The sequence below is a fragment of the Pimephales promelas genome, chromosome 6, assembly GCF_988280905.1.
Source record: "Pimephales promelas chromosome 6, fPimPro1.hap1.1, whole genome shotgun sequence".
NCBI classification, from domain to species: domain Eukaryota; kingdom Metazoa; phylum Chordata; class Actinopteri; order Cypriniformes; family Leuciscidae; genus Pimephales; species Pimephales promelas.
The window spans coordinates 33636702-33708790 of NC_142774.1; the positions used below are offsets into that span (position 1 = coordinate 33636702).

Consider the following 72089-nt stretch of genomic DNA (forward strand, 5'->3'; position numbering starts at 1 on the left):
CAGTGCTAACAGTAGCTCACTTCTGCCCCAATTCATCAGCAGCTGGTAGACAACAGTGATGCTAATACTATCAGTCTGCTAACATCTGTTAGCATGTGTGTTTCAGTGAAACCACAATAGAGACTACAAGCTCTATCATAGCCCAACACCTCCATATGCTATCTCTGTGAAACATCTTCAGGTAGAGAGAGTTCAGCCATGCCTGTGATGGAAGCGCTATCAGCTGCTAGCATCTGGCCATGCTAGCTACCATTCATCAATCAGTAAGGCGACGTGGGCAAATAGGGCAGGAGAACGTGGGGGAGGTGCAGATAACAAAATGGAGTCTTATCACCTGTATCTTATCAGCTCCAGCCCTGTGTGTTCCAGCCTGATTGGAAACATACAGCTGAGAAACGGTGGCAGTGGAACTTTGCGAACGAGTGCTGGAAGAGGGAATATTAGTGCTATTAACGCCTTCGGTAACGGAATCTAATACTAAATGGCAGTAATTCCAGCCCGTTCTCATCCCAAGGCGTCATATACTGACGCTTTTGACATTTCGTCTACATCCAACGCACATGGCACCCTTTAGCGTCAATATGAGACGCAGATATATATGGGCCAGAAGGCACCTCCTAGTGGTTTAACCCTACGCCTACCCCAGATCTAAACTAACACACTCTCATCCCAAGACAGCATACAACTGATGCTTTTGACCATACGTCAACATCCGCCGTTTTAGGGTACCCTTTAACGTCAGTTAGATGACGATCCTGGGGCGTCATCTAACTGACGCTTTTAACATCAGTTAGGTGACGGGCTAGGTTTAGGTCTGGGGTAGGGTTAGGATTAGATAACGTCATCTAACCGACATTAAAGGGTACCCTAAAACGGCGGATGTTAACGTATGGTCAAAAGCGTCAGTTTTATGACGTCTTGGGATGAGACTGCGCTGACTGACTGCAAAAATGTTATTCACCCAAAACATTTAATTTATGTTCAAAATCAAATTTCTGTTTCCAAAAGGAAAAGATTTGATGTCGTTATTTGAGCCATGTTTTTACAATGGGAGTCAACCCTATAAAAAAACGTTCACTTTTTTGTTGACTTAGACTGCTTAGTAATGCTATTATAGCCCTGTTTACACCTGGTATTAAGATGGATTTTAGTCAAGCAAAAACCTTCCTGTCTCTCTCTTAAAACCAACACGGAAGTGACTAAACTGCATTTCATTGATTAGCTGCTAAAGACAGGCTGCGAAACAGAGTCAATCCCACACTTCCCTTGTTAAAATGCCCATCTTTACCACAGAGTTCTGCAAAGATCTAAAAAAAAAACACATACGTTGACCTGCCCATAGACCCTCGCCTCGAAGAAATCAGGACAGAAATGATTGAAAGTGGACAAAAGCAACACATTCTCATCCTAGGGCGTCAACAAACTTACACTTTTGACCATGCGTCTAAATCTGACGCACATGGCACCCTTTAGCTTCAGTTAGATGGTGCTTCCGTTAAGGGTAGGTTTAGGTGTGGAGTAGGGTTGGGGTTAGACCACTAGGAGGTGCCTTGTGACCCATATATATCTGCATCTCATATTACCGCTAAAGGGTGCCATGTGCGTCGGATGTTGACGCATGGTCAAAAAGCGTCATTTAGATGACACCTTGGGATGAGAACGGGCTGACAAAAGATGTGGATTAAAACACCAGGTGTAAATGGGTTTGTGTCTCCCTCGTCTACTTGTGATCCAGTCGACCAAAGCGCATCTTATTACCAGGTGTAAACATGCCTACAAGTTTCCTAGTCAAAAGTCAATACTGTCGTATAAACACATAGACATCTGCAAATTTAGCAGACATCACAAACATTCTATGTCATATTTATGGATTATGTCTGAAATATCTAAGTAATTGAATGGATCATTTTGCGTGTAATAGACCTTATTCAGAGCAGCGCCATGACAGGTATGAAAGTGAGGCTGTGAGGGATAGACTTAGGCCGGATTCACATATAGCGCCTAAAAACGCGTAGAAAAGGCTGGGCGCGCCGCATTCTCCATTTTGCAAAGCGCCAAGGCGGTTGCGCTTCAGTTGGTTCTTGTCACATGACCTATTGTGTGCGTATGGTGCGATTGCGGTATTCTAAAAAATTGAGATGTTTTTATCTCGACGCGGTGCGGACGCGCATGGGAAAAACGAGCGCGTCGCACCGCGACCGCACCGCTTCCATTATGAGTGCGCATACCGCGCGCCTACATTTGAAATAACGAACTTGAGCGCGCAAAAGACGCGATATGTGAAACCCTTACGGTGTTTCCAATAGGATCCGCTGTAAAAAGCTGAATAAAGTGGCTAGATTACTTACAATTTTTCACAGCTTTTTACATTGTCGGGAGTTTTTTGTCAACTGACATTTCTTTGAAAGATATTTTTTTCCAGTGTTTCATGAGCAGAACAATCCGAAAACAAATTAAATAACAATACAGCCCATTGAAGAGATGCAAGTCTATCCCTCACAGCCTCGCTTTCATTCTCATTAAAAATCAAAGATGGCGCTGCCGTGAATAAAGCGTATGGCTCACACGATGAATGAATGTTATACAATATCACTGAGAATCAACTCAGAATCAATCTGAGTTGATCAATCTGAGAATCAATCAAGCCAGCAAGCCATGTGCATTAAGCTATTGTTTATTACTGCTTATTTTGCACACATGTGGCAAAAAAAAAATCTATGTAATATATTTTCCTTAGTTTTGTTGTAGTTTTTTTTTGTAGTTTATTTGTAGTTTTTTGCTTTCTACTTTGTTTTCTTTTCTGTGTATAATTATTTTATAGTGCGAGTGACTTTTTTCGAGTCGTTTAAGAATCACTTAAACATGTGGTGATGTGCAGCCTAACCTTAACCTTAACCTATCAAGTTTTGAGGGGGAAACGAGCTCATTCAAAGAACTGAACCAAAGCCATTTAGAGAAAATGTTATTCATTTCAAATGGTTGAAATAAGGACATTTAGTCAACAGATTTCATAGTGTTGAGTCGCCACTTGATATCTAATGTGAAATTTGTGTTTTGAAGGAAAGCAATTATTTGTGCCATGAATGTTGTAGCTACACAATTGCTCCACATTACTGTATCTAATACTAAATTCCTTTCCTTTGCCTTTCAGGTTTTCTGCTCTTTATATGTGTGAAAGGTTTGTTTGAAACTTCTTGTTTTCTCCCTCGCCGTGTTTTGTTTTCATCCCCCTTTGTTATTCGACATCTAGCATGCCAATCTCAGTGGAGCAGAAGGAGGCTGTGATCACTGTTCTCTTTTCACCATGGATAACGAGATGAGGAGAGATCCATATACCACCCCAGAAGAAGAGACACAAAAGAGGGAGAGCTTGTTTTAATAGATCAAAGATGCATGTTTCCCAAAATTGTTGCCTTTGGATGGGGTTTGGCAGTAGGCTCAGAGCGATTCCGAATAAAACGTTTAGTTGGACCTGATGTAAGAGCTGTGATTCAAGTGAAGCCCCTTCAGTCGCTGCAGATCATCATAAGCTGCTGTGGTCTCACATGCATGTTCTCTCTGTGCCGTTCTGGTTGCTTAGGATTTGTTTATGTTCCTCTGCCAAGCGGTTTGATGGAAATGATGCACATTTCAGCAATTGCCATTTTTATCCACATCTGCATTGGATATGCTGATTTTTTTTTTTTTTCCGATGCAGTATTTGCATGAGAACTATCAAATATGATTGCATGTACATAAACATGAAAATGATCAGTGTTTACACATTCCGTTTACTTTCATAGCTTTTAAGGAATGTTTAAGTGAAATACTGCTTGCTATTCTCAAAAATTAATGAGGTCATATTAGTTGCAGGTTGCCTATTATGTAAGTTTTGTTTAAAAGAAATATTATGCATTGAGATACTTTTCTGTGGGTCATCATGGTAATATTATTTTGGTGTATGATTTTGTTTTTATAATATATTGAAATTTCAGCAAAGCCTATTTGACCTTCAGGTCATGTTTACTGTATATTGCACATTTAAAAAGAGACTCATTATGCAGTTTTCTTTTAATGCCTCGGGTGATTATCTGTGCAGTCAGTTGGTTTTGGAAAGAAATAACATCTTGCTAATTAATAAAAAAATGCGCCAAGCACATCTCAACTAATCAACCGCTGAGCAAATGATTCAAACTAAGATTTCTACAAATTACACGTCAAGCTAAATAATTAAATGTTAATATGCATTTCTTTCTCTCTCTCTCTCTCTCTCTCTCTCTCTCTCTCTCTCTCTCTCTCTCTCTCTCTCTCTCTCTCTCTCTCTCTCTCTCTCTCTCTCTCTCTCTCTCTCTCTCTCTCTCTCTCTCTGCCTTCATTCTACTTCTACTTTCTCCATTTGTCTACATCTGGAGGAATGGGTTATTAATGACAGTGAGTCATTAATTTTAATCAGTATATTAAAGAACTGTATCTATGGCTGGCTCAAATCCCTTATGAAATGATGTTTGTTCATTTTATTTGATAATTCCTAAAACAAGACACAAACATGTATAGAGCTTTTATCCAATGGCAAATGATTTGATCATTAATTTGACATGTGGTTGAAGGGAAGGGGTTGACATATAATGTGTGCTGTATCAATTAACAAAGAAGGAACGCATTTTTATTGAATTATTTATTTATATGTATTGATTAATAAATGTGCATTGATGTATTGTTCACACTAAGACGAGTAACACATTTAAAGTGCCCCTATTATACTATTTTATAGGTTCTGTCTCAATATCTACATCCATCCAATATCACTGCTGGGCGGCAGTGGCTCAGTGGTTCATGTGGGTTGTCTACGAACCGAAAGGTTGGTGGTTCAATCCTCGGTTCCACCTGACCAAGTGTCGAGGTGTCCGTGAGCAAGACACCTAACCCCAGCTGCTCACGACGAGCTGGATGGTGCCTTGCATGGCTGACACCGCCGTCGGTGTATGAATGTGTGGGTGAATGTTAGGCAAATGTAAAGCGCTTTGGTGGCCATTAGGTCTATGAAGGCGCTATAAATGCAGTCCATTTACCATCACAAAACTCTTTAATGTTCTCATAATATACATTACACATCAACTGTTTACTTACACTCTAAAAAAACGCTGGGTTGTTTTAACCCAATTTTGGGTCAAATATGGACAAACTCAAACATTGGGTTAAAAATGTCATTTAAAAATGTAACCCAATGGTCGCCAATATTTGTCCCAAAATTGGGTTAAAACAACCCAGCATTTTTTTAGAGTTACAGTGCCTGAAACGGTTTGATAAAGGATTGTGTCTCTCTAAACCTCGCCTTTCCAAGAGCCTACTCTGCTCTGATTGGTCAAACGGCCAGTCTGTTCTGAGTGGTCTACCACTTAACACCACATGTCAGAAAGAAAGCTCTGGACGCCTCCTTAGCACTTGAATGATAGGAACAGTAATGACAGCACCGCTTTCGCAGAATCAATTTGTGTCCTTTGGAAGTGAATGCAAAGTGTCTTCTAAACTCTTAAAACCAAACTAAAAAACACTTTGATGGCGGATCAAAGTAGACATTGTTAGCAGGCAGCCAATGTAGAGGTTTCAATCCTAGGTTTGTGCAGGAACAGAGAATGGAATTGCTGGCAACTTGTTTCAGCAGTTCAGAATCCAATATTTCTTTTAGGAGACAAAAACTTTATTTGTTTTGCTAAACAGATTTAACACACTCCATAGGGGCACTTTAAGAAAGTACATAAGATTGTCCACTGAATTTTGAGGCTTTTTATTATATGTTTAAATTTTTATAGTCTATTTCTTTATTCTTTTTATTTTTAAGTGGAACTCCCAATCCACCATATTTTGCTTGGCTGCAGTGCAAAGAAAAAAAAAAAACATGTCAAGACAGGTTGTAGCAACTTGCATTGTAATGCAATGGAAGTCGACTAAATTAACGAACAAGAAATCGGTAAGCGATAAACCAACCCGGTCTCACGACCAAGTCGTACGAATTCGACAGATGATTAAAAAGGGGCTAATTCGTACGAATTAGTACGATTTTGCTAAATCGTACATATTTTAAAAATTTTCCAATTCGTATGAATTCGTACGAATGACCTACCCCTTACCCCGCCCCTAAACCTACCCATCACCAAATCGTACGAATTCGTACGAGTGAGGTCGTACGAATTAGTACAAATTAGACACTTTTTAATCATTCGTCGAATTCGTACGAATTGGTTGTGAGATAGGGTAGGACAAACCTAAATGGCTACTTGCTTTTCAGCCAATCATTTAAAACTACTACTTCATTGATATTCATGAGCCAGGGTGTTTTTTAGTGAACATGACAAATAGAATCTCAAGATATTACAAAATATTGAACGGACTATCCATATTTGACCCAAAATTGGGTTAAAACAACCCAGCATTTTTATGCTATCTGCCCTTTTAATTCCAATGCATTCTTATCCCAAGGCGTCATCTAACTGACAATTTTGACTACGCTTCAATTTCTGACGCTTTATGCACCCTTTAGCGTCAGTTACATGAGGCGACCCTAGGGCATCATCTAATTGACGCTAAATGTAAAGCGTCAGTTAGATGACGCGGGTAGGTTTAGGTCTGGGGCCTAAGGGTTAGACGCGATCCTAGGCGCTAAAGGGTGCCTAAAGCATCAGATATTGAAGCATGGTCAAAATGCTTCCCAAGGCGTCAGTTAGAATGAAATATGCTACCCTGGCTCTCATTGTACTATCCTACACCCACAAAAACACTGCACAGCCCACACATGGACAAGATCTAGGAACAGAAACATGTGCAGCAGCTGGATGATAAAGTCTGTCTCTTGTCCAAGGCACCTAGGGACCCCTAAACACAATTTACCCGTAGGAGCCTCACTTCTCCGCTGCCGAGCTGCTCTCCTTTCCTTTACCCATAGTCGTAAATCTGGCTTCTAACAAACTCCGGAATACACGGACTGCCTGGAACATGTAACCCAGGAACCTTTGCTCACAAGGGAAACACAGAAGAGTGCGGGCCCCCGCTGTTTGACTATACCTCCGCTGGAACGCCTTCGGCTAGCATGTGCTGTAGTTTTAAAACTCACATTTTTGCCTGCGTTTTTGTCTCCCTGGTGGAATAAAACAGTAATGAATAGCAGACTGTCACCAGAAATTACAAACCTAAGAGAACTGTGTTTCATTTGTTTAAAAGTTTTCCAATCATGTAACATGAGAGTCTAGTGAGACCTAAACCCTTGTAAAGGCCTCGGCTGCCATTAACACAACTCTAAAAGATGTATTACTCTATATATCGACACAGTCCTTGAGAAAACAGCTTTTTTTGGAGGTGTTTCATAAATGCTGTGGGCTAACCAGGGGATTGCCCACTGAAACGTGTCAAGAAAGCATAAAACAATTAAGAATACGTTTTCTAAATACAACACTGTTTTTCTCTACTTAGCTCATCTGCCTGCCAAGCTCTGGCATTGACCCATTTACAACTGCTGCTGCACATGTTGGCACTAATACCATCTGCATTCTGATCCCTTCATTAAAACATTACTGCAACAACTCCATCAACGTGTATCCTATTTATGGTTGTCTGATTTGTTTCCATGGTGATCAGAGCTCCAAAAAATGAGCCGTCAGTCATTTAGAATGGAGTCCAATCAGGGGACTGAAGCATCAGGTTCATCATTAATCACACACACGCATGCATGCACCCACACAAGAAAAAAAAATCTGTGTGTGTGTATATATATATATAAGGGTAAATTATGACATAATTTTGATGACTGTATGATAGTATGTATATATATAGAGAGGATGATCTATAATCTTTATGTCCATCTTTCATTTCTCTTTTCCTCTCTCCTTCTCATTCTCTCACTCATCAGAAGGAGCCGCCTCAGCAGACGTCAGTGTCAGTGTGATTTGTCCTGGGTGACGGGGCTTGAACTGGGGCTGAGAGGTTGGTATTACTCATTGCCGGCGTGAGTGTGTGTGTGTGCATTTGTGTGTGTGTATGTGTGTGCATGCGCAGGTAGATGACATTGACTCCCTCAGTTTAAAAATAAACTGAATTAAGGGTAACCTATTTCAGCAAAAACAGAGAGGAGAAATACTTACTTGACTTAATCCTAAAATCCTAATAGGATACTAACATATCGCAACATACCACACTGTAGAATAAAATAAATTGTTGTGGAACAGCTTGTCACTGGGACAGTACACTCAACATATACGTTTTTGTACCTTATCTACCCCAATGGGATATATATACAACCCCAAGGGTACATACAGTATAAGGTCATTAACTGATCTGTCCCAGTGACAAGATGTACCTTTCTGGTGGTGCACAGTATTAAACAAGAAAAACATTCTTGATTCTAGATATTTTGAGCACATGGTTCCCAGTGGGACTATTATGATTAGTAATAGAAAAAAATGTACATTTATGATTTTATGTGCAACTGAAAAAAAAACACTCAAGGATGTGTTTTGTTAATTAAATGTATAAAACATTCACAATATAATAGAACAAAAACAGAATTAAATGATTCATTTAGTGTCTGATAAAATTACATTTTCTTTATAGCGGCGCTGCAGCAGAATATTGTTCTAATACAAGTGGGTTTTGATAAAGATTTCACAGTAGGCTATCCAGCAAAAATCCTGTGGGAATATCAGTTGATACACATATTCCCATTAGAATACAGCTCTGATTCCAAATGATAATAGATTTTCAGCAGGAATCAGTTTCCTTGGGATTCCGGAACTGTGTACCCAAGGCTTTTCATTCATACAATATCCAATCTTTGATTTCAGTCAAATATTAATGGAAAGTATTAAGCTCTATCTGCACTGTAAGCATAAACTCTCACAGGCAACATTATAGCAACACAGTGTAAAACTGAGGGTGGCCCTCGAGTGCAGCTGTCATATCATTTCCACAAATTAGCCTGTACATACACTAACTTGTGGTTTTATAGCAGGGCTGGGTTACCATAGGGCTACTGTTAAAGAACAGCAATAAATTTGTCGCCCTCACCGCGACACGAAGCTCAATATAGTGCGAACACTACATGCCTCACGCGAGCCAACAGGCTCTTGAGTCTTGTTATCCCGCTCAACGACTCATAAAGCAGTAAAAGTATCGTTCCTACCAGGGGGAGAGGAGTAAGTTTGCTCTTTGGCCCGGTATGAATAACAATAGCCATTGTCAGATACCTTTGTGACCAGGGGGTCTATTGAGAACGCGAAACGCTGCCCGCCTCGAAAGAGAAAGCGCTAATCGAATGAGGGATAATGAGACAGACGAAGCGACAGATGCTCGCGTGCCTTTACAACGGCAGCGCGCGCTCGTTCACGCGCATTCCAGCGACACTAAAAGCAAAGTTCGCGCGCGAGTTTGGAAGCCAACCTCAGTCTGCGTTCCACCTGCTGTGGCCATTGTTGGACTGGGAAAGGAAGACAGAATATCAATGACAAGAGTTGAATCCGTGGTTTTAGGGCACATATAGATGCGCCTCTGAGACGCAGTGGTCCTGTATGGTGTTGTAAAGTTGTACTGCCACCAAAAATGCAGATGTTTCTTTGATCCATGACTTGTTCATTATTCCATTTGAGCCTAATCAGTCATAGGCATTCTTTAAATGCTAAAAACAGAAATTACAGCCCGGTTTCACAGACAGGGTTCTGATTAAACCAGGATTAGGCCTTAGTTCAGTTAGGGAGTAACTTTTATAAACGTAATTGGGGAAGAAAAAAATCATAACTGGTGTGCATCTTGTATGCAATATTTTAAGATAGTTGCTTTGAGTTAAAACATCTTAAACATGCATTTTTGTCTAGGACTGTTTAAGGCTTACAAATTTGCACCTGCCTCGCGATTTGGCTTTCAACTTAAATGCATTTGTTTTACTACCACATTGTTCGCGAGTATAAATAGGTTATGTCAGATGAGGGATTTTTTTCTTGTATTTTTTAAGCCCAAACCGTGTCTAAGTGCATTAGCCTGTGCATCTGTTTTTACTTATCACACTTCTTTTAGGCTGTGTGATTTTTCATGCAACACTGCGGGCATTCCAGAACCCCCGAAATTCAGCAAAGACTTTGACGTCTTTGTTCAGGCAATGTGATTAGAGCAGAGGTAATTGCATTAAAGCTTCGGAGCCAAAGAGAGCGCTCGGCCGTATCCAACCTGGTTAAAAACGTCCTGCTAAAATTGGTCGGGCGAAATGCAGACGGTTCGCAAACACGGTGTCTTATGAAAAGAATAAACTAAACAAAAGCAAGCGGCGGGGTCAAACGTGCGCCTTCTGGTTACGCGGAAATATCCCTGGTAATCACTTTCCCAAACAGTCGCCAGAATACCCCAGTGTAGGCCCTCTTGGTTTGTTAAAGCACATGGAACTCCAGGCTTGGGAAAAGAGGAGCAGCATTTGTGTCAAATCTGTCGCCAAAGGGCTTTTTATAAATCCAAGCCCAACTTCTGTGCGTTTGAAATGGTTGGCTACATTTCCACGGGTTAAAATATCACCATGGGAATTTCAGTGAGAGTCAGGAAATAGGCCATTTAATGTATTTTATTCATCCGTTTGCCCGTGAGCGTGATAGAGCAATTGAATTGTCCCCGTTTTTACACTTTCAAAGTGAACTAATTTCCCTCTATAGTTTAGCTCGACTCGGAGAAAGCTTTCTCTCATAGCTATGACCCAAGCACAAATGCAAGTGACCCGGTCCAGACGACCCGGTCAGGGCTGTGCACATTCTTCCTAAGCACTTGCATGGATGTTATGTTAATAGATTTAGCTGGAATCACACCAAAAGACATGTAAAACTGTATTATTCACGTGCGTAGAGCTGTTTGTGCGCGTGAGTGAGCTTTTTTTTGTACTCATTCAGAACAAGTGATTCGACACACAGATTTAACTCAGATCTATATGGCAGATGACGAGTCAGTATCGCGTGAGAATACTTGAACCCCAAACAGAGAAAGCAGGCAACACTAGGATTTAAGAAAGAAGGTTTTTTTTTTTTTTTTTTTTTTTTTTTTTTACATTATAGCCTGTAAGGCTACTGTAAAACATGTTTGTTTTTTTTTTGTTTTATTTTTTGTAAATATAACAAAGATTATTTGACTGCATTTAATAATAAATAAATAAATAAATAAAAACATTTATTTTTTTCTGCAATGTATAGCTACTTGCCATTTCTTTTTTAAAAAACAATTTTAAATTTACAAGCAATTTCTGAGTGAAAATTGTTTGTACACCAGCTGTATGTTGTTTTAACGCCAGTTTACAGGGATGAAATCAGATGTGCACCATTCCCATAAGTTGAATGTGGAAGTTGTCATATTTAGGCCTATGTGTGGAAAAAAAAAAAAAAAAAAAAAAAATTTCTTACTGCGGTAAGAAAGAAGAATTTAATATCTGTCTTGATCATGTTGTTGGATGTTAAATAACTGGAATCTGAATCACCAGGGTGTCTTTTTATATACATAACATCATCCACAGCATTTTATGTAGCCTATAGGCTAGGCTATATGCTAAATTATAACTTTTGAGGCTGATCATATGGGGAGGATTGTAACACTTTCCAGCACGGGACCTGCATTGGACACGATCATGAGACACAAACACTGTCATGGTTTTCGATCTGTTTTATAGTTCCATATTTGCTTCTAGGTTTTGTTTGTTTTGTGTTGTCTTTCTATTTATTTATTTTTTTTTATGGATTGAATAATTAGCATTTCAATGTCATTTTTTTTTAAACGGAATGTAGGAGACGCAACAGAAATGTATATGGAGTAAAATGTGAAACAGGACCCCATGAGCACAAAAACCCTTTATATGTCAGAGCAACAGACTGCCCTCTGTGCATAATAATTAATATTGATGTTTTAATTTGGTGTGACAATCCTATTAGTGGTTCTTATAAGATTGTCACACTGGAAGAATCCTCTGAAGAGTGTTTGGGAAACTTGAAGCTACCATTAGTGTTTTTGGAGTTCTTTGTGGGGAATGTATGCATTCTATTTTTATAAATGCATAGGTTCTCCAGGGGGGTGATCTCAGGAACCCTAAATTATATCTTTTTATTTTTTACAGCAGCACTTTTCTTGTCTTATGCAAATTCATACAGTTTTAGAATACGTAAGCTTTCTAAACTATTTTATAGCAGGAAAAATATGGGATTGTTATATTTATATTATGATTATTATATTATAATTATAGTTACAGATGTTTAAACAAAGTGGGTCTCACCAAACACATTTAGATTCATAAATGAGGTCATAACCTAAATGAATCTTTTTTGTTGCTACACAAATTCACCAAACAAACATTCGACGATGCTTAAGACGCCTATATAATAAGTGAATAAATTGTATTGGCATTCATCCAGAGGGAAAGTTCTGCTCGAGTTATTCTTAAATTTTGCTCTCTCATCCTTTGTTGAAGCGCGTTCAGGAGAGGGAGAGAGAGAGGGGGAGAGTGAGACCCTAAAGGGCGGAGTTATCCACTTCCTTTCTCCCCTTCATTTAATTGGGATCTATAGTGGCTCTGTGTTGAATGGTCAGTCGCAGAGAGAAGGGGCAGCACTTGATTTAAGAGAAGCGTTTTGTCTGAAGCCGTGGCTCTAAAGGAGGCTTTGCTATTTTGGGTTAGTCTCTCAAAGAGTGTCTTCAGACAGCGGGAGACAGATACGCGCGCACACAGGCTCTCCAGACGGAGGTTGCGCTTCCAGTCTCTTGATACGCGCAACAGATTTCTCCTTAGTGACAGAGGGAAATGCGCTTTTGGTTTTAATGGCATTGCTTGTTTTATACTCCTGCACTCTGCTTATTTGACAAGACCCATTTTTTACGTCGCAACCCTTTGGCAAGACGTTTTCTTTCGCATCTGGACATGTTTTTGAGACCATAACAACGCATGTGAAGGATTGAGCCAGCACAACAAAGGAAGCGACAATCATTCTGAGAGTTTATTTCTGTGCCTGTCGGAACCCAACATGGATACCAGCAAGGGCACAGTGTTCTGTGTTGTCACTTTACTCAAACTTGCTGTGCTCGTAACCTTGGCACAACACGTCTCGGCTAAAACTCTGAAATACCAAGTTTACGAAGAGCAGAAGGTGGGTACAGTAATCGCCAGACTTCGAGAAGATGTCGCTGATGTTTTGTCCAAACTTCCGAGCTCGATTCCGTTGCGCTTTAGAGCCATGCAGCGCGGCAGCGCGTCTCTTCTCTCCGTGCGCGACCAGGATGGAGAAATCAGCATCAGGACCAAAATAGACCGCGAGAAACTGTGCGAAAAGAATCTTAACTGCACTATCGAATTTGACGTCCTCACACTCCCCACAGAGCACCTACAGCTGTTCCACATCGAAGTGGAGATTTTGGACATTAACGATAATGCGCCACAGTTCGCGCGCCCCGTCATTCCCATAGAGATCTCCGAAACCGCCGTCGTGGGGACGCGCATTCCCCTTGACAGCGCCACCGATCCAGACGTCGGGGAGAACTCTCTGAACACATACTCTCTGACCCCATCTGACTTCTTTAAGATTGACATTCTAACTAGAACCGATGGCGCCAAGTACGCTGAGCTCATTGTGCTTAAAGAGCTAGATAGAGAGGTGCGAGCGAGTTATGAACTCCAGCTCACCGCCTCAGACAGGGGCGTTCCCCCAAAATTTGGAACAACGCTCCTGAAAATCAGCATAGCTGACTCGAACGACAACAATCCGGTATTTGAGAAATCATCGTATGTGATAAATTTGCTTGAAAATTCCCTTTTAGGCAGTTTGCTTATTGATCTGAATGCCACTGACCCAGATGAAGGGACCAATGGGAAAATCGTATATTCTTTTAGCAGTCACGTGTCACCCAAGATTTTAGAGACCTTTAAAATTAATTCTGACAACGGTCATTTGACACTGATGAGGAAAGTTGACTTTGAAAGCACAAATTCGTTTGACATAGATGTTCAAGCTCAAGACATGGGCCCCAACTCAATGCCAGCACACTGTAAAGTCATCATCAAAGTGGTGGACGTGAATGACAACAAACCTGACATTAGTATTAATTTAATGTCCTCTGGAAACGAGGAGATAGCTTATATATCAGAGACAGCTCCTGTAGATTCATTTGTTGCTCTGGTGAGGGTCGATGACCTAGACTCTGGGTTGAATGGAGAGGTGGAGTGCCGTCTCCACGGACAGGGTCATTTCAGGCTGCAGAAGACATATGAGAAGAACTACATGATTGTAACAAATGTCACTCTGGACAGAGAGAAGAGGTCAGAGTTCAGCTTGACCGTTATAGGCGAAGATAAAGGCTCTCCAAGTTTATCTACCATGAAACGCTTCACTGTGCAGGTCCAGGATGAGAACGATAATGCGCCGAGATTTGAGAAGAGCAGGTATGAGATTTCCAAGGCCGAAAACAACTCACCAGGAGCTTATATGTCATCTGTGAAGGCCTCGGATCCAGACCTGGGCCCGAATGGACAAGTGAGCTACTCAATACTTGAAAGTATGATCCATGAGAGCTCCATCTCCACTTACGTCACCATTGACCCCTCTAACGGAGACATTTATGCCCTGCGTACTTTCGATCGTGAAGACGTGAGTCAGATCTCGTTCTTAGTCCAGGCACGGGATTCCGGAAGTCCTCCCCTGCGTAGTAACGTGACCGTTGTGTTGACCGTCTTGGATGAGAATGACAACAGACCGGTCATCATGATGCCTCAGCTGTGGAACCACACGGCTGATGTTCCGATATCCAAATACGCACAGGTCGGGGACATTGTAACTGTCGTCCGAGCAATAGACCGTGATGCTGGCGCCAACGGTGACCTTTCATGCTCTGTCGTAGGAGGCAACGAGGCAGGTTACTTCGCCATGGATGCTAAAACGTGTGAAATTCGGACCAATGTCAGCATGCAGGACCTTCCACAGGATCACGTGGAGCTGACCATCCTGGTGCAGGACCATGGTGGCCAACCCCTTAGTGCAAGAGCCCTACTGAGGCTTTCACTTTATGAAAACATTGAGAACCACATGAACCCCCATCTAAAAGGTGGAGGATCTGGAGATGGCCCTCTAGACGTGTCAATGATCATCATCATCTCCCTTGTGGCGATATGTGCTGTTCTACTTCTCATCATGGTGAACTTTGCCCTTCGCTGCTCACGTGAAAAGAAGGACACTCGCTCATACAACTGCAGGGTGGCTGAGTCTACTTACCAACAGCACCCTAAAAAACCCTCACGGCAGATCCACAAGGGTGACATCACCCTGATGCCAACGGTCAACGGGACCCTCCCGATCCGGGCGCACCATCGCTCGCCAACGTCCTCGCCCGGACCAGAACGGGCCCACATGGGCAGCCGGCAGAGCCAACACAGCCGCCATTCGCTGAACAGCTTGGTCACTATTTCCTCCAATCACATCCCTGAGAACTTCGCCCTGGAACTTACACATGCCACGCCCCCTGTGGAGGTAAAAGCAAGTCTTTGAATGCCAATTGAAACAGTGTAATTGATGCTTATCTTCATAAAGAGCTTTTGAAATCTCTGTCCATCAGTTTATACTCATATTTTCATTCACATAACATTCACGTCACTGTGTGTTGTTCTCACACTAACACTTTTCATTTTGTTCATTCGTGTGTGCGTGTGTGAATGAGTGTCGTGTTCCATCAGTATTTATTTTTATTTATGTCATCTGTTTTTGCTATAGCAAGTCTCACAGCTCCTCTCAATACTCCATCAGGGTCAGTATCAGCCACGGCCCAGCTTCAGAGGGAACAAATACTCTCGCAGCTACAGGTAAACTTACAAACAAACAAACAAACAAACAAATACCACGCTCCTTATATGGGCATGACGTGCTCGAAAAAGTATGGTAGAGTAGATGGGTAGTGATACTCAACCTGTTGTGTGCTGCTGGTTCGATCGGATTGGATGATAGGTATTCTAAAATGTTTGTGGTAGAATAGGACAGAACTTCCCTGTTGCCGTGGTCACCCACGTTCGCAGATCCTGATTGGACTGCTCCTCACATGAGGTCATAGCTTGCTTTCTGTGCCTTTTTTCTTTCCTCTCATCTGCGCCCTGTTCTTGGATCATGTCATTTTATCCCATGCATATTGTTAAAACCATTGTTCCATACAATTATGCATTTCAGTGTCACGTCGATGATTTGAAAACACTAGCTTTAGGTAGTTTGACTTTTTTGTCATGCATGCCTCTGCTGATGTGAATCAAAATAAAGGTCATTACTCCATTTTTGGGGTGTGAGATAAATGCATGGTGCTAAAGAGACATCACTAAATAGATCTGTTTAAATGATGGTTAAATAAAGATTACAGTCTGTGCAAAGGTAAAACGATGGGTGGGGCCAGTGCTTGCCTGCTTTGCATATGCATGTTCATAGACTGTATGTAATGCATAGAGATGATTTGTATTGCGAGTGCTTCATATAATTAAACATGTAGCATGTTACATGTTTGATTTCTCTTACAAATCACCTTTAAATGGGGTGATTCACTTTTTTTTGCAAATAGTATATATTTTATACAGTATACTCCATGATCAACCTGTAACCTTTCATGTGGATGTGTGTGCAGGTACGCCCTCCAGGACATGGATAAGTTCAGTCTGAAAGATAGTGGGCGTGGCGACAGTGATGCGGGCGACAGCGACTGCGAGATGGGCCGCGATTCGCCCATCGACCGGTTGCTAGGCGACGGCTTCGGAGACCTCTTCAACAGCGATGGACACCATCGTCTCCACCCAGGTGAGAAATTAAGTCTGATTGGTCTCTCATTTGGTTTCTCACCTTTTATCACCCTGAATTATGACATTCATCAGCTTGATTATATCGAGCACATTGCATTTATGATGCAGTCGAACACCCAGTCTACCGTGACTTACTTTTATTACGTTGTAAACAGGCGCGGGGATAAATGAAATGACCTGCGCTGTGCTTTTACACTCGATATGCTGGAGAAAATTAAAGAAAAAGCCTGTGAATTATGTGGTTCTGCAGGGTTGAAATCATGTTATTTTTGTAACCACTACCTCTTGCAATGTCAATCTGTTTTATCGGCAGTTTAAGACAGTGTATGTGGATGTGCGTGTGTGGAGGCGTGGACTGGAGTGTTATTTCCCTGTATTCATTCTCTCCTCTGAGTGACAGCCCTATGCTTTCAAAATCTGAACTGAGGAAAATTCACCGTAATTGCTTTCACAATGCAGTTAAACCCCCCTTCCGCACACACACACACACACTCTCTTTTCTCCCCAGAGGGCCGCTATTTCAGCCCTGCTCTTCCTCTTTTATGGAGAGAAAGAAGCAACCTGTGTGCATCGATTAGAGTTCCACCCTTTCCTCACCAAAGTAGTTTATTGTAATTTTCGCTCAGTTGCTTTTTTCTCCATCCCAATTCCAGTTTGTCCTCTTCATTTTTCCCCCTTGCTGCTTTGTCTCTAATATTCAAATTCAGTCATATCTGATTTGTGCGAGGGAGCACTGCCAAAGTAATGAATAATAATCCAGCTTGACAAAGGATGTCAGCCTCTACAAGAGAAACTGGAATGGAAGAATGACAAACTCTCAATCTCCTCTGCTTCTCAAGCTCCCTCCCTATAAACCACCCGCCCACCTCCGAAATCCATTCTCTAACTTCCTTACCTTATCATCCCTCTTCGTTTTCCCATTCTCTTTCATCCCTTTGTTTTCCTCACTTTCCTTTCTGCCATTTTTCACAAGCTCAGAGAAAATTTCATTGCTCAGATGTTGCTCTTTCATAGCTCAGGAGATTTATTTTACGTCTCATGTTTCTTCTAAAATATCTAGTAATTTAAAAAAGATGCAAATTAGACAGTGGTGTTAAAAAATGACTGGCTTCACGGACAGGGCTTCGACTAAACCAGGATTAGGTCTTTTACTTTAAGTAACTTTTAGAAATGTATCTTTTTTAGCGTTCCTTAGAAAAAAGAAACATTACTGTTGTGCACCTAGAGACAAAACAATGACACTGACATATTTTAAGATGGTTAGTTCATCCATAAATGAAAATTCTGTCAGTGTTTACTCACCCTCATGTTGTTCCAAACCTCTATGTGTTTATTTGTTCTTCTGAACACAAAGGAAGATATTTGGAAGAATGTTTTAATCAAACAGATCTCATTCCCCATTGACTACCATAGTATGTATTTTTTCCTATGGTAGTCAATGGGGAATGAGATCTGTTTGATTAAAACATTCTTCCAAATATCTTCCTTTGCGTTCAGCAAAACAACTAAACACATAGAGGTTTGGAACAACATGAGGGTGAGTAAATACTGACAGAATTTTCATTTTTGGGTGAACTAACCCTTTAAAACAGTTCAAACATGCATTTTAGTCTGGGACTAGGCTTAAGTATGGTCTGTGAAACGGGATAATGTTTTAAAATCCGGGTCGGATTGATTTAGCTTCTAAAAACCCACTGATAAATGTCTCTCTGTCTTTCTCTCAGCAGTCATGAGATTGTGTACAAAGGAGTGCCGTGTGTTGGGTCACTCTGACCAGTGCTGGATGCCATGCCAGGCGTCCTCGGATTACCGTGTGAACATGTACATCCCCGGAGAAGAGAGCAGGCCTCAGGTCCTCGAAGAGGACCAGCAGTCCGTCGACTCAGCTAAGAAGAGCTTTTCTACCTTCGGAAAGGACAACGATGAAGAATGCGGGAGCTCTCTGCTGTCAGAAATGAACAACGTCTTCCAACGTCTCCTGCCACCTTCTTACGCTGAGGTCAGAGAGATGGACGAATGCGCCGGCCCGAACCCTTCCTCCGTTGGCACGGAGATCAGAAAGGGCTTCCTGCCGGGTAAAGCGTCATCTACCGGTCCCTCTTACCCACAGGGTGTGGCTGTGTGGGCGGCCAATACTCACTTTCAGAATCCCGGTGGTGCCATGACTAGCGGACATGGCCCGACCAATCACGCGGCATCGCAGGCACATTTAAAATGGCTGCCGGCGATGGAAGAGATTCCCGAGAACTACGAAGAGGACGACTTGGAGAGCGTGCTCAGCCAGCGGCAGGGAAAACGCAACGACACGAGACACGAAGTTGTCGACGCTAGCGAACTGGTTGCCGAAATCAACAAATTGCTTCAGGACGTCCGCCAGAGCTAAGCAACAATCTGATAAAGAACATTTCCCTATCTCATTCTTTTTCGTTCGCTCTATTTTTCGTAGAGTGAACTAATCATTTAAAGGAGGAGAAAGGGAGAGAGTTCTGCGCTGTAGCCTTGATCGAGTCGCATGTGAAAGCTTTTCGGTTAATATTGTTTACTTGGTATGACTTTTTGGTCTTTTTGTACAAAAGTGAACACAATGTGACTGTAAATGCCTTTTATGTTGTTTTTTACTACATATTTATATATGTGTATATATGTGTTTGTACAGAAAGCAATTCAAATGTCTATTTTTATACAGTATTTCACTGCATGTACCTAAAATTAAACCAAGATTTGTTTGTATATTTGCAAATGTGTGTGTATGCGTGTGTGTGTGTGTGTGTGTGTGTGTGTGTAAGAATGTTTTAATCGATACAGATTTCACATTGTATACAAACTATTGTTGGTGGTCTGATTGTCTGTTATCATTATTGTAAACACCAAAATACTTTGACTAGAATGGTTCTCTTTCCATGGTCTATCCATGAGTGACTGTGAAATTCTTCTTGGGACCTTATAAGGATTTTTTTCTCTTTGTCAGCAGACCTTACTGTTACGATTTTACAATAATGTTGCATTAAAAAATTTGGAAATATCTCTTTTTATGCTGTCTGTTTTTCTTTCAGTATTTATCCTGTAGTAAATCAATTGGTCTCAGATGCAATTATGTTTACCCTTTGACAAATCTGCATTCGTAAGATTTCATTATGAAAGCATCTTTTAGTGTTAGCCTTGGAACTTGTTGGAAATGAACCAGACCGAATCGATCGACTCCCTGCAGAATCTAACCAGTGAGTGAGTCTTATAACAAAAATGCATCTCTTTTCATGGACCTCTGTCACAGCTGCTTTTACTAAGAGCTCCCCCTTTTGAGCAGAGCGGGTATTGTAGTCTCAAAAAAATAAAAGAAAAATGTTTTGTGACATGTCCAACAGGAATGCTATCAAATCCTGTTTGTCCATAAAAATCTAAGTACTTAAAATGCACATTTGATCTAGAAATAACATTTTGATTATATGCATGATGTGTCAAGCCTCATTTTGTTGTTTTTGCAAACCCAGAAAGGGTGTAATTCTGCCCTGGTTACCCAACAATAACTAATAATTAGCTATAACCCTGAGTAATTAGCTCATATGCCCCCCATGACACGGACAACTGGACCTTTCATACATGATCAATATATATAATATTCTAGCGCATGTGTGGGTTTATGTATGATATATGTATGCATGTTTATAAATATGTGTGCTTGTGTTTTGCGTGTATGTGTGGTTAACACCTGTCGGTGTGTATAATTTAACAGCAGGCAGCTGTTCAGGATTAGTAATCTGGAGTGCAGCCAGTCGATGTGATGCAGTGTGGAATCACGCTGGCCTGACCAAGGCATAGAGTGGCCATTATCCACACACACACACACGCGCGCGCGCTCAACATTGATTTTACTTTATTATTCTTTGCAGCAAGTGGGGAGCAGGCTCCACACAATCACCTCTATGCATGTTAGTGTAATTGTATGGTCTAAATAGTTGGCACTCTGGACTTTGAATACAGAAATCTAACGTGGTGAAAACAGCTTTGACTGTACGACATTGAACGTTCTCGTGCCTTATACCTTTTTGTCCATAAACCACGCTTTAAACGTGAAGATTGTAAGTGCAGGGCAGTTAACCTCTACATGCTCCTCACAATTAGTAAATTGCTTTGCATAAAAGTGTCGGTAGCACCGACAATAACTAATCATCAGGAATGGATACAGCAGCCAGTGTGCGGCACCCTATTCATTTAGGCTAAGTTGGGTTCCTGTATGCAGCGGAGGTGTTAATTCACCTCAGGGTCAATTTGATTCGCGTCCTCTCTGCTGAGGGTCACCTGAGGTGTGAGGTTCCTGTTTTCCTGCTGAGTAACCCTCAGGTAAAGCTGATTACAGAATTGAACTGTACTGTCACTTAAGCCATGTTGACTCTACAAGTCTCTTATTCCCACCAAGGCTGCATGTAATTGATCAAAATACAGTAAAACCAGTAATATTGTGAAAGATTACCATTTACAATAACTGCTTTCTATGAATATATTTTGAAAATGTAATTTATTCCTGTGATGGCAAAGCTGAATTTTCAGCATGAGTATTCTCATGGTCATTCAAAATTCAAATTTGGTGCTCAAGAAAGAATTCTTATTATTATGAATGTTAAAAAGAGTTTTTGCTGTTTTATATTTTTGTGGAAACTGTGGAAATGCTGTTTTTCCTGCATTCTTTGAGGAATAGAAATTTCAAAAATCACTTTATATAATATAAAATACTGTATATTGAAATATGTTAAAATATGTTAAAATAGAAAGCAGTTTTCAGTGCGTTGTCATCATAGGGCGTCATATAGTGACGCTTTTGAAATGTTGTCTAAATCCAACGCACATGGCACCCTTTAGCGTCAATATACTGTAACACGCCCCACAGAGGTTTGTTCGGTTATGGGTAGGTTTAGTTCTGGGGTAGGGTTAGACCACTAGGAGGCGCCTTCTGGCCCATACATAGATATCACTAGATGTTACTGGGCACTGAGAAATCCTGCCACCATCTTGAACTGGTCGTATTCCTTTTGTTTTGCATAGGAGCAGTCGATGCCAGAACACTGTGCAGCATATTCCTGCTCAAATCAGCAGACTATCGCTCGGGAATGACTTTTCACAAGTAAGATTTAACATTTAACATTACCAAACTATTGATTGTATTTTGTGAATAATATCCCATGTGTCCTGTATCATAGCTACATGTAGGCCATTTGCAGCAAAAAAAAAACCCTGCGTGAAAATTAGTTCGGTATTCAGTGAGATATGATTAATTTAATGCGCTGACAGCTCATATCACCTGCAAAACAGATTACACTGAGCAGAGCGGGTGACCGGTTTAAGATGGCGGCCCCACGTCTCGTCCGTGCCAATAGGCAGTAGCGGTCGATAGGGCGTCTATATGATGTCTATACATATCTGCGTCTCATTTTGACGCTAAAGGGTGCCATGTGCGTTGGATGTAGACGAAATGTTAAAAGCGTCAGATAATATTTCACAATATTAATTTAAAAACACAATCTTAGTGGGCCCAACACTGAACCATGAAGCACCCCAGATTCACTATTTCAAAGGCAACGGCCAGGTCTACTTGTCCTACCTTCCTACTTGTATCTTTATCTTTTCAAACAAAAAAAGAAAAAGATATTGTGGATTCAGTCAGTGTGAATGATTTTGTTTCTAGAATGATGTCCAGACAGCTGCCATAAACCATAGCCAATACTTTCACAACATTGCTTAATTAAATCAACAAGTAAATTCTGTAGTCATGTCATTCTAATTAATTAACACTTCTAGTGTGGGGAATACAAATTAATAGGGTGTGAGAGAATATTTGTTTTTATATCTGTGGGTGGTGAGTATCTGTGTTCTGTTAACACCCTTTGGTTTCTCACACAACGGAGACGATGTAGGGAAATGGTAAAGCATGTTGCATCTCAGTTGCTCTACTGATAAGCACACTCTTTGTGTAAAGTTACAAGAACGTATTATTTTACATGGATATTAACTAGACATATTACGATGTAATTTTCACACCAGTGTGGTATCCATGTTCAAACTGACCGGTAATACCGTCGGTTGGAGCTTTGGTCTAGCCTAGCCTAGCACGTGTATTTTATTGCGCAAGATCATGTACATGATAATGCAAGGAAATTTGATTTCAAATGTGGCTTTTAAATGTGGCTACATATGGATTGCCTACCTTAGCAGTGTTTGATTCACTCTATTATTACACTCTAGGATGTGTGTAACCCACACTCTCAGAGAAAAAAGGTACAAAAGTTGTCACTGGGGCTGTACCTTTCCAAAAGGTAAACTTTTGTCAATTTCATGAGCTAATAAGTACATTTTAGGTGTTAATATGTACATTTTGGGTGCTAATATGTACATTTTAAGTGTTAATATGAACATGTTAAGTGTTAATATGTACATTTTAGGTGCTAATATGTACATTTAAGGTGGTAATATATCCATTTAAGGAGCTAATATGTAAATTTTATGAGCTAATATGTCCATTTTAGGTGGTAATATGAGGTACTAATATGTACATTTTAAGTGTCAATATGTATATTTTAGGTGCTATATGTTAATTTCATGAGCTAATATGTCCTTTTTAGGTGCTAATGTACCACTAAGGTACCAATATGCAGCCTTTGGGTACAAAAGTGTACCTTTTGAAAAGATACAGCCCCAGTGACAGCTTTTGTACCTTTTTTTTTTTTTTTTTCTGAGAGTGCACTTACCTGTCATGGTTATTCAAAGTCAGTTTTTTTTTTTTCTGGATTTTTCCATTAAATATTAGAAAATTTTGAAATTTAGGCTATTAGAAATTGTATTTGTTCAAATGATCAAATTAAAATAGAACTGTTGATATTATAAAATTTCAAACCGTTATCGCTATGTCTGAGTCAAGATCATATATCGTGGCAAGCCTATGCAAAAATTTTCAAAATATCAAATGAAACTATTATTTTGAATTCCTATAAAAAGTGTCACCATCACACCAGACTTAAGGATGTCAAAGATGCAGCATCTCCGTAAATGCCACAAGCAGCCATTAGCACACATTAATATCGCCCTACAACTAGCTTACACAGGTAGCATATGCATTATTCATGCACATTATTGCTGGAAGAATCGTTGCTAGATGAAATTACATTGGTCTGTGAGAAACTGTGACCTCTCTGCAAGAATCTGTATTCATAACCTCAGACAATAACACAATTCACTGAGAAAGACAGAGAGCGAGGGAGAAAAAACTGTGACAGAAAAAGAGAGAGGGGTCACATGTTGTGAATCTTGAATTGGTGCTATTAATGTTTGGTAATTTGCTTCATGGGCATGCATAAAAGAGATTAACGGCACATTACTGAATCATATTTACTGAAGCACTATTTGCATAATGGAGTGTGTAATGGAATTTTTACATGCACTATAATTTCATAAACTTCAGAAACGGTAAGTATTTGTGCTATTCTTTCAGCTTGGGTTTACAGTCAGATGTCATTACTCACTAAGTGTTCACAATATTTAAATAATTGCTTCACTCTAAAAAATGCTGGGTTATTTTAACCCAATTTTGGGTAAAATATGGACAAACCCAGCCATTGGGTTACATTTTTAAATTACATTTTTTACCCAATGGCTGGGTTTGTCCATATTTTACCCAAAATTGGGTTAAAACAACCCAGCATTTTTTAGAGTGTTTAACAACAATTCAATACAGATTCAATTCTTCGCTAAATGATGTGATGCTTCAGAAAATATCTGGACTTTGTTTGGAATCGAGTTCGATTTTATTTTATGTTGGTAAGATGCATACATATATTCAGAATTGTGCAGCTCATGCAGTATATCATAATATATTTATGTTATTATAGTAGTTATAATTTATAAGTGAGGATGGAGCTTTCTAATACATTAGAACTCATGCCGAGTTCACACTGCACGATTTTCAAAGTAGTCGGGTCACTGTGCACGTCTGGGGTAACATTCAGTTGCAGCTGATCCGCAAACATTTCACAACCAAACACACGCGAGAAGTGATAAGGAAATAACACAAGATCACGTGTGTATGAGACCGGAGTTCTCACGCGAGACTAAAATTGTCATTAAAAAAATGATAGCCTGCAAGAAGATTGGATCCAAATTGTCTGTGCACTGATATGAAGCGAAAAGGAGAGAAAAAAAAAAGATTATGCAGGAGGAAATGGTTAGGGACACGAGGGAACAAGGATTGTGTGTTCTGCAAAGAGAGTTGGGGGTAAATAAATCATTTTGAGTTATCTTTCTGATAATAAAGTCATCATTTTAATCTTCGTTTTCAAATCCTGCCTACACCACGCTCAGCAATAACGTGACAGAAGAACCGACCGCTACACGGAATACGCATAAATTCCCTGCGCAAGCCCGAGTAGGGCTTTGTCTAATAGATTAGCCGTGGCTTTTCAGTCAACTTTCAAGCCACTATACCAATTATGGTGATAAAAACACTAAAATAAGTATTTTGGAAAGGAGCCCACTACCACCACCCATTAGACCTCCCGAACATTGAAGGATACACATGGAGGGAGGCCATCCTTAGATGTCTGGAGAGCGTCTACTCCAAGATGAAAGATTATTCATGCAGCATCAGAGATCAGCCCACCATCACCCTGCACCACGGATATTACACAGATGGAGAGTTTGACAAAGAAGCCTTTGATTTGGCTCCTCCCACCCTTGGCTCCACCAGAGACCCTCGGCCATACGGCTTCACCGGGCTCCCTCATCCCTCCAGTTCCGCCTCGGTCAGCTGTCACCCTGTCTGTGCCGCAGACTTAAGACCTATTCGCTGTGCTTCGTCTCTCCACATAATAGGTGGCTAATTCGTAACAATTCATACGACCTCACTCGTAGAAATTAGTATGATTTTGCTAAATCGTACATTGGCCAATTCGTATGAATTCGTACGAATGACCTACCCCTGACCCCGACCCATCACGTGGGTTTAGACAAATCGTATGAATTCGTACGAGTGAGGTCGTACGAATTAGTGCGAATTAGCCACTTTTTAATCACTCGTACGAATTCGTACGAATTGGTCGTGAGATAGGGTAGTGATAACTTAATTTTATATATCACCTTTAAAACAGCTTCTCATGATGCTTTACATAATAGAACAAACAAATGATTATAACACACACTGGAGAAAAGTATATAAAAAATCAAGTAAAAGCTAACCTAAAAAATAAATTACAGATAGTTACTATGGTTACAGATTTTGATTAGTCATTCTGTTCAGCTGTGGTCTAATTAGTTCTCCCTGTTTGTCAGTGTATATAGGTTCCCTTGTGTCAATGCTCCTTTATCAGTTCTTGTTTATGTTTAAGTTGGGCATGGTTATATTTCTGCTAATAAAGTTTGTTCATTTTAATCTTCATCTTCGAGTCCTGCCCACACCACGTTCAGGCATAACGTGAAAAAAACGACACCTCGAACACACAAAAAAGTAAGGCAGAACTTGATTTTGTCCTTTGGAATTGATTGGATTGTTGTGATTTTCCATTGCTGTGATCTCATGTGAGTGACAGGTTGTCCCGTCCTCACGTCGAAAAATGCATCATCAGAGAAGAGATGTTGTTTCAAGAGGGTGGGGGAAGTTATTTTGCTTAAAGATCATGAGAGTACATGATTTTTTTTTTATGTGCATACATAAATCGTTTATAATAACTATTTCATAAAAGACATCTCAGTGACTTTAAATTGTAATAATATTACACCATATTACTGTTTTTAACTGTAATTTTGATCAAACACTGCAAACTTGCAGACCATAAGAGACCTCTGTTAAAAACATGAATATGTTTCTGTACAGGAATGAAATCTTAATTATCCCAAACTTTTAACCAGTAGTGTACAGCATTGAGCCACAATAACAACACACCTGAACTTTAATGAGAATTTCCTTCGCTTTCAGAGAAGATGAATTTGTTATCATATCTGGCTAATGGATTTACTTTATCCTTTTCTGTTCTCTGTTCGTGTTTGATGAATTCACTATGGAAATTACCACGGAGGCCTACCAGGGGTCCGTGGAGGATAACACACAGTACATATTAGGGAGGATGTGTCTCCCTGTGCTGAACGGAACTAGGGAAATAAGTTCTCATATCAAAACCACACATACATGGCCTCCCCAGAGATGGTGTGAGAACAGAGCCAGACAGGGATAGTGAGAGAATGGAAGCAAAAACAGGGACAGTGAGAGGCAGACGGGGGCCCTGTTTACACCTGGTATTAACATCTGTCTTGATGTCAGCCAAAATAGATTTCTGTTTACACCTAGTTTTAACATGTGTCTCGATGCAACGACTAATTGGATTTCACTGAAGGAAGGGCAGTTTTCTTTTCCTTTTCTGTTCAAGCAAGATGGAAAAAGACAAGGTGACAAGTTTTGTAATCAATACGATATTATGAAATAATATTCTTAACAAAATAAATACTAAAAATAATAAAAAAATGTAATTGATCATTTAAATCATGAAATGTATAATTGTTGATAAATATTATAATAAATAATGTAGACTATTTTACCTGTCTATTTGGACATACATTAACACTGCACAGCTGTTGAATGCTTTAATCTGATTGGTTGACGGATGTTTTAAGCAGACAGTGGTTTTAAGTTGTGCAATTATTTTTTGTCGAAACGCAAAGCTAAAGTAATTCCAGACAAATATTGACCGCATTATAGATCACTTCGCCAAAAACAAGATTTTTATATATATAAAAATTACAAGACATAAATGAGAAAATCAGTTAGATTTCATTTAGCCTATTCAAATGTTTGTTTCTTAAGTCACAATTAAGCACAAGTCAAATTGAAAAAAGGGAGAGAAAGGCAACTATCCATTGATAATGTAACTGGAAAAACAAGAAACGTCTGGTTTTCATTTTTGCATTTGCATTGTATATGGTCCGAAAATTGAATTGTGAAGCGTCAAACGTCGGACCGCCCATCTCTTAGCTCCGCCTATAGCTACCAACCGGCTGTTTCTGAATGTGTGTGTGAAAAAGGCATAGAATTATCAAACCACCAGCAAACAACCCGACCTTATTCCAGACAAAGACTGCGTAACATTAACCATTTACCCAGGTAATTCTCACTACATTTAGTACAGTTAACTCCTTAGCAGTTCCAGAAAAAATCAGTCGGAGCTCGAGGCCTAGGCTAAGTGATATGTTTTGCCAAGTAAAGCGGCGGGCACGCGCTGTCTCATTCAAATCCATTTATTAGACATTGAAAACGAAGACATATTACACACACACACACACACACACACACACACACACACACACACACACACACACACACACACACACACACACACACACACACACACACACACACACACAATTATCAGTGAATGAGACCCAGCGAGGACGGAGAATAGTGTTTTTGAGTGGATTAATTCACTTGTCAGCACACCTGACCTGCATGGGTCAGGCCAGGTAACTCAGAAGGCAGTAAACTCTCAAGAACTTGTTTTAAGGATAATGCGGTATTTACGGTATTATATCCTGTTGATGCACCCTACTACTAGAAGTAATCTATTTTATAATCTATTATTATTTCAAAATAAATTAATGGAAAAAAATGCTTGGATACATTAAATTAAACAAATGTAATCAACTGATCAGTCTTCGTAATATATATATATATATATATATTTTACCAGTCGATCGTTAATCAATCAGTGGCAGATGGGACCTGGCTGTGACTGATGGAGGTCATAGTTTGTTTGCTGTCACCAGCAGATGGCGCTCTGTCAATGCCACATGGGAGATGTGGCTCTGCTTTCTTATGCAAAACTGTTTCAGTTCCCTCTGGGTCAATGTGAAGACGGGTTTGTGTCTTGGATGATCTGCTTGTACAGAGCTCAGTCAGTTAAAATTACATTTCATATGCATGTCACTTCTTTTTTTTTTCTTCTGTTGTATCAATCTGTTATTAAACTAAACATCTTTCTCTGGTTAATTCTTACCCTGCAGAGTTTGCCGTTCTTTTCATTAAATAACCCGGCTGTGGAGGTTTTTTTAAAAAAAAAAAAAAAAAAAAACTGCATTCCTTTTTTTCTAGCACATTGAAATAAAATTTGAATATATAAATTATTTACTAACTTGTATAAATTATAAAATTGTACACACATACATACACACATACATACAAATACACACAGACACACACACACAAACGTGTGTATATATATATATATATATATATATATAAGTGTGTATAATTTTATAATTCATATAATTCAGTAATTATATATATATATATATATATATATATATATATATAGCTTTCAAATTCTGTACATTTTATCTCGAAATCTGTGATACGTGCACCAAAATGTGGATCAAACCTCTTTTAATATCAGGAATCCAACAGAAACCTCAAATGCTGTAGTTTTCCAGTTTCAAGAACCGTTGAAGGTTTTTCGTTCAGGTATCTGATCTGTGAAGCAGTGCATTATTTGTCTGATGGATGAGTAACCTGACCATGCTGCTGTCTGCTCTGACATTTGTTTGTCAGGACTATTATAGACGTGTTTGTGATTGATGTAACTTGAGTGTGTGCTCTCAAGCAGACCTATGAGTGTTTGATAGCTGTAGTTTGTGTATACACGCTTGATCGTGTGTGTTTTTGCACACACTTCACAGTCCTTGTTCACCCTGCAGGCTTGTGTCTGCTATCCAGATGGACTCATTACTGTGATTTCTCCACAGCTGTAAGGTGCTTGCTCTACTTTTGTGTAAAAAAATAAAAAAGACAATTGAATATAAACCGAAATGGTACATTTGTGCTCTTTGTGTGTCAGGTCAGGTGTTTGCAGATCAGAGGAAGGGGCTAATGGAGAATTGCCATATGACCAATCGATCCTAAGATGACAGTCGCTGTCAGGTAAGTCAAGCTCAGTTGTATAGAGTTGAATTTTAATTTTAGTTCTGAAAGTAAGTGGTGGACTTGAGTAGAGGTTAAACGGATCTTTAGATGAGAAACTTGGACAATATTCAGCTGCTTGCAGTAATTCAACACATAACGTGAAGCTTTTGGCTTCACATTATGTGTTGAATTACTGCAAGCAGCTGAATGAAATGGCTGTTTTAAAAAATGTTTGGCCCCTATCCTGGTTGGTTAACATCACAAGTAGAGAAAATAAACCGATAAAATTAGCACTTGATAACACAACAATTATTTTTCCGTATTATTGTTTACACATAGAATGTTCGTGTGTGTCTGACTTATGCGGGTCACTTTATCAGACATAAATGTGTTTATGATATGACTCCAGATTTACAGTTTTTTTTTTCCTTCAAATTTTTTATGCTTTAAGGTACAGTGCGCACGAGAAATTCATGTGCACGAGATACATTTCTTGTGAGCCTGTGAAATCTGTATGTTTTTTATTTTTTGCTAAGGTCCCTTTTATGGTGTCCAGGCTGCCTATCAGCGTGAAAAAATTGTGCTGCGGCAAGGCAGCACAAAAATACAGTATTTTTTTAACTTCAATCAAAGCTGCAGTTAAAAAGCTAGATTTCTGCTAAATGTTTCATTGTCCCTCCCACATTCAAATGTACATGTAATTAGGGATGCACGATATATCGGCCAGCATATCGGTATCGGCCGATATATGTTCATTTTTAATGTTATCGTTATCGGCCTAGTAAGAAAATTTGGCCGATATATTAAAGCCGATGTATTATTCCCTTCAGCTGAGACACTTGTTGAGCACTGTTTGTGTTTTTGAATTTTTTGAAATATCTTTAAAAAATGAAAATACAGTTTGGTACAACATGTGCAGCGCAAATCTGTTATATCGGCTATACAACACTATAACGAGAACATCATTATAATTGTGCGCTTGGGACATGGATTTAGACTTTTGTTTTTGGAATCAGGCTCTCAAAATTACATACAAATTTGGATTTAAGTTTATCGGCCGATATATCGGTTATCGGCTTTCAAATATAAAGAATTATCGGTTATCGGTATCGGACAAAATTTTCATATCGGTGCATCCCTACATGTAATATTGATGTACAAAGTCATAAATTCATCGTAAAATTTAAAATAATCATTGGTTAGCATCATATCTAATATTTATGAATGTGATACTACATGCTATAGGCCTGACTACAATCCAGTTTGTGTAGTCTCTATCCTCTAAAGGTTCTTGGCCCTGAAGACCCTTTTCTAGCTGACGCATGGATTTTGAAGTCCAAAATGCCCTTTATAGTCTCTTAAGAATAATCAGAGGGGACCTTGTTTGACCTTTCACCTCAGTATTGACCTATTCCTTGTCCTTGTGTTTACACGCTGGTGCCTAGCATTAACGATCCTCCACTTCTGGATGATCCGTCTTGCTTTCACCAAATGAAATCGTCTCTGTCCCGTATCCCTTTCCTCTCTCTTTCCTGGCTGCATTCCTACAGTGGGTCTCATCTGTCTGTTCTTCCAAAAATCAATGTCTGTCAAACGTGCAGCTCCTGTTCATAGTAGGAAAAGACAAGGGGGAAGGGAAAAATGCCAGACAATAAAAACAAAAGGAAGCAAAACATTATATTAGCTTTAGTGTCTGTGAGGTTTTGTTTCCCTCTCTTTTCTGGCCCTCTCGTAACCTGAGGGAATGTTCTGCCAAGAACTGAACGATGAGGACAATTCTGTTTGCGCTCTTCGACTGCCTCTCTCACTCTCTCTCTCTCTCTCTCTCTCTCAGGTCTTTTTCATCCACTCCAGTCATTTCATTGTCTATCCATCTATCAAGTACCCTCTCAACCCATTTTATTATTATGCTATCCTTTTAGAGGGATAGTTGCCCTAAAAGTGAATATTGTGTCATCCTTTACTTATCCTCATACCCTTCCAAACATGCATAACTAATTTTGTGCAACACAACATCACTCTTACCTTTTCCATGCAATTACAGAGGGGATCAGCGCTTCTAGGGTTAAAATGAAAGTCATGCAACAGTTTTCATGCAATTACTATCACCAGCTTAAATAGTCTTTAAACTTTAGCACTTCTTTTCATGAGAGACATGAGATGTCAGAATCAGGTGTTTTCACCAATAAAGCCAGTATGCGTTCGGCGTTCTGATGCAATATGGCTGCCGCCGCATCATCCCGATGGATGCTGCACATTACTGGTGGTTGAGGAGATTCCCCCCTACTGTATGTAGTACACTTTGAGTGCAGAGTAAATGTAACAAATAATTATTCATTATTATTATGTCCGATCCAGTGATTCGATCATAAATCTTACCGTTCAGGGTCTCTGGTTCAATTTAATGACTCTGTTTGTAGCAATTCAGTTTACTGGAGGTATAGATCTGTTCATCACACACAATTTTGAATGACTTCAGATGACTTGAAATATACTAGCTCAAGGGTTGTCTGAACTTTTATGAAACTTTTTTTAAACCATGAAAACAAACACAAAGTTAGTGACCAGTGCATGATTAAAATGTTTCCTTTTTTAAATCTAACAAAAATGGAAGGAATATTTCTTTTTTCCATTAAAAAGCTAATGTTTTAAACGTTGTTGTCTTCTACTCACCCTTTCTTTTGTCCTTGCTACCCCTCCCTCAGTTGTCTCAGTATAGCAGTTAGCGTCTCCTCTTTTTCATCAGGTTCTCCTGGGGGAGCTCTAGTGATGTCGAGGGTTGTGTGTCTGGATCTGCAGTGCGTGTGTAATGAGAGGGATATCCTCCTGGAGACTCCTGTCTGGCAAGAACTGGAAACGGATCATCACCTTGTGGTCCTGATATCAATAGAGTGAGAGAGCGAAAGACATAGTGAGTGAAGGAAAGAGAGATGGGGAGAATGGGATTAGAGAAAGTAGCCACTGAGAACACAATTTAATGATTATTTTTTTTCAGCTCAGGTTACAAAACTCCACCATAATAATTCAGTTACAGTTTTCATGTTTATAGCTTATTAGGTTTATGTACTACTTTTTAAAAATGTTTGTCTTGCTGGCCATTTTAAGTTCATGCTATTCATAGCATCAGACCGGGAAGTTATAACTGCAACCCAGTGTCCAAGCTGGCAAATATAGCAGCTTCATGCTTGGTCTTTCCTAGCACAAATCCAGTATGGTCTGCAAATATACTTTAAACTGGCCAATTACCATACAATCTTGATAACTAATTGCTACTGTTGTCACAATAGTGGAATTTACAACTTTGATACGATACCTTGAAAAATGTCAATATTCGATACCATTTCTAATACCATGGGGAAAACTGCCATATACTGTATACCGCCATACTGATAATTTATTAGTATCTAATATTTTATTTTTTTTTTAAATAATTTTGTTAGTTTTTTGTTTTTTTTTGTAATAGCTCACACACACACAACAGGGAGGCTTTATTAAAATAGTTAGTCAGTTTTGCTCACATGTGACTTGCGCAAAAGCATTTTGGTACACTTTGAAATTTTGCCTTATAAAATTCAAACCGAACCAAGAAGAATATGCAACATTGAGACATTAAGAACAAAGCAAACGATCTACAGGTCTTAATGCCTTAAGGACAGATTTAACCTCTAACCTTTTAACTTCGCAACTGTTGTCATTCGCCATATAGCCTGAGCCTGACATGCTAATCACACATGCAAAAGGAAGTCGTGTGTGTCTGCATCGTTTTACACGTTATTTAAAAAAAAAAATTTCCTGAGGCACTTATAATAGTGATCCAGTGAACCCTGAGATGATGCACGCTATGTATTTATTTCCTTATTTAAATCATGAAATTGTGCAGGATGTAACAATGTTTGTTAATGAACGTAATTATAGTAATAAGAAAAGATGTACTCAAAGGTAAATGTCTGTACTTTTAATTTAATTAGATTGTTTTTAATCAGGTTATTTTTTCTAGCATCTGAGTTGGTGATTGTTTTTATTTTGTTTATTACTTTTTTTTTAAATACAGAAAAATGGATGGTAATTTTTATCCAGTTAATGAGCTTATTTGAACAGATCTAGCAACAGTAACGGTGAACGGAGAGGAAAGTTTGAAGTTGCTCTGTGAGTTAAACACACAAGGTCAAGTAAAGATTTAGACATGCTCAGACGTGTCATGCTGAGATGTGTATTCTTGTCTTTTTCTTACATGAGTCGTGGTCATTAGTTGAATCCTGGAGCTTATTGTCATTGTCCCGACATACACAAGGAATGACAGCACACTGAGAGAGCGACAGATAATAACCATCCGTCTGACGTCTGTGAGTTTACTTATCATAGACAACATAACAGGACTAAAGTAAGTGTGTGTGTACCAGTGTAGGTGTGTTCATGCCATTGCCATATGCTGTACGATTAGTCCATCGGGGTCTGTGTCTATGGTGACAACTGACAATCATTTGCACTCAATTCATCAATCTCCATCATTCGGTCTCTCTTTTTCAATCTCTTTCTCTCTGCCTGCAGCTCTCTTTGCAGCATTCCCCCAGTGAGTGAAGATCCCTCATTCAGCTATAATGCTTTACTGGCATGAATGCTTGAGTGACATTGTTGCTAGTGCCACAAAACCATAATTATGTTTAGCAGAGTCTAAATAATGAATCAGAAAAGTTTAAACGTTTTAACTACAAGAGGGAAGTTGTTTGAGGGTAGTTAAATGACGTTTACTTATGATTTAATCTATAATAATAATTCCTTCCCTCTTGCAGCGACATCTCTTCTCTGATGATGTGTTTACTGGCGTGAGGGTGGGACAACCTGTCACTCATTTGAGATCAGAGCGATAGCAAACCACAATGATCCAACAATCCAGTCAATTCCCGATTGAGAAAATCTAGTCATGCTCTAATTTTTTTTCTTGTTTGAGAAGCTGATTTTCTTGGATATAGATCACAATAGGGAAGAAAAGACTATCGTATTGGATGTACATTATTAATATTAATACAGGGCTCGAATTTTGCCTCGGTATTGCACATATTTTTACTCATTCCCGCTGGTTCCACGTTTATAAGGTGGGAAGTTTGGGCAAACATTTATTCAGTTAGCTTGTTGGTTGAAAGAGCAAATTACACAGATTATCAGTTAGAATCAGTCAGTTTGAAAACTTTCTGTGTAATATAATGTCACAAACGGTGAGAGTGATTCAGTGCTATCGTGTCCTCTATCTGGTTCACATCACCACCGTGTCTGTAAAAGTGAGCTGCACACTGTGATAGAAGACTTTCGCTTGCGTTCTGGGACAGACTTGTCACTTGCCCAATTGGGTCAGTGTTATATTCGGTAGTACTTGCGCACATACAAGCTCACATTCACATAAAGCTGGCGACTACCAGAGTGCTTTTTGCTGCTTACTGCGCTTAAATGGTCAGAAATGCACAAAATTGTGTCAAAATGCCCGTGTAGCCAAGTATTAAGTGAACGTAAACAGTTGAGAAAAGCATATTGGATCCATGCTCTTAAAGTGACAGCAGCCTAATAAACCTGACACCATGTCTGTGTCATTAATGTTAATGTCATTAATCAAATAAATAAAAAAAATAGCGAGAAGAATGAATTTGTTTAATTTATACAATACAACATTTGATTTAGTACATTTCTGTAGGATACTTAATGTTAGACCTACTTGAAAACCTTAAAGCACTCTTTATTTCATTTTTATTTTATTTATTTTTTTGCTTGTAATTTGTTTGTTTATTTTGTAAATCCAATTCAAGGTTAAAATCAAGCTTTCTTGCGTTGTGTGCAAAAAAAAATTACCCCATTATAAAAACTGAAATACCCAGAGTGAGTATATATTTACGTGAGATAAATGTAATGAACCCCCACCCCATTTTCCAAAATAAATATTTAATAATTTTGCCAAAATGTCTTTATAATGTAACACCCCAATAATTATTGTTGCCTATTTTTTGTCTAAAATATAACACAATATTAACTTCGAATTTATTGAACTGTTGGATAAAATAAGGATCACATTTGTACTCGTGCTATTCAGAACAACTGCTTTCGTTGTTCAATGTGATATTGCTTATCTCTATTATATAATATAAATATACAAACTATACAAAATATACAAACTTGTATATGAGATACAAACTCATACAGGGGCATTTTGCCCCAACGTCTTGAATTTTAGGGGCATATACAGTAACTGCATTCTATTGGCTATGTCACACAGTAAGTTGTTGCCCTGCGTCATATTTGTCTCTATCAACTATATAAAATGTCAGTCTAGGATGGGGAGGGTGCATTTATATAATTTTTATGCATAATTTGTCTCTGTAACTAACTAATTAAACTGACAGGCCAAAACGCTGGACATAACTTTGCATTGCATACAAGCAGAGACGGTCTAAACAACGTCCAGGACTCATTATAGAGGGGGATGCAGTTTTGAGGTTTTACAGACAGTTTGAGGATCCATTGGAGTTATGAAGTTTAGTCACAAACTCTTTTTAATATTTTACATTGGTCAACTATTTACAAAACTTACAGACAGATATAAAGGATAACAAATAGTAATTTCACTGCTCTGTATTGCAACATCTTGTTGTATGTTTTTTTTTCCCCCCATTTCTGTGCTTTAGACTATTTTCAGCATGAATGTAACAGGATGTTAAACCAGGTGCCCCTTTGGATTAACACGCAATTATGAATTGTTCATAACAAGCCCAGCATAAGTGTTGTCTGGAAATCACTGTGGGAATGGGACACTATGACAGGGGAGGGAGTGAAATCGAAACAAATTGCAGGTCGGACTTCTGCTTCGTCCAACATGTCAAGAGCATGAGTGTTAACGACTGTGTCATGGCTCCGACATTATTATTAGCTTCTAAACCATCTGTTCTTCCCTTTCCCTCTTACATTTGACTTCTCATCCCTTTCTCTGCTCAGCTCACCTGCTTGCCCCCATCATCTCTCTCTCTCTCTCTCTCTCTCTCTCTCTCTCTCTCTCTCTCTCCTATGTCCCATTATCAGTATATGCTAACTGTCTGAGTCGTTCACAGAGACTGATTCCAGTTAATAACCATATTGGTGACATTCTGTTTTATCCTTCTCTTCCGCTGTCGTTTAATACAGAGCCATCGACTGGGCCCAGACTGAATTTAATCTGTCTCCTGTGCTCAGGCCTGAATTTATCACAGCCATTCAGGTTGGCTGTAACCTGTCCCACGTGTGCCTCCTGAGCCACTGTAATAAAAGCAGACAGGTCTTAATAACAGTCCTCTCTCTGCCGTTCACACTCAGCAATACTTCATCTAAAGATACTATAAACACACAGAGAGAGAGAAGGGTTCTACCACACAGCTTTAGGAACAGTAGAGACTTGTGTCAAAAGAGCACCCACATTTAACTTCCTGTTTCAATTTAATTTCCTTTATTAGCAGGCTAATTAATAGTATTTGTAAGGACAAAGCATTTGTTACGGAGCCCCTTTAGTCCCACTTTGTCAAAAAATGCATTATAACTATATCATGGCCTCAAGAAAGTAACCTTGTGGCCTCAAGATAGCATCTTGTGACCTCAAGATAGTAACTCGTGGCCTCAAGATAGTATCTCGTGGCCTCAAGATAGCATCTCGTGGCCTCAAGATAGTAACTCGTGGCCTCAAGATAGTATCTCGTGGCCTCAAGATAGCATCTCGTGGCCTCAAGATAGCAACTCGTGGCCTCAAGATAGCAACTTGTGGCCTCAAGATAGCATCTCGTGGCCTCAAGATAGCAACTCGTGGCCTCAAGATAGTAACTCGTGGCCTCAAGATAGCATCTCGTGGCCTCAAGATAGCAACTCGTGGCCTCAAGATAGTAACTCGTGGCCTCAAGATAGTAACTCGTGGCCTCAAGATAGTAACTTGTGACCTCAAGATAGTAACTCGTGGCCTCAAGATAGTATCTCGTGGCCTCAAGATAGCATCGCGTGGCCTCAAGATAGCAACTCGTGGCCTCAAGATAGTAACTCGTGGCCTCAAGATAGTAACTCGTGGCCTCAAGATAGTAACTCGTGGCCTCAATATAGTATCTCGTGGCCTCAAGATAGTATCTCTTGGCCTCAAGATAGTATCTCGTGGCCTCAAGATAGTAACTCGTGGCCTCAAGATAGTATCTCGTGGCCTCAAGATAGTAACTCGTGGCCTCAAGATAGTATCTCGTGGCCTCAAGATAGTATCTCGTGGCCTCAAGATAGTAACTCGTGGCCTCAAGATAGTAACTCGTGGCCTCAAGATAGTATCTCGTGGTCTCAAGATAGTAACTTGTGGCCTCAAGATAGTAACTTGTGACCTCAAGATAATAGCTCGTAGCCTCAAGATAGTAACTCGTGGCCTCAAGATAGTATCTCGTGGCCTCAAGATAGTAACTTGTGGCCTCAAGATAGTAACTTGTGACCTTAAGATAATAGCTTGTGGCCTCAAGATAGTAACTTGTGGCCTCAATATAGTATTTTGTGGCCTCAAGATAGTAACTTGTGGCCTTAAGATAGTAACTTGTGGCCTCAAGATAGTAACTCGTGGCATCAAGGTGCTAGATCTTGAGGCCACAAGATACTACTAGTTAGTATCTTGAGGCCACGAGATAGTTATAATTATTTTTTTTTTGGCAAAGTGGGGCGAGGGGGGCTCTGTAATTTGTAGCTTATCTGTACAAAAAGAAACTAATAGGGAACAGCATACGACCATACTACTTATACCACTAAATATGTAACAAGTATATTTTGTGCTGTGCAAATAACTTTTCCTTATTATATCTATATTAATTAAAAATAAATCCATAAAACATTTTTTTTTACTTAAAATAAAATCATTGTTTAGGTTTTTATACCTTATTTTATTTCAGCATGTTGCCAAGACAGAATTTCTCATTTTTGTTTAATTTAACTTGAAGTACTAAAATAATTTAAAAAAAAACAAACAAACTAGATAGATATTTAAAATATTTAAAACTAATAAAAAAGGACAAACACAAAAAAATTACTAAAACTTGAATTAAAATTAAAGTGAAAAAAAAATATATAATAGGCTATTAAAAATGCTAAATACAGATACTAAAAATGATACTCAATACATTATACTAAAATAATACTGATGGATGGAACACCAGCTTGACCATGTAAATTTGTGAAAATGTTCATTATACTGTTTTTTTTTTTTTTTTTTTTTTTTTAGTTAAATATTTTTTTTTTCCAGACCCATTTTTTTTGGGTTGCAGCCCACCAGTCAAGGACCACTGGTGCATATTGTACTGTAAGCAGTAGTCTCTGTATTGGAATGCAATGCCGTAGAGCACTTGCTATTTGTAAAACGTTTAAACAGGAATGTTAACTAGGCTGAAGATCTGACAGTGATTTGATGAGAGGTATGAGATGTTCTGTTCTGTATTTCTAATTGTGTTCTCTGCCTTGAGTTTGTTTGATTTTTTTCACCCCAAAAAAATTCCCTGATGTTTTAAAGCTGTTTGTCTTTTAGTTTGTTGGAGTTCTGATCTGAATGCCCCGGACCCCATTTGTTCTCTCTGTAGTCGATGTATGGATGTAGGTGGTCTGCACACCTGAGACCTAAAACCCTCATTAGCAAATCCACATTTGAATTCTGACTTCATGTTCTCTGTATGTTTGGTCCGCAGAGACGCCGCCTGCTTGTGTAGTCCCTCAGCACCTGTGGAGACGTGCTAGTTTGTGTGCGCCGTTACAATGACTCAATCCGTCCCCACACGGATAATTTAGACGGGGTGTCAGTTTAATTAGGACATCTGCTGTCTCCCTACTGAACTCAATGTCTTGGAGTTTAGCTTAATTTTGTGTCATGATATTCAATTCCTGTCTCTCTGTACTGTGGGCTGTTGTGCCTTACTAATTGTCCACCAGACAGAGCCATTTAGGGTTGAAAGAGCATATTTAAGACACTTCCCTCTCTATTATAGGATCAAAATGGAATTAAAGACAATAGGGTGCTGTTTAGATAGACTACCCACTGAAAGCCGAAGAGATAGCGCCCTGAGAGAGAGAGAGAGAGAGAGAGAGAGAGAGAGAGAGAGAGAGAGAGAGAGAGAGAGAGAGAGAGAGAGAGAGAGAGAGAGAGAGAGAGAGAGAGAGAGAGAGAGAGAGAGAGAGACTTTTGACTTTTAGGGTCTCTTTTATTTTACAAAATTATAATCCTTCATATATAAAATTAAATTACACTCTAAAAGTTTTTCCCTTTAAAACCAGAAGGGAACGACCATGTACTATAGACATAATCAACAATACTCCATAGGAAGAAAACAATAACTATTTTTCCACCTTAGATATTAACTTGCAGATTACCATCAATGTCTACTTCACACACACAATGATTAATTCCCCATTTGCAGTTAAACATCTCAAGATTGTTAACTAGCTTATAATAAGCATACTCTATTTTAATACGTGTTTTTATCAATCCCTTCACAATTGATAAAACATCAGTTGACCCTGTGTCATTTAATTTTCCTTTGCGGGACAACCATATTGCCATTTTTACCTGTCCAAATAAGAAGTTTATTAAAACATGTACGTCTTTATTGCTTCTACTGTATCTCGGCCCATAAACAAAGACCATTGGGGTAAAAACCATGCCCAACGTTTGGCACCATCTCTCTAATTCAGCAAAAAGCCTCTGCAATCTCCCACAATTAAAAAACAAATGGAAAATTGTTTCTTGCTCTCCACAAAAGGGGCAACCCTCCCCTACCTCTGGATCAAGGTGTGCTCTGTGTCTGTTTGTGGCTATTATCCCATGCACAGTCCTCCACTGAAGATCTCCAGTCCTCTTCTCAGTAGGAGGCTTGTACAGGGACCTCCAGCTACCTTTAGGGGAAGCGTCTGCTCCAAACACCTCCTGCCATTTAGACTCCTTTACATTGTCCAACGTTTGAAGGTATAAAACTTTCACACACAGTACATAAAGAGCTTTTTTCCCAACATTACGTAAAAGTCCAAGTTGGGGTGTCTCAAAAGACAGCAGTCCACCCTCAGATTTAGTCCATAATCCAGTGTCTGCAGAAATAGACAATTCTGGGAATGAAAAAAATTCTTCATCATGTGTTTCTAGAGAAAGTCTGTAATCCACTGGTAGAGCTTCACTTAACTGAGTCAGTATGTTCTGAGCGAGCCGAGTTGATCTTATGCCCAGTTTTCCAGCCAAAACGTCAGCAGATATCCTTCCTCAGATAAAAATTGTCCAATTTTTAAAAAATGTGCCGTTTTTAAAGTATTTCTCAGAGATATTGACTTTAAAATATTCAAGTCCACTGCAGGATTGAACAGAATTGGTTCTTCTTTTAGCCACATTCTTTGCACACCGTTTTGCTCTCGAGAAATTCTGCAAACTGTCCAAGATGTTAAAATAGACCTGTAGAAAGCTGTTAATCCAGACAGGTCTATCTTGTTGATGTCCATGAGGAATAAATGCCGGTCTAGTCCCATATTCCCAGCTCTCCTCAATAGGGTACAGGCGATACCAGCCCAGCTCACATCTTCCCCATACAGCAATTTTTTCACCGTTTGGAGTCTGAAGGCTTTGATTCTTGATCTTATGTCTACTAGTCCTTGTCCTCCTTCTTGTATCGGTAGATACAGCACCGATGCCTTCAACCAGTGTTGCCCCGACCAGAAGAAATCAACCAGGCACTTTTGTAGTCTTCGTACTAAATCCTCCGGAGGTTCTAGAATTCTCATTCTGTGCCACAAAGATGCTGCAGCCAAATTGTTACAGACAAGCACTCTTCCCCTGTAGGACAGCTGGGGCAGCACCCATTTCCAGTGAGACAACCTCACACACACTTTTTCCAATAAACCCTCCCAATTTTTCTTCCTAAAGTCTTCTGTCCCCAAGAAGACCCCTAAATATTTAAAACCTGCCCTCCCCCATTTTAAATCACCCGGGAGTGATGGACTTTGAGGTTCCTGACCACACCACAGAGCATCGCTTTTGCCCCAATTGACCTTTGCTGAACATGCTTTATTATAACACACTAATGCCTTTTCTAACACTTTGACATCATTTTGATCTCTAATTAAAACCGTGACATCATCTGCATAAGCAGAAAGTTTGATTTGTTGGTGAAAAAAAGCATCAACATTCAACCCTTTTAACTCTCTTCTCAGTCTGCACAACAGAGGCTCTATTGCTATACTATAAAGAAGGCCAGACAGAGGACAACCTTGCCTAATTCCCCGCTGTACTTTTATCGGAAAACTAAGGCCACCAGCTATTTTGACCATACATGTTGCTTCAGTATATAGCATTTTTACTTTAGAAATAAAACTGTCCCCAAAACCAAAAGCTTTTAAAGTCTCAAAAAGAAAAATATGATCAACCCTATCAAAGGCCTTTTCCTGGTCTAAGGACAAAAAACCAACATTAGTGCCAGTTTGGATTGCAAAATCAATAGCATCCCGCACCAAATGTAGATTATCAGATATACATCTATTTTTAACACAATAAGACTGATCTTTATGGACAATTTCATGCAGTACACCATTTAACCTGTTTGCTAGAACTTTAGAGTATATTTTATAATCCGAGCACAACATAGCCACCGGTCTCCAGTTCTTCAATAGTGTCAAATCTCCTTTTTTTGGGAGCAGCATTAAAACTGCTCTCTGACAACTTGTAGGAAGAATTCCTTTACTTAGGCAATTTTGAAGTACTTCCAGAAAGTCTTTCCCAATAATGTTCCAAAAAGTCTTATAAAAATCAGCCGGTAAACCATCCAATCCTGGCGCACGGCCTGAAGATAGTCCCATGACAGCGGTGGTCAGTTCCTCAAAATTAAGTTCAGTTTCTAGGGAAAGTCTATTTCCTTGAGTAATCTTAGGAAGATCTTGTAACAGTTCATTCCTGCATTGTTCCTCTGTATTTTCAACAGCATAGAGTTCAGAATAAAATTCAACAGCAATTCCTCTCATATCCTCTGGGTCTGAGCTGTCATGTCCATTAGTGTCTTTTAAACAGAACATTCGTTTCTCTATCCCAGCTTTACGCTCCAAATTGAAGAAGAAAGTTGTAGGACCATCCACATCTCTTATTGCAGTGAACCTACTCTTCACAAGCACTCCTTTAACCTTTTCATTAAGAATTGAACTAAGTTCTTTTTTTTTCCCCTCCCACAATTCTTTCAAAATTAAAGGTTCACTTTCAATCATGTCTTTTTCAATCTCCATAATTTCTTTTTCTAGCCCATCTATTGTATTTTTTAAAACTAATGAAGAGTGAGATGTATATTGCTGACAAAAATGTCTTATGTGCACCTTTCCAACTTCCCACCATTGAGTAATGTCTTCATAATTATTCTTCTCTCTTTTCCAGGTCTCCCAAAAATCTATAAAATATTCACAGAACTTTATATCTTCTAACAATTTGACTTGAAAATGCCAGTAGCAGCTTTTACGATTTGTTATTTCCAATGAGCATTCAGCTGTGATGAGTTTATGATCAGAAAGTGATGTTGGCATTATAGCAGTTTTTAAAATTCTATTTCTCATATTTTGTGATACATAAATCCTATCTAACCGTGCAGCAAAAACTCTGTTATTGGTGACTTTCACCCATGTGTACTGCCGAGTTGTAGGGTTGTATTCTCTCCACACATCTGAGAAATGCAAACTTTTAATGATACTGTCTAAACAGAAAGATGATTGTGCATGCTGTTCTTCCCCATTTCTGTCTAGAGTAAAGTTTAGGGTACAATTCCAGTCACCGCCCATAACAATAAAATCATCATCTTGTTGCTGCTTTAAAAAAAAATCTATTTTTTTAAAAAGCTGTACTCTATCGGCTCCTATATTTGGTGCATATATGTTGACAAACAAGAACACGAGGTTACTAATTTCAGCCCTTACAATTAAACATCTTCCTGGTTGTAATTCTTTTTTTGAAATTATTTTTGCTTTTATCCCAGGAGAAAATAACACTGCTACTCCAGCACTTAAATTTGTACCATGACTAAGAGCTTTCTCTCCTTTCCACCATACATCCCAGTCGACTTCATTACTTTGGTCACTGTGAGTTTCTTGCAAGAATACCACACTTAATTTTTTGGTAAAAATTAATTCTGATAAAACATTATTTTTTCTCCCATCCCTCATTCCATTAACATTTAGGGATCCCACCTGCATGCCCTTCATGAGGAAAATAGAGAAAAAAAGATAACAGGAAAGGTAGAGAAGAACGTTATTCAACAACATGATTTCTTATGTGTTTCCCCTCGTTAGTCCTCCCTTTCCTTTCTTTTTACCTTTTTCTTTTCTTATCAAGGTTATAAGTTTCTTAAGGCGAAACCTCTTTTGCTGTGAGAGCTCCTCATAACTGCACACTTTCCTGGCCTTCATCACAGAAACGACGAATTTTTCAGTGTCCGGGAAAAAATCCTCTATTTCTACTCCTGATTTTCCTTTTGTTACATCAAGAAAAGAATTAATTTGTTCAACAGTGTACAAGTCTCTTTCATCTATTTTGTCTAACCACTCCTCACTATCTTTCACTCCATCCTCAGTACACTGAGACAAGTTATCCACTTCCTCATCCATTTTTTCCTCTGAAACACCAACCTGTGAATCTTCATTAACCTCACGTTCCTGTTCAACACAAGTTTGTTCCTCATTGTCATCCATTACATCAATGGTTTTTTTCTCATCTGGAGCAGCACTGCATCCAGGTTGAACATTCTCTTCATTAATTTCAATCACTTCGTTCTGTTCGTTCACCTCCTCAGTTACCCCTTCATCCTTCTTTTCATTTCCTTTTCTATCATTACTCTGATGATCTGCTTTTTTTAGTCCATCTTGAGCCTCGGAAATTTTTTGTTCGTTTTTTTTCGGGCATACGCCGCGTTTGTGCCCAACTTCTCCGCATTCAAAACATTTCCAGTTCTCTGCGCATGCATAAACCATGTATGAATTCTCTCCATGGTTTACACGAAAAGACACCTCTAAATTACGTTCCGGCGAACTCAAAAACATATAAACCTGTCTTCTGAAGGAAAGCACATGTTTTAATGCCGCGTTTTTACAGCCCAGTGAAATAAGTTTCATAGGGCTTGCAATTTTTCCGAATCTCTGCAATTCCTTCATTATCACATCATTGGAGATAAACGTCGGGATGTTTGATATTATGATTTTCGTCGCCGGGGCAGATAGGGGGGTTACTGTAACAAAAGTTCCTTTCACCCATATTCCACTCACGGTCAATTTGTTGATCAACATTTCCGTTTTTAAAAAAACAACCACTGCTTTGTTCATACGCGAAGCTGAGATGATATTCTCAAACCCTACCTGCTCTCCGACGACTAGGAGCAGTTCCTCCACTGTCACCCCAGGATCTGGTACACACCTGCACCCATTCCGAAGCGACAGGCCTTGCGTTGCCTGAATGGGAATAGACGCCATTTCGGCGTCGCAATGTTACGAACAAACAATATGTTTTTTTTTTTTTGTTTTTTTTTTTGTTTTTTTTTTTAATATATACACTCAACACTTTTTTTGTCTTTCAACTACCGGGGGGAAAGAAAATTAGGAAACCATTAGTATTACAAAGAGAAACCACTTTTCCCGCACTCAGCGTGCTCAGCTCTCACACACACTCCCAACACTCACACCAGAAAGAGAGAGAGAGAGAGAGAGAGAGAGAGAGAGAGAGAGAGAGAGAGAGAGACAACGATCGAGGACTATTTTGTTGATTAGAGTGTGAAAGAAGAGCTGTGATTATCTCTTGGGTTGTGTATGTGAGGGAAAGTGTGTGTACTTAATGTGTGGGGAGCATTTCTATGTTTGAAGCTTTGTTGCTAATTAACCCAAAGTCATATTGGACGTCGTCTAAATCAATATGCACCGCTAACAGAGATAATGTGTCTCTAATTGACCAAAATAAAGTTTAATGGATACATTGGGCCCATTCACTGATTTCGGCATTAAAATGTCTAGCAGAGTTGTAGGAAGGATCTGAAAGGTCTGTTTGTGCTGTGAGTGCATTATAAATGTTGTAAGTTTGACTCATTAATATTAATTATGTGATGTTCATCCTGCTGAAATGAGTAGCGACAATCCCAGTAGATATTATGTTTAATATAGTATGTGTTATATAACTCTTTAAATAGCTTTAACTAGAGTAACCTGGGTCAACCAGCTTCATCGGAAAGACCATGCTGGTTGACCAACTTGCTAAGTCTGGCTCGTCCACTGGTCCAACTAGAACTCCACCAACCAATGTAGAGTCTAGACCTGCCTAATAATTTGTGTTGGTTTAAGCTGATCTTTTCAACCGGGCAGTCATCTACTGTTTGGGTTAGTGGGTGCTAGTCTTAGGGCCTTTCTCAAATGATACCCACAAGGTATTTGAGAGTGCGAATGCTACGGGGATAAAAAAGTTCACGTGACTGTCCCATGTCTGAAAATTGCCAAAGATTTGCCACTGTTTTTTTTTTGTCACTTGGAAGCATCACAGTTAAATAGGTGTTTGTTACATAGGGTCTACTGAACATACATTTAGAAGTTAATTTTAAAGTGCAAAGGACTGAAAATCAAAATATGTAAATGAAGCTCTGTAAAAACCTTGCTTACATTTTAAAGACACTGTTTTGTGTCCCATCAAGTAATCAAAAGTTCTATACATATCTGTGGTCTTCACACCACTTGGGACAAAAACAGGAAATATCCAGTGGTGGAGGAAGTACTGAATCTCAGTACTTAAGTAAAAGTACAAATACCCAGATAAATATTTACTTTAGTAAAAGTAGAAGGAACACAATGACAACCATACTTAAGTAAAAAGTAAAAAGTACTTTATTTTAAATGTACTTTAAGTATTAAAAGTAAAAGTACTTGCATAACATAATTTCTGAAACAAGCTTGCAATTAGGCAATATCATGCTTATCCTTACTGTATGTAAATAACTTGGCAGTAAACGCGATTCATTTATGGTGTAATTCTGAACCTCTTGGCTTGCCATAATCCTAACCAAACCAAACATATATTACACACGGTGTGTTTCCTATGCACGTAAAAACAAATTTTTGCGTATGAGTTGCATGATAAACACACTGCGTGTGAGACCCATTTAGTGTGACCGGGTTGATCTACTGTATCTATGGCAACCAAACGTCACTGGTGAGACAAACGTGCAACGAACGGACGGTCAGATTACGTTTTGGCCGGGGAAAACTGATCAGAAAATGTAACGAAAATGTAACAGAAGTTGTAGAAATGTAGTGGAGTAGAAAGTATAATAATTGCTGCAAAATGTAACGAAGTAAAAGTAAAAAGTAGGCACTATTTAAGTAAAGTAAAGATACGTGAAAAATGTACTTAAGTAAAGTAACAAAGTATTTGTACTTCGTTACATTCCACCACTGGAAATATCTGATGAAAGTTGTCAAGTGCAATGATTACTGAGTCCATTTGATGAAACTGGTTGGCAGATGCGTCTTGAAGTGGCCGTTTTATGCAATTGTTCACACTGTGACAACATTTTGTTTTATAAAATAAGTATAATTTATCTGAAAGTAAATTTTAAATTGAATAATTCTCAAAATTTGAGGTAGGGCTGTACGATGTATAATTTTAGCATCGATATCGCGATGTGCTCATCCACGATAGTGACATCACAAGGATGTGCGATGTCAATTAGAGATCGTAGTTGATCCGTGATTCATGATCAGTAGGCTACGTGCCAGCAGTAATGCTTGTGATTCGCGGATTAATTGCGAAGTTTAACCATCATAGTGTGAGAGTTTATCAATTTGCAAGTCCTGTCAGTTTAAACATCAAGCGCAAGAAGACTGGAACTTTTCTGGAAGTTGAGAAATTTCCGTTTCTATGCCCTTGATCCATATAAATCCTTACTAAAAAGTGTAGCTTGGTTTCCGTTTGGTAGTTTGAAAACAAATTGTGTCTATAGTCAGCTGCTAAAAATAACTGCACTCTATAGCCCTCGTTTTCCATAGAAGAACATTTTCATGCAGTATTTTAGCTGATGCTCATCAGAGGTCATCATGCTCATGAATACAACATGCCACAGGATTGCATATGTCTCGTCTAATTGTACATGTCTTATGCAGTGGTTGAGTTTATTAACCACAATAGTCATAATTGTGGCTTCAGGCAGCAGTGTGATGATGGACAGCGCTGGGCAGATGGAGATGGGAGTCTGGACGGGGGAAAGCACTGCTCACATTATGCTAATAATCATTATGCGTTTACGTTGCTGGCTCACAACCGACGTGCTGCTTAGGATGTCAAAAAGGGGAAAAAAATAAATTAAATTGAACAAACAGTCAAATAATGACATTGCCATTTAGATTTAGACTGGAAGCTCATTTGCAAGTAAAATAAGGGCAGAAACTAATGAATGTAGCTTTCAGAATGCATTTAGTACAAATGGTTTTGTTTTTTGAGAAATGCCAGGGGCTTGTCATTTCTTTTTGTACTGAAATGATTTTTCCAAGTGTGGATCGTTATCAGAGATTGCTTCTTCCAAAAACAGCCTGAAAACAAAAAGCCAACTGTAAAAGTGTGTAAACGGAGGCATGCTGTTTTTGGCAGAACTCACCTTTGCTGAAGTTCTAAGACGTATAGGAAATTAAGTGATTTTTCCCCTCCGTGTCATGTGCGGTCTTGTTTTTCTGTTGTAAATCTCTTCGACTGTGACGGGTAAAGGCTCTGTCCCAAATGCCATCCTCAGCCTTTGTTGTGGCCCTTGTCCCAGTCTACAGTTGGAGTAATGTTGCATAAACTGTTAGGTACTAGTCCACTGTGAAGCCCACACTGATGCACAGAGCATCCATCTGAAGAATAAAATGATAAATGGGACACCCGGCAGTCTTGTATACTTCACAGACCGTAAGGAAGTCCACTTTATACAACCTTTTTTTCTACCACTTTGACTCTTCAGAAAGTTCATAGAGAACGTAAAACTAATCCATATGAATTGAGCGGTTTAGTCCAAATTGACGACATTTCTTTATGAACAGATTTAATTTGGGACTAAATTGCTCAATTCATATGGATAAGTTTTATAATATCTTTATGAACTTTTTGAAGTGACAAAATGAGTCGCATGGACTTTCAATAGAGGCTCAGAAATCTCTCCGATTTCATTTAAAATACATCTTCATTTGTATTTCAAAGTCCTGCTTTGTGTTTGGAACAACATGACATTGAGTAATTGACTCAATATGGCTTTGATTTGTATTTGGTTCCTTTATTTGCCCATTAGACTGCATTGTTCATTTTATGCTGAATCCAGCTGGCTGGTAACTTTGTGATATCAACTCATTGACTGGTCTGACCTGTACTGTATGTTCCCTTCACCAGTGTTAGATAATGACCATACGCATGAGACGCAATGATCTAGTGAACTTTAGAGTGAGATATCCAAAGGCCCATTACCTGTTACCTATCATTTTTGGTGGTGGTGTGATGTATGTGTTTGTGCTGTTTGTGTGGTCTAGTGGTTAAAGATCCGAATTACTAGCCCAAAAGGCTGGAGGTTCAAACCCCATTGCACCAGCTAATTAATACCAGGTTTCACTAGGCACTAGAAGTTGTTTTTGCTAAGCTAAATTTCGTCATCCTCAACTTGTTCAGACGCTCCCAGTATCCTGATCTCTTATTCTGCTATATGTACCTTCTCATCTGGTCTGCTTCCTTGTGGGTTACACTCTGTGCTGACCTGAAGTTTCCATCTAAGTCTCATTCATTGTGGGCTGCAGTATCTCTACAGCATACTAGTGTAATTATAGATATGTCCAAAACTTCAGTACCACACGTTCCTGCTTTCAGTAATATAAAAGCACATGCTTCAGATGGTGTCATCCTGTGTGTGTGATATTATAGTAACTCTACACCGCATTTGTCATCTGTTGCTAATTTATTTAATTCTTGTAAAATGATTCACCACTTTTAACAGCATGCATGAAAAAGGCACATTTTTACTTTAATTCTCTGGCTACTTGATTCTTGTACAAGGTCTCCTTGATCCCCTTGCTCTTAGTTCCGCTCCTTGGCAGTAGGTGGCAGTAATGTCCTACATTTGAGCTCAGATGAGCCAGTACGTTAGTATGGACTATAATACTACATGAACACCGGAGACCCTTCTGTGAAATACATTCAGTGCATGTAGCACCGTCCGACCTTTCCCTCTCTACCTCTGCTGCTCTCTTCCTCTCTGAAAGGATTAATTGTGAATGCACAGACAGTTTCTTAAAGCTAATGATTAAAAAGAAACTCCGAGCTCTTCCAATTACGACCCTGCCAAGCATCCATGAGATACTACAGCCCTAATTGGTCAGATCATTAAATCGGGAAGGAAAAAGGGAAGAGAAAAGGAGGAGAAATGAGGAGAAATAGTGTGGTAAGAAAAGTGGTGAGAGGGTATAGAAAAGGGGAAAGGTATGCTATGCACTGTGAGATTGTTCCCATGGAGACAGTAGATCCTGGGATGCTTTGGGGAGGGGAAAAAAAGTTTAATTTTTGTTGATTGCAATGAAATTCCACTTGGCTTGCTGCAAATGTAGTGTGTTATAATCCAAAATGTAATTATGTACACCTGCCGGAAATGATATGATATTAATGTTTTCGAATAATCCTTTTCTCAGACTTAGGTCAATGTACAAGAAACATTGCTGATTAAAGCAGAATTTTTTAAATTAGATCTAGTTAGATTATTCTAAACACAATGTGAAGGGACAATGGGTTCGCAACTCATTTTACTTCCTTTTATTTGATTTACCTTTAAAAGGGTAAGACCTGACTTAAAAAAAGTGTTACCTACCAGAATAGGAGTGCAAGTTTGTTTAAAAAGTGCTTAAAGGGATTGTTTGAAATTAAACTAAGTCACTCAGGTTTGGACAACATGGGGTTGAGTAAATGATGACAATTTTCATTTGTGGGTGATATAATAAATAACACTTGATTTTCCTTTTGCTGTTGGTTAATGTAACATGGTTAAAGAAAAAGTACTTTTAATATTGATCTGTATTAAAATTCAATATATTGATATTGAATATTGATTGAGTCTTATCTGTTGGTTGATTTCATTTTTTTTAACAAACAGGTCTCAAGTGAGTGAGTAGCACTTTACCCGATATCCTCATTTCCTTTTCCAGTTTCCCCCCAGGACTGCATTCTCTCCGCTATCTTATTTATTCTATATACAAATGCCAAAGCCAGAACATTGGGCATCATATTATTAAGTTTGCTGACAACTCGGTAAAAGTGTCACTGCTGGTGAACAATGACCCTGAACATGTTTTTAAAATATTTTACAAAGTGGTGCAAGTTGTCTTTTCTTAACATTAACGGGGCAAAACTAAAGAAATGCTGATCAATTTTAGAAAGATCCCCATCCCCCTCTCTTCTACCATTATTAATGATCAAGCTATAGACATGGTGAAGCAATACAAATACCTTGGTATTACAGTGTAATCGATGACAAACTCACCTTTGAGCCAAAGGTCGACGCTGTCTGTAAGAAATCACATCAAAAAGTTTTTTTGTTTTTGTTTTTTTTTATCGTAAACTTTGTCATTTTAATGTCGATACGACTTTTATGAGGATGTTTTGTTGTTTTATTGAATCTATTTTTTTTTTTGCCCTCGTGAGTTGGTTTGGGTCCCTTATGCTTAAAAACAAGAACAGGCTACAACATATAGTTCTCAATGTGTGTAAAAAATCCCACAACCCTCTGACTGACTTAAATTCAGTATATGAGGATCAGTCAATCAGTCCTGGTCAACCCCCTAAACAGCTGCTTCATTTTGTTGCCGTCTGGCCGCAGATGTTTGCCTAAACGTAGGACAGTAAATGCATTTATTCTGTTACTTGTTTGCTGTTGTTTTGCTGATCTTGTTTGCTGTAGTTTTGTAACCTGTGTGTTATGTCACATGCTGCTGCACAACAAATTACCCCCCAGGGATTATAAAGACTTTTTGAACTTGAACTTGAAAGGCTCAGGGAAAAAGGGTCGGGAACTGGCGAACATTAAACATAGTTTAAATCAAACAACAAAACGAAAGTAAACCTCACAGATGACTGTCGCTTAAACTAAAACAAAACACAACAGAAATAGTCCATGCCTGGTCCTTTCTCATCCTTCACTGTCGTCACTCCTCCTTTCTCCCACCCGGAGCCTCTCCACAAGCCTCGAGGCTGGTGTTTACGCTCATTAGCATTTTTTTGCCACTGGCCTTGGTCCGTTCCCATCGCTCTTGGCCTCACCCTGCTTGCCACATACGCCCATTGCCCCCCACCCATCCAGGGTGCCAGTCACAGTGGCCGCAACTCTTGGGAGTTAGGACAGACGGGGTGAGAGAAAAGTAGTAGGATAGATGAAGCCAGATCGAGACGAGAGGAAAAAAAATCTTGGTCCTGTTCCCAAAACGCTTTGCCATCTGGTCCTCCATCAACTGGGTGACCTCCTCTGCTATGCCTGGTGGTGGTGCTGGATAGCCCTCGGTGGATGGCCCTCTAACTCCTTCGACATCTGGCGAACGGTGGTGACTCCTCCGCTCCGTCTCGGATGTCAGCCCGCTGCGAGTTTTTCCGTAGGGTTCGCGCCACTTGCCTCGCTCCGTTCACATGGCCCTCGACCCCGCCCTGTTTGCTACATTTAAAGGGATAGTTCAGCCATTCTGTCATTAATTACTCACCCTCATGTCGCTCCAAACCCCTTAAGACCTTCGTTCATCTTCGGAACACAAATGAAGATATTTTTGATGAAATCTGAGAGCTTTCTGTCCCTCTATTGACAACAACGTCATTGCAACTTTCAAGGCCCAGAAAGGTAGTAAAAACAACATTAAAATAGTCCATGTGACTACAGCAGTTCAACCTTAAAGGGTTAGTTCACCCAAAAATGAAAATTAAGTCATTAATTACTCACCCCCATGCTGTACCAACCCCGTAAGACCTTCGTTCGTCTTCGGAACACAAATGAAGATATTTTTGATTAAATTTGAGAGCTGTATAACTACCACATTGGCTCCTAAGGGACTGCCTCTTGACGGCCCAGAAAGTCAATGAAGAAAATGTTTAAATATCCCAAGTGACTACCGTGGCTCAACTATATGTTTATCAAGCGACGCGAATACTTTTTGTGCGAAAAAACAAACAAAAATAACGAGTTTATTCGACTATTTCTTTTCTTCCTTGTAGGCCAGAACGAGACTTCCTTAGATTTCCACGACGCATGCGCGAGATTTGCGATCTGCTCACACCAGCTTACACTACTTCAGATCGCAATTCTCGCGCATGCGTCGTGGAAATCTAAGGAAGTCTCGTTCTGGCCTACAAGGAAGAAAAGAAATAGTCGAATAAACTCGCTATTTTTGTTTGTTTTTTCGCACAAAAAGTATTCTTTTTGAATACTTTAAAGGGTGAACTAACCCTTTAATGTTATGAATTGATGAGAAGACTTTTTGTAAGCGTAAAAAATTAAAATGACGACTTTATTCAACAATCTCTTCTCTTCCATGTCATTCTCGTACGCTGTTGACGTAGTGTAAACAGTGCAGTGCTTTTTGGTTCTACGTCAGAACGTAGGCTCACTATTGACTGACGTTGGCCATGTGTGTGATGCTGGCCACAAGTTTAGACATTCACAACAGTAATATTACACACAGTGCCACAAACAATGGCGCAAAACAAAGTGAAATTCACCATCGCATTAAACGACAACAGAGCATCACGCCTCGTAATAGCCACTCTGCAAATTGTTAGTGATGCTGTCATCTAACAGTCTGTTTGTCACGGATGTACACTCACAGATAGAAGCTTTCATTTGAAACTCTCGCTGTCTCTGAGAGCAAACGCTCTATCAAATTCATTCGCTCTGTTAGACAGACGCCTAGAGTGAAATGCTGTCGTTGCGGAGCTGCCCGTTTTGCCCGGTTGTTCCTCAGAGGGTTGCTTTGTGTCTGCGTGTGTTTGTCCCGATCCTCTGTTTCGACCTGACCTCATGAATCCATTAGCGCACTTGTTCTGTCCTCCCATCCCCTTAATTTCTCTAAATACTTGCAGCTCAACGGGAAAACAACCTCATGTGAGTGGGAGGGAGGGGAAACCCTTGTAAAAGAAATCCAACCAGATGGGCTAAGACACACTCACAAAGACACACTTCACGTTAAGTGCCATGGATCGTTCGGTGTGTACTGAGATATGAGGTGGCTCTCTGGCTTGTCATTCGAAGCGGTGGCGTTATCAGCGAGTGTGATTCGAGTCGTGTGTTGCATTTGTGGTTTGTGTGTGTTGCGGGTTATTAATAGGCAATGTGTGTTACGCTTATGGACGGTAGTGCTCTCGATTTCCCTGTGCCCATCAGCGCTATTGATGAAGCCATTTGGCTGTTTTAGTTTCACTCCTACACACACGCTGTTTGTGGCATGTGTGTAAACCTCATCCTTTTGCACTTCACCACATGAATTCAAGAGGGAGAAATTGAGTATTTGCTTTGAAGTGTACTACCCGTCAGTGCCTGTACAACACATCAATACCACAGAAAAAACACGTTTCTTAGAGAATATAAAAAATAATTAATATATAATGATAAGTATGACGTCTCTATGACGTCATCCGGCCGTGACACCCTCAATAGAGGAGGAGTTTGAGTGACTAATAATTGACATTTAAGCTGATTAAAATATCTATGTAATGTTATCCATGTTATATTTCATCTGCAACAACAATGTGAACTTTTATAAAGATCCATTTGGCCATTAACTTTTAAATGCATAATGTGATCAATGTGCTTCTGCATTTCTATCTAATATATTAGGCAATTTTATCTTTGACCAGATGATTGACAGGTGCGTGTTACTAAGCGGCAGAGTGCAACCGTTAAAGACTATTTTATGACTTGTTGGTATGTCCCATAGCTTGTACTTTTAATTGAGAAAGAGTACATAATTTTAGGGTATAGTATAAGTAGGCAAATTGAGATGCAGCAATAGTTGCTGGCAAACTGGGAAGAGAGGTGTTAATTTTTTTACATTCAAGCAGGAAAACATATTCTAGTAGAGCCGAAGACAATTCAGGAATTTTTAAAAGGGCATATGGCCTCTTTTTAATGCTCAGCAATGGAACAAAAAAAATCAATCCATATATATATATATTTTTTTTTTTGGAAAGGATAGGCCAGGGTGAAGGGCATAATTAGTGACCGTGGTGGTTGAATTGCCTTGAGTCTTGAGTCAGAAACTGTAGTATTGATGAAAGATTGCTGTGTCCTTTCTGTGGTGTGCATTTGTGTTGTCTCCACAGAGCTGATGTTGGTGCCAGGCTTTATTGATCAGTCCTAACAGTTATCCCAGACGTTTAAACTCAGGCCAGGACTACTGCAGCACAGAATTAAATGAAAGAAATTCCTCAGAGACAACATGGTGGTGAGTGTGGAGCAGGGAGAGGAAAGAATGGAGTGAAAGAGTGAATGGAAGTCGCTTTGATAAGGAGCATTCAGGGCTGAGGGCTGGGATTTCAACATGTTCTAGTTCTCAGAGCTTCATTGATTGAATGTCTTCCTCTTAGATCACACAGTACCCCACATCAATGGATCAGGCTTCCAGGAACCTGAAGAGTTACTGTACATGCCTGCAAAAGCTCTAGAGCAATTCAAAGTGACTAAAGGTGGCATTCTGTTTCAAAGGTGAACATTGTTTATCCCTGTTCAACAGAAATAGTTATATTGCTTCTATCAGATCTGGCCTGTATTTCCAGATAATGGCAAGAAACTCCTGTTCAAAAGTTAGGTGTTCGGTAAGATTTTTAACCAATGTTTCAGAAATAAGCCTCTTATGCTCACCAAGGCTGCATTTATTTGATCAAAAATACAGTAAAACAGTAGTAATCTTGTTATGGCAAAGCTGAATTTTCAGCAGCCATTACTCCAGTCTTCAATGTCACAATTCTCATTGTAATTTTGTTACTCTTATTATCAATGTTGAAAACAGTTGTGCTACTTTTTTGGGGATTTCTTGAGAAAGTTTTAAAAGAACCGCATAGGGCTGTCGCAATAACCGCAATATTGTAGTACCGTGCTACTGACATGTCAACGGCAGAGCATTGCAAGTAACTGCAGCAACCGCGATATTCACATTTTTTTTATAAGGCTATACCCTTCTTGTTTTGAACTCCATGCATGTGTATTGAATGTTAAACAAGTCAGTCATCTTTCTCTGTGAGCAAGCACACTAAGTGTGTGCGCTCACATAACATCATCACGCATACAATAACATACGCCATAGACGAAGTCAACTTAAAAGCATATCAACATGTCATGAACACTACTTAAAGGGTTAGTTCACCCAAAAATGAAAATTCTGTCAGTATTTACTCACCCTCATGTTGTTCCAAACCTCTATGTGTTTATTTGTTCTGCTGAACACAAAGGAAGATATTTGGAAGAATGTTTAAATCAAACAGATTTCATTCCCCATTGACTACCATAGGAAAAAATACATACTATGGTAGTCAATGGGGAATGAGATCTGTTTGATTAAAACATTCTTCCAAATATCTTCCTTTGTGTTCAGAAGAAGAAATAAACACATAGAGGTTTGGAACAACATGAGGGTGAGTAAATACTGACAGAATTTTCATTTTTGGGTGAACTAACCCTTTAACACTAGGTGGCCATTACAGAGTATACTGTATCTTTTGGACATTCATCATATCATATTGGTTTTCATTTCTTGTCCTCGAAACAGAGCACTAATCTGTTTTATTTTTAAGTTACACATCAAGAAAATCAAATGTGTTGGTAGTATTATAATTTTATACAGAAATCTATTATTTATAATTCTGATGAGAATATTAGGGTTAATTAAAATGAATGAAACCAAATATATTGATCTGAAATATAAAAAATTAATTTTAAATTCATTCCGGTACAATTACCAACATTATCTCAAAGATGTTTTTTTTTTTTTTTCCATTTTATTAGTTTAATCAATAAGCTAATTATATGAAACTATTATCAGTGCACTATTAATAAACTGGTTCTATGCCTTTATTAATAAAACATATTTAAAAGGCTATTGATATTTATAAAAAATACCTTCTATATTTCTGTTTTGGTTTTCACTCCATTGTACCGAAATCATACCGGACTGTGATGTCTGAACTGAACCATGAATTCTGTTTACAGTTCCACCCCTAGTATTTTCGTCATAATATGAATTAATTAAGCTATTGTAAAAGTGGTAACCACCAGACCTGTAGATCGGCTGAATGGTTTCCTAAACGGTAAAAGAACAATTGTTTTACTCGAGGGGAGTTGGAAAATGAGTTTAATTCCCCAAATGGTGGAATATCCCTGTCATGTTAGCTATAGGCTTATCGTTAGCTGGGTGCTCTGCCCTGACTGCTTATAATACAGTGCATGTGTCAGATACAAACACAGATTTTTGATAAATCACGCACAGAAATGTGTCATTTGCATATTAAAATCAGAAAAAAAAAATGTAGCAGGGGGCACGTACTAGAATAAATCTAGATAAAGAATAAAGAATAAATCAAATGGCGCTTTTCCACTGAATGGTACGGGTTGGTACGGCTCACTTTGTGGCACTTTTCCATTGCATGGTAATTTTCGCTTTAAATGGTACCACCTTTAGAGTTCCAAGCGTGACATACCGATACTAAAATGTGAGGTGAAAAACAATACACATAACTGATTGGTCAGAGAGAACCGTCTCTGCAGCGTCATTGGATTTGCAACACGAGACCCCAAACCGACTACATTTAAATAGTCAGCAACAGCTACCACAGTATTTGTTTGTACAATTTTTATTAAACGACTTGCTGGAAAAAATACAAATAAAAACTTGAAACAATAAATGGCTGAATGGTGGTCAGTAGACGAGGTGCAGATGTTCATTTCGTTGATGGCTGAGGAGTGGATCCAGCGAGAGCTGGTATCCCTGGCATCCCTCATACTCCATTTCTCTTATAGCCCTAAGTCTGAATGGGCAGATGAACTCATATCTAATCATTCTAAATATTAAGTCTAAGTCTCAAGTCTAAATTCCCATTTATTTAACAGTGCTCATGATGTGCTGGCAGTCGATCACCAACGTTTCCTGTATCTCATGCATCTCAATTGCTTTGGCTTTGCAAGTTGCTGTCAGTGTCTATATTTTGACATTATTATATATAATTAAATTCAGCATATTTAAGCCACTACACACTGACTTTGATGTAACCGTAAGAAGTTGTTTAATATGACAAATAAAAATCATGATAGGAGTCAATTCACACATGAAATCATTTTTGACAGGCAGGGAAAATAAAGTGGCTGGAGTAACTTAGCAGTGCGTCAAAAATAGAAATGGGTATTAGTCAACTGAATAGTCATCACTTCCAGTATTCACCTGTTCATTTTGACAGCAGGTTTAAAGAGCTGGTGCGGAGCCATTTTTTGACGTAGAACCACATTTGTTTTCGATATAAACACAGAATAGGGCTGGATAGGGTATTGGCTCTAGTAACCACACTTTCACCATATCATTGGAAAAGAGATACTGTATGAGAAGCATACCATGTCCAGCATAGATTTCTTCAGGCATCCGATGGGTAAAACGGTTTTGGCAGCCATGATTTAAGTAAGGGTCAAGCTCTCTGATTGGCTCCTGTGATCTTATGGCCGCTGTGTAATTGGCAGAGGTAAACTTATGGGCACATTGGCGTGACACTAATATGTCTTGTGGCTGTTGACATTCCTGTCCGAATTTACTGCAGTCATCAAGGTCACACTCCCTCTCTCTCTCCCTCTATCTCTCTCTCTCTCTGTCTGTATAAGCCTTAGTCCACAAGAGTGATGACCACTAGTCAGGCTCAGAGAGCAGGGCAAATTCTCTGTCTGTCAAAGCCCTAAAGCATTTTATAGTGAGCCTTACACACACACAAACACAATGCATGGCTTTACAATCGTCTGACATGAATAACAGGATTTTTCTCTCCACAGAAATTTAAATGTGAAATTTAATCACTGAATATTTTTTGAAGGTTAAGTGTGTAATTTGTGAGCTTTCCAACATTGCAACATTATCTCCAACCAATGGTGGCTTGAGTTTGGTTCAGCAAGGATACATTACATTTATCGAAAGTGACATTAAGGGGTTTTATATAATGGAAAAACAAAATTTAAATGTCTTGACCACCAAATCAGCTTTCTAGATTGATTTCTGAAGGATCATGTGACATTGAACTCTGGATGACTGCTGAAAAATTCAGCTTTGACATCACAGGAATGAATTTCAAATAAAATATAATAGAATTTTTTCTTTTAATTGTTATAAAATGTTAGACTAATACTGTTTTTAATGTTATAATAAACACTTTATTCAGCATCCTAAACTAAAACCATATTATCTTTGTTATCTTTTGAATCATTATTTATTCAGCCCATTACAGGTATAAATTTGTGTATACACGTAGTGTTCATATTTTTATTTTTATTTTTTTTAATATCTCTAAGTGGTGGTGGCAGATTTTGTCTTATTAAATCCATGCCAGATTCGATTAACAATAATCAGTGACCTCAGTGGATTAAAAAATCCATAAAGAGAGAGGAATAAATATAAGGATGGTGTTGAAGCATGATGACGTCACTGGAATATAGCTCCATCGATCCTCAATCCTGCTCTGGGATGTCAGTTTACTGCTCAGATGTGACTATTTTATGGGCCGTGCACGTGCCTTTATGCACGTGTGCTCAGGACTGAGAGAATATGAAAATGAATTGATGCAAATCAAATCCTCTCTATGGAAGAGTCATGCTCTTTCTCAGAACTCTGAACTGGATTAGCACCGTCTCACCAGAGGACAGGCACTCTCCGTGTGGAAGAACATTGTGTGATATTGGACATGAATGCAGATTCTAAAGTTTTCTAGTCTCTCGAATTTGATAGTTCTTTTTCTGGAAGCACAAGTACTACAGAATAAAGTTGGACCTGCTAGCACATAGAGAACTACTTATTCCACTAATTACTACTTTAATAATACTGACTTCAGTCAACATGTCTGTCTAGCAGTCATCACAGTTTTTCAATCAGATTCTTTTTTTTTCACCGTGGGCGTTGAAGAATCAAATCTTGTCCTGATCCCACTCATATTCAAGTCATTTCTTTTTCTTGCTACTCTTATAAATAAGGTTGGCAAAACAGATGTGGCTGGTTCAAAGGAAATGAGAGGTGTTGTGAAATTACAAAAATATACACAAATCTGAGATTTTCTAAGAAATGTGTGGATAATTATATTGTAGAACAGTATTGAATGTAATATGCACTACTGGTCTAAAGATTTTCTTTTTTGTTTATTTTTGGTTTTGAAAAATATATCTTGTGCTCAGCAAGTCTACATTTATTTTAGAAATGCACAAAGTATTTTTTTTTAATATTACAATTTGAATAATTCTCTTGTGATACATTTTAAGATGCAATTTATTCCTCTGATGGCAAAGTTGAATTTTCTACAGCCATTAGCATATGATCCCTCAGAAATTATTTTAATATGCTGATTTGATGTTCAAGTAATAGTTCTCATCAAAGTCAAAAATGGTTGTGCTGTTTTTTTTTTTTTTTTTTTTTTTTGTGGAAACCATGAAACCACAATTCCTTGATTATTAAATTTAAAAAGAACAACCTTTATTTGAAATAGATTTTTTTCCTAACAATGTAAAAGCCTTCTCTGACTTTGATTAATTTAGTGCATCCCTGCTTTATAAATCAATTTCTTTAAAAAAAAAAATAATAATGGATTGTAGAGCCCGACCGATAAAGGATTTTGAAGGCCGATACAAATATTTTTCGGTTTTAAAATTCAATATTCCGATATGGCAGATATTTTTTCTTTCTTTTTTTTCTTCCAGAAACACGCAACAAAACATTAACAGATTTCCCTAACATTAGTTATTTGTAGTTATTTATGAGTTTTAACTAAAATAATATGATAATGAATTTTAAAAAGAAACTTGTTTCTTTTATCGTCGCAACAGAACAGAGGAACCAAAGCTCATTAATGTTAACGTTAGCGGTCTTCCACATTAGCTAGCTTTGTGGTAAGCTAGTCTATGATGAGCCATAATTTAGCAATGGATAACGTCATACTGTAAATTGTAAAATATACATTATAACAGGCCAAGGAGAGATGATGCGTCTCATTGCTATAACTGTCACGTGCTATTAAAGAAATACTTCAGTCAAACGTTAAAAGGACAGTCAGTCAACTACACTGTAACAACGTAACATAATTATTACTAGCTGATTCCGCTTCACTTTCGGCTTACACTCTCGACTACAGCAGCAAAACAGGACATGATAGTCAGAAATGTTGTCATGCGTATTTGAGTTAATAGAACTGATGGGGATGTTCTTTTAATTGTTCCAACTCACCATGAACACAGTTCACCGATGATCTCACTCGCAGATAACTGGTTCTCTCTGCCCGACTCTGGCTCCAACAATCATTACATGGTTGAAGCGTGTTTCGTCCGTTTTTATTTTATTTTTGAAATATTCATTTATCGACCATTATAACTGCCGATAACGATGGTTTGGAAAATGCCTAATATCGGCCGATAATATCGGCACGCCAATAAATTGGTCTGGCTCTAATGGTTTGACCTGTTAATGCACTGATTCTCAGTATCTTTTGTTGCATTCTGAACTTCTTTGAACAGCCTTGAAACTTTTTTGGCCCTTCTTTTGTTTTTCTTATTTGTACTGTAAGTCACTTTTTGCACTGTTGTGCATGCATAAAAACTAAACAGATCAAGTGCTGTCATACTCAAGGTATCCTAAAAGTGGTCCATATGACTCATGCAGTACATTCCACATCTTCTAAAGGGATGGAGTGTTCCTTTGGGTGACATATTCCATTAAGGAAAGCAGCAGCTACATTTAAGCAGAGAGAAACAGTGTGTTAAAGCCTGTCTTAAGTGTGTCTGTTTGTGTTTTAGTGTGTTTGTGTGCTTTAGTCAGGTCTGTGGAGTCCAAGGTCCCATTTCTTCAGTCTGGTGAACAGCCTCAAATCAAAAAAAAACTCTCTCCCCATCTCACCCTTCTCTCTTCCTCCAGCATCCCAACAGAGCACCGTGGGCCTTTTTTCAATTATTATCAGCTTAACGGGGGATCCTGAAACCAATCAATACGGGTTAGAAAAAAACTTTTCACATAAATAATACTTTCCTTTCTTCCCCTCCCTCTCTTCTTTATCTACTAGAGGTGTTTCTTTTTCTCATTCTTTCCTTTCATAATGTTTTCCATTGTGGTGTTCATCTATAGCTGTAGATTCTGCCTCTGAGAGGCCTCGTCTATTACAGCTACCCTGACTCAGCTAGCCTGTATTTAACCACCTCATAATTCACACCGCCTAATTCTGCACACATGAGACATGTAACGCCTCTGCTGTTAATAAACTGAGATTTACTGGCATTTAATGAGATTATGAGCTTGATAAATCAATTAAACTTCAATTAAATGCTAACAGCTTTCCGCATTAATGCAGTTTAATATATCCTTATTGTTAAAGGATAGGTTATTGATATAATCCAGGCTAAATCTACAATTTCATCCCCGTTTCTAAAATCGATCAAGTGCGATAAGATAATTGAATGAATTCCCTTTTGCATTAAAGACATTTGAAGGTAATCTAATAGTGTGCCAAAGAGGTGATCGAACTTGCAAAAGCAGTCTAGTAGTTGTACTGTACTTTAAGCACATGCTCTGAGATACTCATTTGGCTGATTTGAGTTTGTATACTTTGTACAGACTTTTTCATTTTGTCTATTGATGAGGTTTATGGCATGAGAAAGTTAATTTTGAGAACAGTTTCAAAAGGTACAAGTGGCTGAAATAAGCATCTTAAGCTCTATTATAAGTGTTTATTTATTTCGATTCTGAAAATGAAGCGTTAGTTATAATTATCAAAGTTAATTGTTAGTTATTATTAGTAATTAGTTATAATTATCACGTTAGTTATAATTATGGAATATTTCAGTGTTTATTAAATGATTTATCCATGCACATCCATGTCCTGGCAATCTTTAAACGAAATAACTGCCCTTTGCACAACTACATCTTATCTTTGATAAGAAGAACTTTTGCATATGCAGACTTGGAATAATAAGCAATAAAATGTATCATATAACCTGTCTAAAGCCAATGGAAAGGTTTTTACCTCCAACTCAAACTTCTTTCTACATCGTTCTCTTTTTCTAATATCCATTTAACCTCGGGACAACCACAAAGCTGCAGTGTATTAAACCTCCTCCGCACAAGCAAATGAGGGAGGCCGACAGGGAGAAGAGGTGGAGGAACAGACAGAGCGAAGAAGGGCGGAAGGGGAGGGTGGGAGATATAAATTTAATATTCTGTTGTCATCATAAAATGGCTCTGTGGCTTTAGTGTGTCAGAATTGAGCGTTGAGCCGCAGATTTACTCCAGATGTCAAAAGAAACGGCTCTTCATATTTCAGATGGTGTCACGCAGCACTTCGGCTTGATGAGTGATCTACGGCTCTCGTAGATGCTGCGGGATGGACATGTCAGACAGTCTTCAACTTCCTGTTTTACAGGGAATCAGTGCAGTCTCTTTTTTACTTCTTAAGAGGAGGGGCTTTTAGCACCTCTTTCTTTTGCTAGTCTATTTTTCACATGTAATGCATGTTCACATACAGTATAAACACTGATGATGTGATCTGAGAGGGTTTTATTCCCAGTTGCCTTTTTGGCACTGTAGCGCTTCCTTTTTTGAGACTTGCTTCCTTCCTGTTTCTATTCTATTCACTCATTATTTATTCTCTCCCTGTTTTATGCTGCACAATTCACATCTTATGGTCTGTGCATGCTCAGCATTTCATCTCAGAGGAAACAACACGCACACACGGTATCCTCACTGTTTGCCCATGGACACACTCACCTGTCAGGTCATTTTTTAAAGTCTGAAATGTCAAACTGTAGTATTGACTCCCATTGTTAGTTTCTCCCTTGAGGGAAGCTGGTAGGCGGGGATGGGTGTAGTTTTGTGTGTGTGAGAGATCATTAGTGTTTTTTTGCTAAAGAAAACATCAATATTACTATTGCTCATACTGTCTTCAAATCCCCTAACCCTAAGTATTTACCATGGACACATAACTCGTCCCGCGCTGTGCTATATAGACATGAATGGTAACTCAAATATTTTTTCTTGAGAAGAGGTGTAATATTGCTTTCTAAGAGATTGGAGTTTTCACTTGGTGGATGATAAAATGAGCCACAAAAAAATCTTGAAAATAAAAGAATATCATTAAAATAATTTCATTAACAAATTGCTGGATATAAGATATTAATGAAATTTCCAATTCCAACATTCACGTTAGGGCACGTGCGTGTATCATGGATAAGTTTGCATGATATATCTATACATCTCTCTACCGTATTGTTATATATATATATATATATATATATATATTAGGGGTGGGGGAAAAAATCGATTCTCGATGCATCGCGATGCGGACGTGGACGATCCTGAATCGATTCACAAATGTCAAAAAATCGATTTCAAAATTTTTTTTTTTGATATGTATTTATAATAACGTAATATTGACGGAACGCGAAAGACGGAAGCGCGGAAGTGCAGTGGCGGGGGACCGTCTGTGGCGTGCACATAACAGAGACCCGATGGAACGCGAGATCCAAACACTTTCCTTGTTAGGTTAAAAGCTTAGCTGACGTGTGGGAATATTTTGGCTTCTGAAGATGAAGGGGGAAAGGAGCTGGACAAGAGCCGCACTAGTTGTACGCTTTGTGGAATAAAACCAACGACGGAAACACGACAAATATGATAAGCCATATATGACACCTTTCCAGCCAGAGGAGGAAAAACACTCGGCTGCACCAGTCGTTATATTATTTATTTACTACAAGTATGCTAGTTCAAGCACACATTTATTTTCCTGGTCGTTCTTTGTAATGTTAATAAAATATATTGTGCATTAATTCTTTATGGGTCATCAATTTGTACTTTTAAAGCAAATTATTTATAGTCACACACAAAAGATTCAGATAATCGATTTGTAACATTATAAATGTCTTGTACTTTAACTTTTGATCAACTTAATTTATCCTTGATGAATAAAAGTATAGATTTCTTTTTTCTTTTGCCCAAAAAATTTAATAAAAATTCTTACCAACTCCAAACATTTGAACGGTATTGTTTAATGTTACAAAAGCTTTCTATTTCAGATAAATGCTGTTCTTTTGAATTTCTAGGTGATTCTCTGAATCGGGTGCCCTTCAAGTCCCCCAAACTTGCTTCAAATATTTTCAATTGAAGGAAATCACAAAATACATTTTAATGCTGTCAATTAATAGAACCAGCTGCATTTGCATTATAATGCAACAAAATTGCTTTTGAAAAAAAATGTAAAGTTAATAAATGTAAAGATAATGAGTTGCCTAAGTAGTAGATAACAAGCATGTTTGCATGTCCCCACTAACCATCATTATATTTTCAATGAATATCAAACAAATAAAAAGTGCAATTAATACCAAAATGTTGCTGCTGCTAATATAATCATATGTTGGTCTAGTGTATTTTCGTTTACTGTTGTGAAATGGAAAATCAATAATCGGTAATCGAGAATTGTTAATAATCGAAAATCGACTGTAATCGAATCGGGACTTCAATAATCGTAATCGAATCGAATCGGGAAATCAGACAGATTAACCACCCCTAATATATATATATATATATATATATATATATTATAACATGGTGTCAGATGATTGGCTATTTAATTGTGCGTGTAAATGTAACCTGTTTTTACATTTAGATTAACTTTGCCTTATTGTGTGTCCCTTATTTCCTGCTCATAGCAGCAAGTTTTACATTGGCAAGTACAACTCTTTTCTTCAGAAAATTTTAAATCTAGTTTTATCTCAGTATTTTGTGATATATTGCATACTAGCTGTGATGGAAATGTTTTTCCATGGTGTTTTGTGTGCAAGTGTTTGGTTCATGGCCATGGTACTTGCAATTTAATTAAGGCAATTGTTACAGATCATGACTTTAAAAGAAAAAGCTCAAAACTGAGTTTTAGATTTTTCTCTCATTTTTTTCTCTCTCTCTCTCTCGCCTTTACTTTGGCACTGGGGTAATGATGCTTATCTCTCACAGTGTCATCAATAACCTCTTTCCTGAATGTTTGTGTGTGCATGTGTGTGTTTGTGTGTATAAGGAGCACTCTCTCATTTTGCGTTCACGCTCTACTGAATTCATACATGAAGTATGCCATCTGAGATTATCTAGTTTTCATGCTAACTCTGTAGGAATTCAGGATTATGCCACGCTATCTGGAAATAGATTTAAATATTTAGTGTTCGAACAGACTAGTTTTAGTACAAAATTGTACACACAGGCGAAAACACTTTTCAGACGGATGGAGTTATCCAGCTTTATATCTGAGGAAATCGCAGGATCCATCTAAATGATTTGATAAAGAATGATGCACTTAAAAGAATTTGATGCACTTAAAATATATCTATAAAGGATTTACGGTGAAGAGCGAGACAGTACGGTATACTGTTGAGTGTTCTAGGCCCTGATGGTGTTGCCTATAGATGAGCACGAAGAGACGTAATGTAGGCTTTGTGTCAATCTGTCACATGAAGTTTGGAGCAGGATACTATGGCAGAGTCTTCGTGCTCGTCTATAGGCAATGCCATGTCGGTAGATCAGCACCTGTAGAATTTTTTTTTTTTTTGTTGAAAGCCCAGATAAAAGTAAAAAGCTATACTAATTTGTTAGATCCATGTCCAAGGCAGTTCGGCTTCACAAATGCATTTATTTACACACACACACACGCACACAAATAACTTTTACGGAAGACATCTATTCTCATAATTTTGACACTTGTTAAAATATTACGACTTTATTTTCGAAATGTTTGAACTTTAATCTCTTTAAAATGCTTGAATTTAATTTATTTTATTTTATTTTTTACACTGCGGTTCAGGGCTTCCGTATTAAAGGGTAGTTCACCCAAATATGAAAATTGTCATCAATCACTCACCCTTATGTTGTTCCTTCATCTTTGGAAGAGCAATTAAGATATTTTTTAATGAAATCTGAGAGATCAAGCATCAAGTCACTCCATTGAAAGTCGTCTGAAGAGACACAATCACTGTATATGATGAACAGATGAAGAGTTCAGATGCAAAAGCCTCTAAGTGCCATTTGAAATTTTCTTCTAGAATGATCATTTTTATCAAGCTTGTATATTTACGTTCAGTGATTTCACTTAAATGGCAATGATAATTACCTATTAATTGTTATTTAACTGAATTTACTGAACTTAAATATACACGTTTGATAAAAATAATCATTAAAGAAGAAAATTTCAAATGGCATTTAGAGGCTTTTGCGTCTGAACTCTTCAGATTCAATTTAGGCTTTTATTCACACATAAACATTGATCAACAAACACACATGCTTCCTTGACATGAGAACCAATGAGGTGTCCGACGTGCCAGCACGTTTGAGCTTTTAGGTTTGTTCTCGTACCTTAAGCAAGTACTGTTGAGTTTCCATTTACCAATTTTCATTTTGGGTTGAACTATCCATTTAAAGTCGAGAAAATTGACAAATCTTTTTTTTTTATGGAATATTGCAGTATTTATTATAAATGTTTATTATGAATGTATTATAACATATTTTTTGCACAAATTAACCTAGTTCAGCAACCAAAAAGTAACTTTGTAAAAACATTTTGGGCTTCAGAATTACAAGAATGTGGCAGATCAACAGTTAAAACATGGCGGTTCAACTAGGTCATTTTAGGCTGGATTAGTATGCATGGAGAGGTGTTAAACATGAGTGCGTTGACAAACTTGTGTGTGTGGTGTGTGGGGTGGTGGTGGGGGGTGCAGGACAGGTTGTCAGGTCTAGTGGCATATGGTGTGTGTGCACCCAGGTGATGTCAAAGCACCATGCCACACACTGACTCTCAGCCCCATCTGATGACCATCTGTACCCCATCTTCAAAGTCTCTCTCTCTCTCTCTCTCTCTCTCTCTCTCTCTCTCTCTCTCTCTCTCTCTCTCTCTCTCTCTCTTTCCCTCTCTCACCCCAAGACAAATGAATTATTAACTCTCTCATTCAGTTGACATCCGAGCGATTTGTTTCATCCTTCCATTCTGAAGTAGAGGGGGAATAAACTCTGCTGTGTTCCATTGTTCCCAGACAATGCCCTCCTGGCATCAAATTATAAAAGTGTCAAAGATGTAATGTTGATTCAACTGATGATGTCATAGTCGTGTTATTGTTGTGGGTCTGGGTCACTCTGTCTCGACAATCTGTGACGTGGATGTATACTACTAAAGCCCCTTTCACGCAACGCGTTGATCCCGGGAAGTGGAAATTGCCGGGAAATTGCCAGAACGCGTTCTGTGTGAATGCAAACACGACCTGGGATTGATACCGGCATCGATGCCGGGTTGGGGACCTAGTAACATTGCCGGAATCAGTCCCGGAACGTGCGCTGTGTGAACAAAAGCCAGGAACAATGCCGTAAGGGGTGTGTCATAGTGATGACGCTCGTGCCATCGCGCAACTCTTTTGCTCTTAGAAGAATATTTGTGTTCGTCATCAACAAACATAGGACGAACAAATGTCTGCAAACTGAAGCTGAGATCGTTCACCAGCTTTGTGGAATGGTATGCGCGTGTACATGTTTTCAACGCGTACGTTACACGTCTCATCCTGACGTCATGTGTCTTCCCGGGATCTTTAGGGGTTGTGTGTGAACGCACTCACAGATCCCGGCAAATCACTAGCAGTGTGAATGAACCGAAATCAAACAATCTAGGGACAAATGCCGGGTCACATTATCCGTGTATTTTCCGAAATCTCTGTGTGAAAGGGGCTAAAGCGGTGTCAAATTGATTAAGCACGCATCTTAACACAAAAGGTTGAGTTTATTAAATGTTTATATATATTAAACACTGTTTATATGTGCATGTCCAGTGATACTGAAAGTCAATGAATGAAAGACCTGGAGATCATAACAAAGCAGCGCAGTCTCATCCCAAGACGTCATATAACTGACGTCTTTTAGCCATACATCAACATCCGCCTTTTTAGGGTACCCTTAAACGTCGGTTAGATGACGTTATCGGATCCCAACCCTACCCCAGACCTAAACCTACCCCGGCACCTAACCAATATTAAAGGTAAAGCGTCAGTTGTATGACGGCCCGGGATCGTCATGTAACCGACGTTTAAGGGTACCCTAAAAAGGCGGATGTTGTCGTATGGTCAAAAGACGTCCCAAGATGTCAGTTATATGACTTCTTTGGATGAGATTTTGTTAAACAAAGAAACAAAATGAACAAAAAAAATTACCTTATTTGTACTTGCTTTGACCTTATTTTTATGTCGCAAACATTCTTTCATCCACGTCATATCATCAAGTGATCAATCAAATGGTTAACATAAGAATGTCTTCAAACATAGATCTCAGAAGCACATCAAAGACTCAAAGGGATGAGGTCGGACACATATTAGATATAGACCCTTTCATCTTCAAAATATATGAACGCATATTCATATTTGACTAAACAAAGGTCGTTCTGATATATTTACACTTTAAAGGCTGCTTGACTCCTCTTTACCGTGTATGTGTGGCATATCAGTGGTGATGAGTGTGATCTCTTTGAAATACAATTTCATCCGGGCTGTTTTATCTGAGGAGATGTGGGGGTGCCTTTTTGGGTGCCTTCTGCAAAAAATAAAAAAATAAATAAATAAAATAAAGATGAGAAAATAACTGACAAAAGATTAAAAAAAACTAAACAAATATCGCTTTAGACTGTTTGATCTATAAAGTAATTTTGTCCTAGAGCACAGTAAATGTTAGTCAAACGTCATTGTCAAGGAGGTTGTGACAGGTTGAGAGTTGTGACTATCACTTATTGTGACATCTAAACTTGGCATAAGTAGCTGCTAGATTATATTTTGGATACTTGATGATTGTCCCAAGTTTCAGGTAAAACAGTGTTGTCTATAACCTGGAAAAAGGTCTAAAGATCAGATGGACCTGGGAAAAGAAAAATGCAAACACAGAGCATAAATCATATTTGTCAAAACTAAAGTAATTAAACCACTAGGCTCTCTAAATCAATTAATGGGTATCAAAAACATACTGTTATTTAGAGTTTTGTGGGAAAAAAAAAATATGCCTGGATTGAAGTCACATCAGTAACCGGTTTTCCACGGCTGCTCGCGCACACACAAAGATCACACATCTTATCCTTTGACAGAATGTTTAAGCAAGTCAATATTTATTATTTCATTAATCTCTTGACAATAAAGCATCACAAACAATGACGCAAGCTTTCTGAAACTGCCCTGACGGGGGAGACAAAAGAAGCGTGAAGACGGAGGGAACTTAATGAGGAAAGAAAAAGAGGAATTTGTGCGCTCCGTCGGGAGGAAGAGCTTAAGTACTTTCTGACGGCATGCCTGTCTCTCCGACATCAAACGATTTGTTTTATCCGTTTCATATTCTGCTCCTCAAACCGCCGGCCACACGCTGCTTTGATGATGAAACGTCGAGGACACTGATACAACTGATCGTTGCGCGGGCGCGTGTGCGTGTACATGCGTTTGTGTGTGTGTGACTGTCTGATCTGAGATGTTCGAGTGTGTAGATGCAAAAGTTCACGGTGCCAGACAAAGGCTGCCATCATTGCCACAGCAACACCTGTGCTGCTTAGAGAGAGATTGAGCAGTGGAAGGAAGAGGGAGAGAGAGCAACAGATTGAGCGAAAGTGAGAGAGTCACCAACAGATTCGTTTGTTCTCCTGCCAACTCTCTCACCCTGCAGCAAACTCGTTCAATACAAAAGACGAGTGGGGGAAAACCGTTCAAAACAATACAGGGAAAAAAAAAGCGCAAGGGAGGGGGTGGAAAAGCAAGGAAATGTGCTAAAAGCCTCTCCTGGGTCAGCAGGATACAGCCTAAAAATAAACAAATAGCACTTATTGGTCTTGCAAAGGGGAGACGTGTCGCTCAGTCTTTGAGGACTCCTTGAAATGGTCTCTTAAGAACCGAGAAAGAAATGAGCGTGAAACGGCAGCATGCAGAGTCAACGGAGACAGCTCTTCGGCTGGGGATGTTTGTCTGTAAGAAGAGGAAAGGAGACAAAAAGAGGTGAAACACCTGTTTCTGAGACAGATTGTGTCTGCTGAGAACATACAGTGTTATAGGGATGTCGGCGCACCATCTGCTGCAAGCAGCGTTCAAAGATATGTACACCTAATTGTACATATTACGCACTTACGCCATTTTGCTTTTAAGTCAGTTCTGTCCTTTGGGAGTACAATTTAAATTTTTTCTTCAGAGGCTTCTGATGCTAGTCACATGATGCACAGAAAAGTATGAAACAAAACTTTTTTAGCCAGATGGGATGACATCGAATGAACTGACTTTCCTTGACCAGGACATACTGTAATAGTTAATATTACAGTATATTTGAAATGCCTCTGGGCAGCTTTTTTGGGTGTCCAAGACCAAGGAATGGGGATCTCTTGAAATCTCAAAAACCGCTTGCCACACTTTAAACAACATTGCTCAAACCATAAAACAAAATTTAACATGTGCCACACCTAAATGTTGTTGCACTACTAGTTTTAAAGAGTTCACTCAAAAAATGAAAATTTTGTCAGTAATTACTCACCCCCATGGTGTACCAACCCCGTAAGACCTTCATTCATCTTCGGAACACAAATGAAGATATTTTTTGATTAAATTCAAGAGATTTCCATGACGCATGTGCGAGAATTGCGATCTTTTTCAAATACTTCAGTTCAGTTCTCGCGCATGCGTCATGGAAATCTCTTAACTCTCGTCTCAGGCCTACAAGGAAGAAAAGGAATAGTCGAATAAAGTCGTTATTTTTGTTTGTTTTGTCGCACAAAAAGTATTATCGTCACTTGATAAACTTATACTTGAGCCACTGTAGTCACATGGAATATTTAAACATTTTCTTCAATGATTTTCTGGGCCGTCAAGTTTCGATCCCTTAGGCAGCCTATGTAGCAGTGATCCACCTCTCAAATTTAATCAAAAATATGTTCATTTGTGTTCTGAAGACGAACAAAGGTCTTCCGGGGTTGGTACAGTATGGGGGTGAGTAAATAATGACTTAATTTTCATTTTTGGGTGAACTATCCCTTTAAAAAGGCTCATACCAGCCATGTGCAGTTCTAAGCGTATATGTTTCAGGACACTGACTGTTTCTATGGAAACCAGAGCT

The 72089-nt window shown here is 38.8% G+C and overlaps 1 protein-coding gene and 1 long non-coding RNA gene across 5 annotated transcripts; both read left to right on the forward strand.

The window, feature by feature from the left end:
- The first annotated feature begins 12399 nt into the window (after nucleotides 1-12399).
- pcdh18a (protocadherin 18a) lies at nucleotides 12400-19814 on the forward strand. Of its 4 annotated transcripts, none has more exons than XM_039674972.2 (4): nucleotides 12400-15491; nucleotides 15732-15820; nucleotides 16621-16790; nucleotides 18520-19814. In XM_039674972.2, the coding sequence occupies exons 1-4, from the start codon at nucleotides 12999-13001 to the stop codon at nucleotides 19173-19175; spliced, it is 3408 nt and encodes a 1135-aa protein (XP_039530906.2). In that variant the 5' UTR covers nucleotides 12400-12998; the 3' UTR covers nucleotides 19176-19814. The 4 variants fall into 4 exon arrangements, with proteins under 4 accessions (XP_039530906.2, XP_039530908.2, XP_039530905.2 ...); XM_039674974.2 differs by having other exon boundaries at nucleotides 12401-15491; nucleotides 15765-15820; XM_039674971.2 differs by having other exon boundaries at nucleotides 12402-15491; nucleotides 18517-19814.
- An 803-nt stretch (nucleotides 19815-20617) lies between these two features.
- Nucleotides 20618-33968, forward strand: LOC148978758 (uncharacterized). Its single transcript, XR_016169033.1, has 4 exons — nucleotides 20618-21130; nucleotides 21830-21908; nucleotides 29650-29732; nucleotides 32461-33968. It is a non-coding gene; the product is annotated as an uncharacterized LOC148978758 (long non-coding RNA).
- Nucleotides 33969-72089: the final 38121 nt, after the last annotated feature.

Bases quoted from the DNA above. Each gene is read 5' to 3' on its own strand.
- pcdh18a (XM_039674971.2), top strand. From the start codon at position 12,999: ATGGATACCAGCAAGGGCACAGTGTTCTGTGTTGTCACTTTACTCAAA. The intron at 15,821-16,620 runs GTAAACTTACAA...ATGTGTGTGCAG, and splicing joins AAATACTCTCGCAGCTACAG to GTACGCCCTCCAGGACATGG. The intron at 16,791-18,516 runs GTGAGAAATTAA...TCTTTCTCTCAG, and splicing joins ACACCATCGTCTCCACCCAG to CAGTCATGAGATTGTGTACA.